Source organism: Erythrolamprus reginae, chromosome 5 (assembly GCF_031021105.1).
Source record: "Erythrolamprus reginae isolate rEryReg1 chromosome 5, rEryReg1.hap1, whole genome shotgun sequence".
In the NCBI taxonomy this organism is placed as follows: domain Eukaryota; kingdom Metazoa; phylum Chordata; class Lepidosauria; order Squamata; family Dipsadidae; genus Erythrolamprus; species Erythrolamprus reginae.
This window is the reverse complement of record NC_091954.1, coordinates 12,218,813-12,290,901: the sequence shown is the minus strand read 5'-3', so window position 1 is coordinate 12,290,901 and position 72,089 is coordinate 12,218,813. Positions and strand designations below refer to the sequence as shown.

General features: G+C 42.2%; 2 protein-coding genes across 8 annotated transcripts in view; both read left to right on the top strand.

Moving 5' to 3' along the window:
• CCDC6 (coiled-coil domain containing 6) overlaps nucleotides 1-2,456 on the top strand; it is a 91,616-nt gene extending 89,160 nt beyond the window's left edge. The window contains exon 9 of the mRNA XM_070752069.1: nucleotides 493-2,456. Coding sequence (XP_070608170.1) covers nucleotides 493-645 — 153 coding nt within the window. The 3' untranslated portion in view covers nucleotides 646-2,456. The remainder of the gene's footprint in view (nucleotides 1-492) is intronic.
• Nucleotides 2,457-20,996: 18,540 nt separating this feature from the next.
• Nucleotides 20,997-57,868, top strand: SLC16A9 (solute carrier family 16 member 9). Of its 7 annotated transcripts, none has more exons than XM_070752062.1 (8): nucleotides 20,997-21,258; nucleotides 22,096-22,193; nucleotides 29,872-29,954; nucleotides 46,183-46,408; nucleotides 47,372-47,515; nucleotides 50,202-50,297; nucleotides 51,541-52,416; nucleotides 56,915-57,868. In XM_070752062.1, exons 4-8 carry the CDS (start codon nucleotides 46,213-46,215, stop codon nucleotides 57,088-57,090), a joined length of 1,488 nt encoding a protein of 495 aa, XP_070608163.1. In that variant the 5' UTR covers nucleotides 20,997-21,258; nucleotides 22,096-22,193; nucleotides 29,872-29,954; nucleotides 46,183-46,212; the 3' UTR covers nucleotides 57,091-57,868. The 7 variants fall into 7 exon arrangements, with proteins under 7 accessions (XP_070608163.1, XP_070608162.1, XP_070608161.1 ...); XM_070752061.1 differs by having other exon boundaries at nucleotides 21,219-21,258; nucleotides 21,953-22,193; XM_070752063.1 differs by lacking the exon at nucleotides 20,997-21,258 and adding an exon at nucleotides 28,089-28,155 and having other exon boundaries at nucleotides 21,815-22,193.
• The last annotated feature ends 14,221 nt before the right edge of the window (nucleotides 57,869-72,089 follow it).

Here is a 72,089-nt window from a genome sequence, read left to right as displayed (position 1 = left end):
AACATGCCTGGGATAAACATATATCCATTGTAAGATAAAATACAGGAGATAGTATAAGGGCAGACTAGATGGACCATGAGGTCTTTTTCTGCCGTCAGTCTTCTAGGTTTCTATGTTTCTATTATTCCAGGCTTGGGTTCTTAAGTAGAAAATGGTTCTTGAAAAGAGGCGAAAAAATCTTGGAACACCTGGTTCTTATCGAGAAAAGTTCTTAAGGTAGAGGTACCACTGTATCAGGGAATTTCAAAATGCTTTCCCCCTGGACACCCTGAAAGAACAAATGGCCGGAAGACAAACCCGTAGATGTAGCAGTGGGACAAGGGATGGGGAGGTGTCAAGGGTGCAGATTGAAAATGTTGGTATGCCCTTTCTAAAAGGACAGCCCTACCAGGATTCCCACCAACTCACCTGTGTGCCAGAATGAGGTCATCTCTCCGGTTTGGGTCTTGGCTGTCATTATCCCATCCCTTGTTTCTTTGTTTCCACCCGCAGAGGCCTTTGCCGCGAAGAAGCAACAGCCCCGACAAGTTCAAGCGTCCCACGCCCCCTCCCTCTCCGAACACGCAGATCCCACTGCCGTCGGCTCCCCCGCCTCCACCTCCGCCTCCCCAGCCGGCTCCTTTCCAGCCCTCCACTCAGCCTTAGCGCCCCGGCCAGCGATCCTGCCTTCAGAGTTGGACTCATCCCCTCCCGGAGCAGTTTACTTCAAGCCAAAGGCTTAAAAACCACGGTCAATGTACAGTTGACTGACTTGCACTGAAATCGTCGAGGCTTCACCGTTTCATTGTGTTGTACCAGTTTGCCCAAGGACCTCCTCCGGCGTTATCGCGTGACCCTCCCGCATCCGAGGCGCTTCTTTCCAGGGGACGGGATGGGCGGCGGCGGTGCCCAAGCATCGGCCGTCTGCGCGAGAAGCACCCTCTTCTGATTTCTCCGGAGCCCAGCCCATCGGGGTGAGATACCGGCGACATCCGTCTGAAGGAAGCCAACCCAAACGCCTCCGTCTTTGATACGGGAACATCCAGGCATTGTGCCTGCCGCGGATGGCACGCCGCAGCGCCTGCGTTGGGTTATTGCGGCCTCCCGTTTTGCTGAGCTCCCCGTACAGCCCCCTCCGTTTAAGCCCGCTGCCTCCTCCCCTCGCCCACTTCCTCCTTTTCTGAGATTCGAAAGGGAGGGTTCCCCTGGTTCTTTGCCCCATTCTTCCATTCTGCAACTCAAGGCTACGGGCTCCACATGACAAGCTCCCGGGTATGACGGTGTGTTTCCATCATTTACAGCAAACCAGCTCTACATTTCAGTACAGCTTTTAGTGCGAAAAGTGAAAGCCCCACGCCTCGTCCCTCGAATTGCGTCCCTTAATTTCCAGACTCGAGTAAAACGTGCTGCACAACCCACCCCCATTTATCCAGTGTGTGTTGGTACTGTCTGAAATGTCAGACCCTGTAAGACGTATGGATCTCCCGACCTCCATTCTTCCCTATTCTTCCCATTTACTTCCTTCCTTCCTTCCTTCCCTCTTCTTCCCATTTCCTCCTTTCTTCCTTCCTTCCTTCCTTCTTTCCTTCCCTCTTCTTTCCATTTCCTCCCTCCCTCCCTTCCTTCCTTCTTTCCTTCCCTCCCTCTTCTTTCCATTTCCTTCTTCCTTCCTTCCTTCTTTCCTTCCCTCTTCTTTCCATTTCCTCCCTCCCTTCCTTCCTTCTTTCCTTCCCTCCCTCTTCTTTCCATTTCCTTCCTTCCTTCCCTCTTCTTTCCATTTCCTTCCTTCCCTCCCTCTTCTTTCCATTTCCTTCCTCCTTCCTTTTTTCCTTCCTTCCTTCTTTCCTTCCCTCCCTCTTCTTTCCATTTCCTTCCTCCTTCCTTCCTTCCTTCTTTCCTTCCCTCTTCTTTCCATTTCCTTCCTTCCTTCCTTTTTTCCTTCCTTCTTTCCTTCCCTCTTCCCATTTCCTCCCTCCCTTCCTTCCTTCCTCCCTTCCTTCTTTCCTTCCAACTTCTTCCCATTTCCTCCCTCTTTCCCTTGTAAAAGCCCATTCTGCTGTTTCATTATAATGCTTGGGGCCATCTACAGCTCTTCTCTGATTTTCTGCTGTAGGAAAGCAGTTTTTATGAAAAGCAAAAGAAACAACAAAAAAAAACCCCACCTCCCCAAAGCTCTGATTTCCCCCTTGTTTCAAATATTTTAATGGTGTGGCCCTTCCTCTCTGAAAGTTTAAACCGCGATGTTAGGCTTTTGGAAGAAGACAAAAAAATACAACGCAGATGGGAGGTGCTCCTTTATAGCAGCATATGGTAAAACAGCCAAAAGTGTTGTATTGCTTGGTAGAAAAGGATCAAGAGAAAGTTAGGTGACAATAGCAAATGCGTATTTAGCAGCATAAGCCGGTACAATGTATAAAGAAATGTATTCTGGAATACATTCTTTTAATTCATTTAGCACAAATAAATGGTTTGTTTCACTTTGCAGTGGAACGAAGTCTTCTTTTTTTTTAATTCATCCTTTCTTGAGGTTCCCTGCTTGCTAACTTTGAAAAATCGGCTTACTACTCGGGGGCTTAAGAAGAGAGTACGAAGCAGGAGACAATTCCTTATTTCTGGTTCCTGGTGCAAATCCAACAAGGCTTACAAGATGTTGTGTCGGACTCTCTAGTAGAATCCTCCCAAAAATTCACAGGTACAAATTTCAGACACACACACGTTTGAAAATTCAAAACAATGTTCTTTATAATGAAAAGTCACTTAAACCAAGCCCTCTTTTGGTATAGCCAAGGGCACTCGTCTCCAAACAAACTGGTAATTTGTACAAGTCCCTTATCAGTTCTGTGATACTTATCTTGCAGCTGTGAGGCAATTCACAGTCCTCCTTCTTTCACAAAGTGAAACACACTTTGCCCTGGTTTAGTTTCAAAGCGGGGAAAAATCAGCACACAAAAGGTCGAAGTCAGTAAAGCACTCACGAAACACAACGATCAGATAATCCTCCACAATGGCCAAACCCACAGGCTGCTATTTATAGCAGCCTCACTAATGACCACAGCCCCACCCAACCACAGGTGGCCTCATTTTCTTTTATAATAATATCTCAGTTGTTGTTGCCTATGCATCGCTCTCCGCATGCGTGGCTGTATCATTAACTCTTGTTCTGAATCCAAGGAGGAGCTAGATAATTGACCTCCTTCTGAGCTGTCTGCCACACTCTCCTCCCTGTCACTCATGTCGTATTGGTCAGAGGAGCCTTCATCATCAGATTCCACCAGGGGCAAAACAGGCCTGCAGCATGTGGATGTCTCCCCCACATCCACAGTCCTTGGGGCAGGAGCTGGGCCAGAGCTAACCACAACATATGGTTTCATATTTTTCTTTATGAAATGGAAAGTAGGCATTGAAGGCATATTCCAAGGGTGTCAAACTCAAGGCCATGGGAGCTAGATCCTGTCTGCGGGATACATAAGATCTGGCACATGGGTCTACCCTGGAAACAGCGAAGGACTGGCCCGCGGTGCTTCTACCAGCAAAAATGGTCTCCAACCTCCTTTTTGACTGTCAAGAAAGTCAAGGTTTGCTTTCAACTGGGTTGGAAACTCCGATTCAGGTTAAATGTCAAGGTTCCAGGTAGCATTTATTTATTTATTTTATTTATTAATCAAATTTGTATGCCCCCCCTCTCTGTAGACTCGGGGCGGCTAACAACAGTAATAAAACAATATAAACAAATCTAATATTTAAGTTAATTTAAAAAGAAACCCCAATTTAAGAATCCAATCATACATACAGACATACCATGCACATTTTTTTTTATAAGCCTAGGGGGAAGGGAATATCTCAATTCCCCCATGCCTGACGACAGAGGTTGGTTTTAAGCAGCTTACGAAAGGCAAGGAGGGTGGGGGCAACTCTGATATCTGGGGGGAGTTGGTTCCAGAGGGCCGGGGCCGCCACAGAGAAGGCCCTTCCCCTGGGTCCCGCCGAATGGCATTGTTTAGTCGACGGGACCCGGAGAAGGCCAACTCTGTGGGACCTAACAGGTCGCTGGGATTCGTGCGGCATCCACACTAAATCAGAGTCCAAGTCAAAGTACTCCTCAAAGTTACAATTTATTGCCGGAGCCATCCTGGCACCTACGCTGGGAAACCCGAACCTAAGTTTCCCACCCAGTTGAAAGTTCACATCCCTTGTCCCCCACCCACAAGCTTGTCGCGTTGCCCACTCAGATTGTGCCAGTGTGGCAAGTCTTTTCCTCCGCTTCCGCCCAGGTGGGTGGGCATAGATGACCTTGAACCACTTGGCTGCATCTGTTCCCTTGTGAAAATCACCCCTCCCAAGTTCCCATAAACATCAGGCCTTCTATAGATAGTGTGGCAAGCCGTTAATTTATCACCAAATCCTGCACCAGCTTGACGCAGAGAGTTGCAGGAGGCCTTGGCAGGTGAAAACGGAGCTCAGTCCGGCACACATCTCCCCCCCCCCTGATAGGAGTGACATAGAGCTGGCCACACCCTCCCAGCCACGCCACGCCCCCATACAACTCTGATGCAGCTCTCAATGAAATTGAGTTTTAACACCCCTTCAAATTTCATGGAGCACGGCTGCTGCGTCTTAATTTTTCTTTTGAGAGTCTTAAGCCCAGGTAGAAAAAGGTCTAAAATTTCCCCCCACCTAGGCGTGACCCGACTCAAAGGAGGAGGTGCTCCATCTCCAATTCTCAGCCGACAGAGCCTATGTTGTCTGAGATGCTTTTGTCGTCCTGTGGCCACAGCACAAAGCTCTTGCCCTGGTACCTATTTATCTACTCGCACTTGCATGCTTTCGAACTGCTAGATTGGCAGGAGCCGGGCTGAGTAACCAGAAGGTCCCAGCATCAAAACTCAAGCCTGGGCTGACAAGCTCAGCATCTTAACCAATTTGGACTGCTTCAACATTTCTGGTGACGGTTTGGGGTTTTTTTGGCTTTTAGAAGCAGATATTTGTATTAAAGTGGGGTCGCTTTAAAGGAGCCAGACTTGGGTTTAATTTGCACAGGGTTTGAAATAGTTATCACATATATTGGCAGTTGGCTCAGATCCCATCAAGGGGTGCATTTTTAACATACTGCCTTTCCTGGGATGGATGGACGGATGGATGGATGGATGGATGGATGGATGGATGGATGGATGGATGGATAGATAGATAGATAGATGATGGATGGATAGACGATAGATAGATAGATAGATAGATAGATAGATAGATAGATGATGGATGGATAGATAGATGATAGATAGATGATAGATAGATAGATAGATAGATAGATAGATAGATGATAGAAAGATAGATGATAGATAGATGATAGATAGATAGATAGATAGATAGATAGATAGATGATGGATGGATGGATAGATAGATAGATGATAGATAGATGATAGACAGATAGATGATAGATAGATGATAGATAGATAGATAGATAGATAGATAGATAGATAGATGATGGATGGATGGATAGATGATAGATAGATAGCTAGATAGATTGATAGATAGATAGATAGATAGATAGATAGATAGATAGATAGATGATGGATGGATAGAAGATAGATAGATAGATGATAGATAGATAGATAGATAGATAGATAGATAGATAGATAGATAGATAGATAGATAGATGATGGATGGATAGATGATAGATAGATAGATAGATGATAGATAGATAGATAGATAGATAGATAGATAGATAGATAGATAGATAGATAGATAGATAGATAGATAGATAGATGATGGATGGATAGAAGATAGATAGATAGATGATAGATAGATAGATAGATAGATAGATAGATAGATAGATAGATAGATAGATAGATAGATAGATAGATAGATAGATAGATAGATGATGGATGGATAGATGATGGATGGATAGATGATAGATAGATAGATAGATAGATAGATAGATAGATAGATAGATAGATAGATAGATAGATGATAGATAGAGAGATAGATAGATAGAAGATAGATAGATAGATGATAGATGATGATAGATAGATAGATAGATGATAGATGATGATATATATATATATATAGATAGATAGATAGATAGATAGATAGATGATAGATGGATAGATAGATAGATAGATAGATAGATAGATAGATAGATAGATAGATAGATAGATGATAGATGATGATAGATAGGTAGATAGATAGATGATAGATAGATAGATGATTGATGATAGATAGATAGATAGATAGATAGATGATAGATAGATAGATTATAGATAGATAGATAGATAGATAGATAGATAGATAGATAGATAGATAGATAGATAGATGATAGATAGACAGACAGATAGATGATAGATAGATAGATAGATAGATAGATAGATAGATAGATAGATAGATAGATAGATGATAGATAGATGATGGATGGATGGATAGATAGATAGATAGATAGATAGATGATGATAGATAGATAGATGATAGATGATGATAGATAGATAGATAGATAGATGATAGATAGATAGATGATAGATGATGATAGATAGATAGATAGATAGATGATAGATAGATGATAGATAGATAGATGATAGATGATAGAAAGATAGACAGATAGACAGATGATAGATAGATAGATAGATAGATAGATAGATAGATAGATAGATAAACAGACAGACAGACAGACAGACAGACAGACATTTGCTTTCATAGATATTCACGGGTATAGGTATGTAGGTCTTGATGTATTCGGGTCTTTTCCTGTGTTTCGGGTTTGTGCTAGTGCGAATGCTTTATTTGCACTAGCACAACGCCAAAAACACTAGCCTGAAGATGACAAGTGTGTCCTCGTCTTAATGTCGCCAAGATATTCTCAATCTTACAAACACCCAAATGCAACAAGATACGTTTTTGTGTGTGTGTATATATACATGTATGATGTTTGTATGTATGTATGTACAGTATGTATGCATATAAATCTTAAAATCAGTCTTCAATACCTCTCCACCCCCCCACCCAAATACTATAAGATAAAAAACACAAAAGGTTTCGCATTCGTTCCAAAATCAATTCATGTGGTTAAACATATATGAATCTTTTTCTGCCGTCAGTCTTCTTTGTTTCTATGTAAATCAATGCTTATCTCCAGTGCCACAGGAGTGGCAATAAATGGTGTAATACAACATTAAAGTTCCTCTTTAAAGATGCAATCACAAAACATTGTTCTTTTTTTAAAAAAAAATTCAAGTCTTACATTACAAACTACAGTACAAGAAATATGACATAATGTCAGGACAATTAACATGCATTCCAGTGCATCATTATTTGATAAACATTTTTTGATTCACAAACCAACGAATCCACAAAAAGTGAACATGTGCATAGACCCTTATAAGATACTCTTATCCATGTCAGAAATGGACATTCGCGCATTTATGTAAGCACACAAAATATAAAATAAATATAAACCTTAATTCTGCTCCACTAATCTAGTACGCTGTTTTCCCCTGTATTATTTGCTCCTTAGTTTATTTGTAGTACCCCCTCAAGGAGCCTTTTAGCCTCTCTAGTAAATACCACTCCGTCCGAGTGAATGGACGCATCACAGAAACATAGAAGATTGACGGCAGAAAAAGACCTCCTGGTCCATCGAGTCTGCCCTTATACTATTTCTTGTATTTTATCACAGTGTCTTGTTCTGCTCGAGAAAAGTGTATTCTCAAAAAACGTCCCCATTTTCAACCACTGTCCTTTTTAACTAGATTCCCAATCTCTCTCCAAGCACACAATTCTTGCCACTGTATAATGAAAACCATCAGAGTATGGTTTTTGTGTTGTTGTTGTTTTTTACAGGAGAATTAGCTTGCATGGAAAAACATTTGGAGAAAATTCGCCGGATCTTTGTATTGTGCCGAGGGTCATTCGGTGGCTTATATCTTGGGCAAAGTCCATATCTTAGATAGATAAAGATTAGCATTTGTAAATTCCCTGTTTCACTTGGGCCTGTCTTGTCATAGAATCATAGAAACATAGAAGACTGACGGCAGAAAAAGACCTCATGGTCCATCTAGTCTGCCCTTATACTATTTCCTGTATTTTATCTTACAATGGATCTATGTTTATCCCAGGCATGTTTAAATTCAGTTACTGTGGATTTACCAACAACGTCTGCTGGAAGTTTGTTCCAAGGATCTACTACTCTTTCAGTGAAATAATATTTTCTCACGTTGCGTTTGATCTTTCCCCCAACTAACTTCAGATTGTGTCCCCTTGTTCTTGTGTTCACTTTCCTATTAAAAACACTTCCCTCCTGAACCTTATTTAACCCTTTAACATATTTAAATGTTTCGATCATGTCCCCCCTTTTCCTTCTGTCCTCCAGACTATTCAGATTGAGTTCATGAAGTCTTTCCTGATACGTTTTATGCTTAAGACCTTCCACCATTCTTGTAGCCCGTCTTTGGACCCGTTCAATTTTGTCAATATCTTTTTGTAGGTGAGGTCTCCAGAACTGAACACAGTATTCCAAATGTGGTCTCACCAGCGCTCTATATAAGGGGATCACAATCTCCCTCTTCCTGCTTGTTATACCTCTAGCTATGCAGCCAAGCATCCTACTTGCTTTTCCTACTGCCCGACCACACTGCTCACCCATTTTGAGACTGTCAGAAATCACTACCCCTAAATCCTTCTCTTCTGAAGTTCTTGCTAACACAGAACTGCCAATGCAATACTCAGATTGAGGATTCCTTTTCCCCAAGTGCATTATTTTACATTTGGAAACATTAAACTGCAGTTTCCATTGCTTTGACCATTTATCTAGTAAAGCTAAATCATTTACCATATTACAGACCCCTCCAGGAATATCAACCCTATTGCACACTTTAGAGTCATCGGCAAATAGGCAAACCTTCCCTTCCAAACCTTCCCCTATGTCACTCACAAACATATTAAAAAGAATAGGACCCAGAACAGACCCTTGTGGCACACCGCTTGTAACCTGTCTCTGCTCAGACATTTGCAAGAGTTCCCTGCTCTCAGCGTTTGGAACACACACACATACACACACAAACAAAGTCACACACACTTCTTTGCAGTCCCAGAGCTGTGGGTGGTGATTGCCTCCAGCAAAGCTAGCCAACCCGCATCCTTGGAGCTATCCTGCACCTATTATCTTTCGGCTGTGGCGAGGGGTGTGTTTGCCCAGGTTCGCCTGGTGCACCAGTTGTGGCCCTATTTGGACAGGGAGTCATTGCTCACAGTCACTCATGCCCTCATCACCTCAAGGTTCGATTACTGCAACGCTCTCTACATGGGGCTACCTTTGAAGAGTGTTCGGAAACTTCAGATCGTGCAGAACGCAGCTGCGAGAGCCGTCGTGGGGCTTCCAAGATTTGCCCATGTTTCTTCAACACTCCGTGGCCTGCATTGGCTGCCGATCAGTTTCCGGTCACAATTCAAAGTGTTGGTCATGACCTTTAAAGCCCTACATGGCATTGGGCCAGATTACCTCCGGAACCGTCTGCTACCGCATGAATCCCAGCGACCGATAAGGCCCCACAGAGTTTGCCTTTTCCAGGTCCCGTCGACTAAATGTCGTTTGGTGGGCCCCAGGGGAAGAGCCTTCTCTGTGGCGGCCCTGGCCCTCTGGAACCAACTCCCCCCGGAGATTAGAACTGCCCCCACCCTCCCTGTCTTTCGTAAACTACTCAAGACTCACTTATGCCACCAGGCATGGGGGAGTTTAGATATTCCTTCCCCCTAGGCCATTACAAGTTATGCATGGTATGTTTGTGTGTATGTTTGGTTTTATAATAAGAGTTTTTAGTTGTTTTATTAATTGGATTGTTACATGCTGTTTTTATCATTGTTGTTAGCCGCCCCGAGTCTACGGAGAGGGGCGGCATACAAATCCAATAAATACTACTACTACTACTACTACTACTACTACTAATAATAATAATAATAATAATAATAATAATAATCACCGCCTCAGGTGCTGTGAAGGGTCTCAGTCCTTGGAGAAGGACCAGGGTCTGTTTCAATCATGAAACCAAAGAGCCGAAACTTTCATTCAGTACAGCAGAACCCAAATTGGTTGGTCTTGGGTCAGGAGGAAATGCTGCAACTTGGTGCTTTTCTTCTCTTTCTTTCGGTTTTTTTTATTATTCTTATTTTTCTCCACTCATAAACGTTCAATATCACATACCTCCCCATCTACATTCTAATACAACAATTATCCAGTGGCTTTTGGTATTTATCCTTCCACAAGTGCTGCCTCCTTTCTTTTATCACCTGAAAAATCAAATGTTAAAATTTTCCAACATCCTTGTTCAAATTTACAACAGCCTTCAGTGAGGCCTGTGTGCACTGATGTGCAGCAGCCAACGCGGTCAGGTGCTCCGTCCCAATAGGAAATTCTGGGATGTGTCTGCAGCTGCACACCCCCGACATGCACAAGATTGGGTTTCTGCACATGCCCAACAAGCAAACTCTGTTGTGAGGACACTCGCACAAGTGATTTCGGTGATTTCTGCTGAATTTTTGCTTCTGTGCATGCGCGGAAGCTAAAATATCGGCGAAAATCACCGAAATCACACACACGTGTCTCCTTGCAAGGCTTCGGCGGGCGTACCGGTAGAACTGAAGACGAGCGGCCCTTCACTGCCTGTGTGCATGCATGGGGGCAGGGGATGGGCTTGTGCACATGTGCAGGGGCACGCAGGGGAGTGTGCATGCAGTAGCATGCACGCACACGCCCTTTTAATTTAATTAATGTTTCCAAATTTAAAATAATGCACTTGGGGAAAAGGAATCCTAAATCTGAGTATTGCATTGGCAGTTCTGTGTTAGCAAAAACTTCAGAAGAGAAGGATTTAGGGGTAGTGATTTCTGACAGTCTCAAAATGGGTGAGCAGTGTGGTCGGGCGGTAGGAAAGGCAAGTAGGATGCTTGGCTGCATAGCTAGAGGTATAACAAGCAGGAAGAGGGAGATTGTGATCCCCTTATATAGAGCGCTGGTGAGACCACATTTGGAAGACTGTGTTCAGTTCTGGAGACCTCACCTACAAAAGGATATTGACAAAATTGAACGGGTCCAAAGACGGGCTACAAGAATGGTGGAAGGTCTGAAGTATAAAACGTATCAGGAAAGACTTCATGAACTCAATCTGTATAGTCTGGAAGACAGAAGGAAAAGGGGGGACATGATCGAAACATTTAAATATGTTAAAAGGTTAAATAGGGTTCAGGAGGGAAGTGTTTTTAACAGGAAAGTGAACACAAGAACAAGGGGACACAATCTGAAGTTAGTTGGGGGAAAGATCAAAGGCAACATGAGAAAGTATTATTTTACTGAAAGAGTAGTAGATCCTTGGAACAAACTTCCAGCAGACGTGGTTGGTAAATCCACAGTAACCAAATTTAAACATGCCTGGGATAAACATATATCCATTGTAAGATAAAATACAGGAAATAGTAAAAGGGCAGACTAGATGGACCATGGGGTCTTTTTCTGCCGTCAGTCTTCTATGTTTCTATGTTTCTAATTTATTAGATTTGCATGCTGCCCCTCTCCGTGGACTCGGAGCGGCATACAAATAGGTTCGCCATCACTGAGCTAGGCTGTATTATTTATTATTTATTTATTTATTTATTTTGTCCAATACACAATGAGGGTTTTAGTGGGTATATATCTATATACCCATAGTAAAATACATGATGAAGGTTATAGAGGAGATACTCATGGTAAAATATATCTAAGAAAGAATAGAAAAGAAGACATAGGAATAGAACATATCAATGAAAGAATAGAAGAAGAGATATAGGAATAGAAGAAAGGTATAGGAGATATAGGAGAGCAATAGGACAGGGGACGGAAGGCACTCTAGTGCACTTGGACTCGCCCCTTACTGACCTCTTAGGAATCTGGAGAGGTCAACTGTAGATAATCTAAGGGTAAAGTGTTAGGGGTTTGGGGATGACACTATGGAGTCCGGTAATGAGTTCCACGCTTCGACAACTCGGTTACTGAAGTCATATTTTTTACAGTCAAGTTTGGAGCAGTTAATATTAAGTTTAAATCTGTTGTGTGCTCTTGTGTTGTTGTGGTTGAAGCTGAAGTAGTCGCCGACAGGCAGGACGTTGCAGCATAATGATCTTGTGGGCAATACTTAGATCTTGTTTAAGGCGTCTTAGTTCTAGGCTTTCTAGGCCCAGGATTGAAAGTCTAGTCTCGTAGGGTATTCTGTTTCGAGTGGAGGAGTGAAGGGCTCTTCTGGTGAAGTATCTTTGGACATTTTCAAGGGTGTTAATGTCTGAGATGCGATATGGGTTCCAAACAGATGAGCTGCATTTGAGGAAAGGTCTGGCAAAAGTTTTGTAAGCTCTGGTAAGTAGTGTGAGATTGCCAGAGCAGAAGCTACATAGGATTAGGTTTACAACTCTTGAAGCCTTCTTGGCTATGTTGTTGCAGTGGGCTTTGGCACATAAATCTTTTGTTATTAGTATACCAAGGTCTTTAACCGAGTGGGGATTATAGTTGTTGTTTTTAAAAAAGTCTTTCCTACCCATTAGGTTTACTTGAGTTGTTTTCATGGAGAAAATCCCTAGAGCGGCTCTATCGTTGGGCATCGTTCTAATTTCCTATGTGCTGTTAAAAAGCCGCTGTTCTCTTGATCTAAACTGGCGCTGCCTGTTTTCAAGCTGGTGAGGTAGGGTAGAGTTGCTTATCTTGGCTTGGAGAGGGAAAGGCAGTTGGCACACCAGAAGCGTCAGAAAGACATAATTGCTTTTCCATAACGGTCATAGAAACCTCGTAACCTCCCTTTGAACTGCTCAGACAGTGGCTCCTTTTGTTCTGCTATTGTCTAAGCTTTTTAAGCCAAAAGTGCCACCTTTGTTTACGCACATCGTTTAAAGAAGCCAATGTAGGATCAATAAACAGCAATATGCAGGGTTTTTGTTCTCTTCTAATAAATCATGCTTTCCTAACTTCTCCTGAGAATTTGGAAAGAAGTATAGTGGTACCTCTACCTAAGAACGCCTCTACTTACAAACTTTTCTAAATAAGAACCAGGTGTTCCAGATTTTTTTTTGCCTCTTCTCAAGAACCATTTTCCACTTACAAACCCAAGCCTCCGAAACTGTAACCGGAAAAGGCAGGGAGAAGCCTCCCTGGTGCCTCTCTAGAAATCTCCTGGGAGGAAACAGGGCCGGAAAAGGCCGGGAGAAGCTTCTGTGGGGCCTCTCTAGGAATCTCCTGGGAGGAAACAGGGCCGGAAAAGGCCGGGAGAAGCCTCCGTGGGGCCTCTCTAGGAATCTCCTGGGAGGAAACAGGGCTGGAAAAGGCAGAGAGAAGCTTCTGTGGGGCCTCTCTAGGAATCTCCTGGGAGGAAACAGAGCCGAAAAAGCAGGGACAAGCCACCATGGGGCCTCTCTAGGAATGGGAGGAAACAGGGCCGGAAAAGGCAGGGAGAAGCCTCTGTGGGTCCTCTCTAGGAATCTCCTGGGAGGAAACAGGGCCGGAAAAGGCAGGGAGAAGCTTCTGTGGGTCCTCTCTAGGAATCTCCTGGGAGGAAACAGGGCCTCCACCCTCCCTGTGGTTTTCCCAATCGCACACATTTCCTATGGGAAAAAATTACTTCTTCTTACAAACTTTTCTACTTAAGAACCTGGTCACGGAACAAATTAAGTTCGGAAGTAGAGGTACCACTATATACTTGTTCAGCGGTCCCAGGCCTTTCTGATTGTGGATTGGCAAGGGAAGGGGGGTGTTGTGGTTAGCTCTGGCCCAACTCCTGCCCCAAGGACTGTGGATGTGGGAAAGACATCCACATGCTGCAGGCCTGTTTTGCCCCCCCCCCCCCCCCGGTGTAATCTGCTGATGAAGGCTCCTCTGACCAAGAAGACATGAGTGACCGGGAGGAGGAGAGTGGGGCAGACAGCTCAGAAGGAGATCAATTATCTAGCTCCTCCTTGGATTCAGAACAAGAGTTAATGATACAGCCACGCATGCGGAGAGCGATGCATAGGCAGCAACAACTGAGAGATTATTATCAAAGAAAATGAGGCCACCTGTGGTTGGGTGGGGCTGTGGTCATTAGTGAGGCTGCTATAAATTGCAGCCTGTGGGTTTGGCCATTGTGGAGGATTATCTGATCGTTGTGTTTCATGACTGCTTTACTGACTTTGACTTTTTGTGTGCTGATTTTTCCCCGCTTTGAAACTAAACCAGAGCAAAGTGTGTTTCACTTTGTGAAAGAAGAAGGACTGTGAATTGCCTCACAGCTGCAAGATAAGTATCACAGAACTGATAAGGGACTTGTACAAATTACCAGTTTGTTTGGAGACGAGTGCTCTTTGCTATACCAAAAGAGGGCTTGGTTTAAGTGAATTTTCATTACAAAGAACATTGTTTTGAATTTTCAAACGTGTGTGTGTCTGAAATTTGTACCTGTGAATTTTTGGGAGGAGTCTACCAGAGAGCCCGACAGAACAGGGGGCAGGATGGTTTTGCCCACACAACCTAATCTCATGTATGTGCAAATGGAGCTTCATGCACTTGCCGACCATTTGTGCTTCCTACTTCCCAACAGGCTGCTGACTGGTTGAGGACCTCTATCCTAGAGAGTTAATTAGCTCCTTTTCAATACTTAAGGGATTAGCATCCTGTTATGAAAAACAAACAAGGATTGGACTGCTGATAAGACTCATCATTAACTGGGTAATTCCCTTAGTCAGGTAGAATCCTGTAGTCTTAATATAGCTTGACTTTAGGAAAGCATACCATAAATATCTTATAATGTTCTGATGAGCAACTTTGTTTATGTGGATTGAAAGGCCTGACAATAACAGTTAAGTCAGAGGTCTTCCAACTTGGCAACTTTAAAATTTGTGGACTTCTATTCCCAGAATTTTCCAGCCAGCTATGATTTGCTGGCTGGAGAATTCTGGGAGTTGAAGTCCACAAGTCTTAAAAGTTGCCAAGTTTGAAGACCTCTGGAGTAAGTGAATGCACAACACTCAGAAATGCTCATTGATGCATTCTTGGAGAAAGAGATGGAGATGATTTCCCCAATGATCCACCCTGTTGTGGTTCGCTCTGGCCCAGCTCCTGCCCCAAGGACTGTGGATGTGGGGGAGACATCCACATGCTGCAGGCCTGTTTTGCCCCCGGTGGAATCTGCTGATGAAGGCTCCTCTGACCAAGAAGACATAAGTGACCGGGAGGAGGAGAGTGTGGCAGACAGCTCAGAAGGAGATCAATTATCTAGCTCCTCCTTGGATTCAGAACAAGAGTTAATGATACAGCCATGCATGCGGAGAGCGATGCATAGGCAGCAACAACTGAGAGATTATTATCAAAGAAAATGTGTGTGTCTGAAATTTGTACCTGTGAATTTTTGAGAGGATTCTACCAGAGAGCCCGACAGAACACACCCCATATTCGTTATTCATCCATCTCAATAAGACCTCGGAGAAGAAGCTGATCAGATTCACAGGTAACAGAAAATCAGGTGGAATGGCTGAGATTCCCTCAAATAAATGGATTTTGAAGCTATTGTGTTAAAGAAGGGAATGTACATAATGATTTTTTTAAAAGTTAAACACGTGAAAAGTTATTCCGTTGGAATGGCAAAACTACACCTGCACAGGTGAGTAGGACAGCAAACATCTGGTTTATCAACACTCAACAGTCCTTGTGAAAAAAGATCTTGCAGTAGGACACAATGGCAAAATGTCCACCAGTTTGGTAGTGTGGTTGCAAGAAAAGAAAAGAAAAGTTGTAGGACTGTATGAATCAAAATGTAATTTCCAAAATGCGAGAAGCCATTGCTCCATTTTATCCTGTGTTTAGTCCCCCTCCCAAGGTCCATCTCCAATTCTAGACAGGAAGGTGTAAGGAAAGTCAGACAAACTGAAATGGGTTCAGGGAGGCATTGGGGGGCAAAGCCTTATGAAGAGCAATGGATACTGTTCTGGGTCACTCCGGAAGCTATGACCAACCCAAAAAGATAAGCCAGACACACCGGTTGAACCCAAACACAGTTTTATAATGATAAAGAGAAAAGAAGCCAACAGAAAATGTCCTTACAGATCAGGAAAACACTGGAACTCCAAATAGATACACGAAGGCAATTGTTCATACAGAAACACAGGATCCTCAATGCCAAACGAGGCTGTTGCTAACAGACACCAACCTCCCACGGTTCTTCAAGACTGCTGGGCCACGAACCAGGAACAAAAATGCTGAGAGAAAAGGCAGATAACAGCAACTCCACTTTGATAACACTCCACGCTGCCGAAAGGGTTCGCATGTCTTATAAACCCTTCCCTGCTAATGAGGACCACACCCAACCCCCTGGTGTTCCTCATTCAGCGCTGATAATATCTACGCAACTGATTTCTCCTTTGATCTATGCGTCTCTGTCGCATACTAATGATAGCTTGTGCTGCATCATCCAATGACTCCAGAGACTCCAGAGAATCCAAGCTACTTGCTCGAGATAGCCCTTCCCCAGGGCTCCCAGGCCTTTCTTTTTCGTCACTTTCCTGACTGCTATCTCCCCTGTCTGGCTGCAAAGAACTCTCCCCTCCGCTATCAGACTCCCCCGGGCATGGGGCCAGCAGAGACGCAGCTGGTCTTTGATCTGGCTCAGGCTGAACCACCACAGATACTGATGACTAGAAGTCAGGCTGAGTGTAGGTCTCACCTGCAAGGGTTCTCGCCAACAACCCAGATGGCTTCTCTCGCACTCTTGAGTGCAGGACACAGCAAAACAGAGTCCATAAGAACATAAGAAGAGCCATGCTGAATCAGGCCAAAGCCCACCGAGTCCAGCATTCTGTGTCACACAGTGGCCCACCAATTGTCCATGAAGATCTTGAGCAGAAAGAGAAGGCAAAGCCCTCCCTTTCCCTTGACCCCCAACAAATGGGACCCAAGGGAACCCTGCCTGCCTCAGCCAACATAGAGGCGGCACATGGACATCCGTTTCAATAACCACCAATACACTTGGCATCCATGAATCTGTCTAATCCTGCCTTGAAGTTATCAAGGCTGACAGCTGTCACGACCTTTTCTGGAAGTGAATTCCATAAACCAATGACCCTTCTGGGTGAAGAAATATTTCCCTTTAACAACAGAGTCAGGTAATGAGTTCCAGGCGGTGACCACTCTATTGCTGAAATCGTATTTTCTGCAGTCACGTTTGGAGCGATTTGCATTCAGTTTGTATCTGTTACGTGCTCTTGTGTTGTTGTTGTTAAAGGTGAAGTAGTCACTGACAGTTACTTCCAAACATTTAAGCGGATGCAACTTCTCTTGTTTATACCGAAAATGTTAACACTCATTGTCATGCAGCTTTATTGAAATAAATGCATTTTGCCTGGGTTCTTTTCCAAGTGCCTGTTTTGGGAATGATAATATATTTTAAAATGTCAGCTTAGCTTAAACAGTCTACAGTGCTGAAGTTCCCACGCCCTCTTAGGTTATTACCCAGGAGTGTTTGTTTTTGGTTAACTGTGGCCTAACTTAATCCCTAACTCTTTTAGTGTAATTAAGGATTTCCAGATTAAGCTCAAGAAAGCTTTCCTATATGCAATGTTTATTGAAAAGAGTTAGTCAAATACCTTTTTGCGGTCCTTTGCAAATGTGAGCCAAGGGTGGATTTTCATTTTAAAAAGGTGACCCAGAGCAGGGGTCTCCAACCTTGGCAACTTTAAGCCTGGAGGACTTCAACTCCCAGAATTCCCCAGCCAGTTTTGCTGATTGGGGAATTCTGGGAGTTGAAGTCCACCAAGCTTGAAGTTGCCAAAGTTGAAGACCCCTGTCTTAGAGTTGAAGTCCACAAGGCTTAAAGTTGCCAAGGTTGGAGACCCCTGTCTCAGAGTTGAAGTCCACCAGGCTTATAATTGCCAAGGTTGGAGACCCCTGTCTCAGAGTTGAAGTCCACCAGGCTTAAAATTGCCAAGGTTGGAGACCCCTGTCTTAGAGTTGAAGTCCACCAGGCTTATAATTGCCAAGGTTGGAGACCCCTGTCTCAGAGTTGAAGTCCACCAGGCTTAAAGTTGCCAAGGTTGGAGAACCTTGTCTCAGAGTTGAAGTCCACCAGGCTTAAAATTGCCAAGGTTGGAGACCCCTGTCTCAGAGTTGAAGTCCACCAGGCTTAAAATTGCCAAGGTTGGAGACCCCTGTCTCAGAGTTGAAGTCCACCAGGCTTAAAATTGCCAAGGTTGGAGACCCCTGTCTCAGAGTTGAAGTCTACCAGGCTTAAATTTGCCAAGGTTGGAGACCCCCTGACTCAAAGTTGAAGTCCACCAGGCTTAAAGTTGCCGAGGTTGGAGACTCCTGTCTTAGAGTTGAAGTCCACCAGGCTTAAAGTTGCCAAGGTTGGAGACCCCTGTCTTAGAGTTGAAGTCCACCAGGCTTAAAATTGCCAAGGTTGGAGACCCCTGTCTCAGAGTTGAAGTCCACCAGGCTTAAAATTGCCAAGGTTGGAGACCCCTGTCTCACAGTTGAAGTCCACCAGGCTTAAAGTTGCCAAGGTTGAAGACCCCTGTCTTAGAGTTGAAGTCCACCAGGGTTAAAGTTGCCAAGGTTGGAGAACCCTGTCTCAGAGTTGAAGTCCACCAGGCTTAAAGTTGCCAAGGTTGGAGACCCCTGACCCAGAGTGTCTCTCTCACCAGACAAAATTGGAGACAGGGATGAGTAGTTCTTCAGAGTGACTGAACTACCTCTCCAAAGGTTGCTAAAGAGCAGCATGTGAAGCAGGAGTGAGTTTCAACAGATTCTGATTAGTTCTGGAGAACCAGTAGCAGAAATTTTCGGAGAACCGGTAAATACCACCTCTGACTGACTGGCCCCCTCTCCATCTATTCTCTGCCTCCTGAATCCTAGCCACGCCCAAGCCACACCCACAGAACCATTAGTAAAAAGTTTTGAATCCCACCACTGATCAGAAAGTAACCCAACCTGTTGGAAATCAAAACTCACCGCCGTCTCAAGGTTGACTCAGCCTTCCATCTTTCAGAGGTGCCTAAAATGAGGACCCAGATTGTTTGGGGGCAAGAGGCTGATTCTGTAAACCACTTAGAGAGGGCTGTCAAAGCATTATGAAGCGGTATATGCAGGGGTGGGCTGCTGCCCAAATTGGGGGGAACACAGTGGGGTAGTGAAAATGGAGCTCCACCCCAGAGCACCCAATTTGCACTGAAAGATGTTGAAAGAAAATGCAGGGCGTCCTGCATAAGCCACGCCCACAGTGTGGTAGTAAAACGTTTGGTAGCCCTTCACTGAGTATATAGGGGCTGGACAAAAACATGGAAACACCTTGCAGCTCTTCCACGGAATCCAGATTTGTGAAGCTCCCTTCGAACAGTTTTTGTGGAAACTGGGTTCTGTACGTGTCTATTGAGCTCTGCAGTGATTTTAGGAGCTGTGGTCTTGCGATCCGCTCTAACAATTCGCTTTAGAGTCTGACAGTCTCTCTCAGACAACTTCGACTTTCGACCAGACCTGTGCTTGGATGAGGACGTTTTCCCTAAAAGCAGTCCTTACTTTTGAGACATGACCTCTTGAAACGCCAAACACTTTCTGTTACACTAGCGCCTGCCATTCGAGCACCAACAATTTAGCCTCTGAAAGTCTGAGAGGTCTGCCCTTTCTAGAAGGTTATAACCAATTTCCTTAAATTTCTGTGAAAAAGAAAAGCCAGTTTAAAAAAACATATCCAATAATAGAATTTAAACAAACACATTAAAATATGTCAAGTTTGGATTGATTTGAACATGTTCAAACATTATGCTGCACGAATCCCAGCGACCAGTTAGGTCTCACAGAGTGGGCCTTCTCCAGATCCCTTCAACTAAACAATGTCGTTTGGCGGGGCCCAGGGGAAGAGCCTACTCTGCAGCGGCCTCTGGAACCAACTCCCCCCCGGAGATTAAAATTGCCCCCACCCTCCTTGCCTTTCGTAAGCTCCTTAAAACCCACCTCTGCTGTCAGGCATGGGGGAACTGAGATATTCTTCCCCCCTAGGCCTTTACAATTTATGCATGGTATGTTTGTATGTATGTTTGGTTTTACAATAAGGGTTTTTTAAGTTGTTTTAGTATTGCATTTACATGCTGGTTTTTATTACTATTGTTAGCCGCCCCGAGTCTACGGAGAGGGGCGGCATACAAATCCAATAAATAAATAAATAAATAAATAAATAAATAGATAGATAGATAGATAGATAGATAGATAGATAAATAGATAAATAGATAGATAGATAGATAGATAGATAGATAGATAAATAAATAAATAAATAAAATAAAATAAAATAAAATAAATAATAAAATAAAATAAAATAAAGTAAAAGTAAAATAAAATAAAATAAAATAAAATAAAATAAAATATAAAACCAAATAAAATAAATAAAACCAAATAAAACCAAATAAAACCAAATAAAACCAAATAAAACAAAATAAAACAAAATAAAACAAAATAAAACAAAATAAAACAAAATAAAACAAAATAAAACAAAATAAAACAAAATAAAACAAAATAAAACAAAATAAAACAAAATAAAACAAAATAAAACAAAATAAAACAAAATAAAACAAAATAAAACAAAATAAAATAAAATAAAATAAAATAAAATAAAATAAAATAAAATAAAATAAAATAAAATAAAATAAAATAAAATAAAATAAAATAAAATAAAATAAAATAAAATGTGATGCCTAAAAGTCAAGTGTTTCCATTATTTTGTCCACCCCCTGTATCTAAGTGCTATGGCTATGTTGCTGGGGGGGGAGGGGGGGAGAGATTTTGCCCAAAGTGCCAAATGCCCCACTGCCCCACTCATTCTGGCCCACCACTTCTTTGCGGTCGCCTCTGGATCCCTTGCAGGCTCACCTTAGCTGATCTCTACCCTACATGAACCAGCTGCCAAAAAACCCCCCAACAACACTGAGAAAGGGTGCTTCTCTCTCTCTCTCCCTGTTGTGTGTGTGTGAGTGAGTCTGTCGATGTTTGCATTTCCGTCTCTTGTGGCTCTGGAAAGCAGCCAAACACCAGCATGAAGCCACTTTCCAATTTCTCTCTGGCTGACTTTTTGCACCCTCCAGATCCTCGCTGGTGTTTATCAACAGGAAGGAGGAGGAAGGGAGGGAAAGACTTTCAGCTGTGCTGATCCACCGAGTTTTGACTGCAGCAGGAGGGGAGGCCTTGCAACAGAAGGGGAGGGAAAAAAGGCCAGGAACAAACCAGCTGTTGGAGGAATAGCAGGTGGCTGCCATTTGCTGCTCACAAAGACCCCTGTGAGTGTGTAAAGCAGTGTTTTTCAACCAGTGTGCCGTGGCATACTAGTGTGCCGTGAGACATGGTCAGGTGTGCCGCGAAGCTCAGAGAGAGAAAGAAAGCAAGAGAGAGAGAAAGAGGACAAGAGAAAGAAAGAGAGAGAGAGAAAGAGAGAGAAAGAGAGAGAGAGAGAGAAAGAGAGGGAGGGAAGGAGAGAGAAAGAAAGACATAGAGGGAGGGAGGGAGGGAGGGAGGGAGGGAGAAAGAGCAAAAAAGAGAGGAAGGAAGGAAGAGAAAGAAAGAGGGATGGAGAGAGAGAAAGAAAGAGGAAGGAAGGGAGAGAAAGAGGGAGAGAGAAATAGAGCGAAAGGGAGGAAGAGAGAGAATTTTTTTGTCCAAACATTTTTTAGCCCCCACCCTCCCCCCGCTCAATGTGCCCCAGGGCTTCATAAATGTAAAAAATGTGCCGTGGCTCAAAAAAGGTTGAAAATCACTGGTGTAAAGGACCAAACACCTAATACACAAACACACACGTACACCTCAACAGAGCAATAGCCTGCTTTCTACTCATCCTGCACCTAAAAGAGAGTTTGAACCCAGCTGTGTTTCCTGCAGCTGTTCTGGTTGGCTCTCTCCATCTAAGCAACGGAAGGAGTTGGGCAGCCTATAGATTAGATAAATAAATGAGATAAATAAACCTTATTATTTTTTTAGGGGGTGTTGGTGTTGCCTTCAGCTCAGCCAAGCGTGTGGACCACCTGGTCGTCTTTTTAAGGGGCCCTGACAGATGTTTTTAGGGAACTCACGACACAGGAAGGGGGTTTTCCCCCTGCTCCAAGCAACTCCCTTAATTTCAGAAGTGACAGGCTTCCTTGCTACTGGGAAACCAGTTCTTCAAAGACTGGAGCCCAGTTTCCTTTAGAGACCAACCGGACAGCCTCGCCCTTGAATTGTGGTAAGTAGTCTTTTGGATAACCCTGACGTTGTGGTTGTGTTTTTTTCCCAGTGTGCAAAATCAAATGAGTCCCCTACCGCCTTCTCCTTATCTGACCATCTTCCTGCTCCTCGCCTCAAATACTGATTTTTTTTTCCCCCTGGAGGAAAAAAAAGATAAAACAAGCCCAGAGGTGCTCTCTACAGCCACGGGTGGAGGGCAGAGGACACTGCTGGACGGATTTTTCAGAAAGAATTCAGGGAAAGAATGAAAAATATTTTTTGAAAGAGGATAGAAACATAGAAGACTGACGGCAGAAAAAGACCTCATGATCCATCTAGTCTGCCCTTACACTATTTCCTGTATTTTATCTTACAATGGATATGTGTTTATCCCAGGCATGTTTAAATTCAGTTACTGTGGATTTATCTACCACGTCTGCTGGAAGTTTGTTCCAAGGATCTACTACTCTTTCAGTAAAATAATATTTTCTCACGTTGCTTTTGATCTTTCCCCCAACTAACTTCAGATTGTGTCCCCTTGTTCTTGTGTTCACTTTCCTATTAAAAACACTTCCCTCCTGGACCTTATTTAACCCTTTAACACATTTAAATGCTTCGATCATGTCCCCCCTTTCCCTTCTGTCCTCCAGACTATACAGATTGAGTTCATTAAGTCTTTCCTGATATGTTTTATGCTTAAGACCTTCCACCATTCTTGTAGCCCGTCTTTGGACCCGTTCAATTTTGTCAATATCTTTTTGTAGGTGAGGTCTCCAGAACTGAACACAGTATTCCAAATGGGGTCTCACCAGCACTCTATATAAGGGGGTCACAATCTCCCTCTTCCTGCTTGTTATACTGCTAGCTATGCAGCCAAGGATGTTTAATTATGATTAAGAGATTTTTTTTCCCCCTGTCTATCGCAAACAGCGAAGGGGATACTAGCTTTATTCTCTAGTTGGGACTGGAAATCCAGCTCCCTACAGCCCTAATTCAAGAAAGGTAAATTTGGTGGGCACAGAATCAAAAAATGCCACCGGGTTTAAATTGGGCCGTGTTCTCTTTTTAAAAAAGGAGCCTTTTTCCACATTTTCACCCTCAAAGCTCAAAGCAGAGAGCAAGGACAGCTAACCCTAAATCAAAAGTCACAGCAGTAACGAAAGATTTATAAGATAGGAATGGGAGCCTCTCGAAGACTTCCATCAGAATAAACAATCATTTAGGATCCTAGTTTTATAGATTGCTTATATTCTATATTTTATATAAAGGTATCCTCAACATACAACCACAATGGCAGGCACGATTTCTGTTGATAAGTAAGACCGAGGTTTCAGCGAGTTTTGCCCCATTTTACAACCAGTTGTTAAGTGAATACCCTACAAAACAGAATACCCTACGAAAGCAGACTATCAATCCTAGGTCTAGAAAGCTTAGAACTACATCGCCTAAAACACGATCTAAGTATTGCCCACAAGATCATATGCTGCAACGTTCTACCTGTCAATGACTACTTCAGCTTCAATCGCAACAACACAAGAGCACGCAACAGATTCAAACTTAATATTAACCGCTCCAAACTTGACTGTAAAAAATATGACTTTAACAATCGAGTTGTCGAAGCATGGAACTCATTACCTAACTCAGTAGTGTCAACCCCTAACCCCCAACATTTTTCCCTTAGACTATCCACGATTGACCTCTCCAGGTTCCTTAGCTTAGAGGTCAGTAAGGGGCAAGTACAAATGCACCAGTGTGCCTTCTACCCCTGTCCAATTGTCTCTCCTTATCTCATTTATCTTTTCTTCCTTTCAAATACAGGTATGTTCACCTATACTTTTATATCTTTTCTTCCATACTTTTCTTTACTTATATTATTACATATCTATTCTCTTCAATGTGTATTATGTATTGGACTAAATAAATGAATGAATGAATGAATGAATGAATGAATGAATAAATAAATAAATGAATAAATAAATAAAAAAATGACTGCAAGTTAAGCTAGTAACATAGTTTGTTAAATGAAGCTTTGCTGGCTGAGGAACTCTGGGAGTTGTAGTCCACAAGTCTTAAAGTGGCCAAGGTTGCAGAATCCTGGTCTAGTTTATAGATGTTTTTGAAAGCTTCTCTCTGGAAACATTTCAATTTATCGCTCAAGGAGACAACAGGGAGTTATCCAGAGGTAGACTGCTGCCAGTTCAGACTGGTTCAGGCTAATTGGTAGTTCTGACCAGTGGGTAGCCCACCCTGGTGCTCTCCAGTCCTTGATTGATTGATTGATTGGATTTGTATGCTGCCCCTCCCCAAGGACTTGGGGTAGCTCACAACATGCCAAAAACAATATACCCTATACATATCTAAAAATCCAATTAATATAACTAAAAAACTTTTAAAAAACTCTAATAAGATTTAAAATCATTCATTACCATTCACACAGCAAAACATACTGCACTCATTGGCCAGGTGACTAGGGTCTAATGACCCCAAGCCAGGCGACATAAATAGGTCTTTAAGCTTTTAGGGAAGGCAAGGATGGTGGAGGCAGTGTGAATCTCCAGGGGCAGCTGATTCGAGAGGGCTGGGCCCCCCACAGAGAAGGCTCTTCCCCTAGGTCCTGCCAGACGACATTGTCTAGTTGACAGGACCTGGAGAAGGCCGACTCTGTGGGACCTGTGGCAGAAGGTGGTCCTGGAGGTAATCTGGTCCGATGCCATGTAGGGCTTTATAGGTCATAACCAACACTTTGAATTGCGTCCGGAAACTGATTGGCAGCCAATGCAGTCCACGAAGTGATGGAGAAATATGGGTATTTATTTTTATTTATTTATTTATTTATTGGATTTGTATGCCGCCCCTCTCCATAGACTCGGGGCGGCTAACAACAGTAATAAAAACAGCATATAACAATCCAATATTAAAACAGTTAAAAAACCTTATTATAAAACCAAACATACATACAGACATACCATGCATAAAATTGTAAAGGCATAGGGGGAAAGAGTATCTCAGTTCCCCCATGCCTGGGGGCAGAGGTGGGTTTTAAGACGTTTACGAAAGGCAAGGAGGGTGGGGGCAATTCTAATCTCTGGGGGAGTTGGTTCCAGAGGGCCGGGGCCACCACAGAGAAGGCTCTTCTCCTGGGTCCCGCCAAGCGACATTGTTTAGTTGACGGAACCCGGAGAATACCCACTCTCTGGGACCTTAATGGTCACTGGGATTCGTGCAGCAGAAGGCGGTCCCTGAGATAATCTGGTCCGGTGCCATGAAGGGCTTTATAGGTCATAACCTTATAGGTATGCCTTGGAAGGCCCATAACCGCTCACGTGGCTGCATTCTGGATGATTGGAAGTTTCTGAACACTCTTCAAAGGTAGCCCCATGTAGAGAGCATTGCAATAGTCGAACCTCGAGGTCATAAGGGCATGTGCCTTGCGAGCCAATGAAGATGGCAAGTCTGCTTGCTTGGAAGTCATTTGGGGACAACTTTGATTGGCTGATTGCTTATGTTTTGCATAAACTGACATCCCCGCGATGCTTTTTTCAAAAGGCAACTGAATCTCCCTTCACTTTTGCTTGTTGAAGAGGTTTCGCTCCTCATCCAAGGAGCTTCTTCCGTTCTTCTCAGAACCGAAGAAGCTTATTGAACGAGAAGCGAAACATCTTCAAGCAAAAGCGAAAGGAAGGTCCAGTTGGCTTTTGAAAAAAGCACCTTTGGGGCAATCATGACCAAGAGGGATGACCAAGACTCTATGTAGACATAAACATAAACATCTATCTGAGACTGAAAGGCAGAAAGTTTGCATTCCCATGTTATTATGGAATTATTACATTATATAATTATATATATATAAGATTAAATAGTTTTATAATGCTGAATTATTATATTATATAATAATTCAGTGTTATAAAACTATTTAATCTTATTGAATATATACTGCTCAAAAAAATAAAGGGAACACTCAAAGAACACATCCTAGATCTGAATGAATGAAATATTCTCATTGAATACTTTCTTCTGTACAAAGTTCAATGCGCACAACAGCATGTGAAATATGATTGTCAATCAGTGTTGCTTCCTAAGTGGATAGTTTGATTTCACAGAAGTCTGGTTTACTTGGAGCTATATTGTGTTGTTTAATTGTTCCCTTTATTTTATATTTTTGAGCAGTGTGGATTTGTTTGTTTGTTTGTTTGTTTGTTTGTTCGTTCGTTCGTTCGTTCATTCATTCATTCATTCATTTATTGGATTTGTATGCCGCCCCTCTCCGGAGACTCGGGGCGGCTAACAGCTATAACAAGACAGTGTACAATAATAATCCAATACTAAAAATGATTAAAAACCCATTAATATAAAAGCCAAACATACATACAGACATAGAAACATAGAAACATAGAAGTCTGATGGCAGAAAAAGACCTCATGATCCACCTAGTCTGCCCTTATACTACGGTATTTTCTGTATTTTATTTAACCCTTTAATATATTTAAATGTTTCGATCATGTCCCCCCTTTTCCTTCTGTCCTCCAGACTATACAGATTAAGTTCATTAAGTCTTTCCTGATACGTTTTATGCTTAAGACCATACCATGCATAAAATTGTAAAGGCCTAGGGGGAAAGAGTACTGTATCTCAATTCCCCCATGCCTGGCGGCAGAGGTGGGTTTTAAGTAGCTTACGAAAGGCAAGGAGGGTGGGGGCAATTCTAATTTCTGGGGGGAGTTGGTTAACCTATTTTAAACCTCATTTCTCTATTTTTTTAAATGTTTTCTTAAAAAGCAAACAGCTGGTCATCTAACACAGGGCTCTTCAACTGAAGTTCACAACTTTTAAAAGTTGCCAACTTTGGAGAGCCCTGATCTAAGGAGTCAATGGACTTTTCCCCCACCCAGTGTCTCCTCCATCACTACTACTTCTTTACTTCCTCTTTTATTGCTGCTGGTGTTGAAGGATCCTGCCTCCACCATTTCTCAGAATCAGAGTCCATATTTATTTACTCATCATCTGGAATCCAAGACCCAATAAACAAACATACCTGGGATAGGAAGAGAAGGGGAAGAGAGAAAGAAGATTTATGAGGCACAGAGGGAAAACTTTTAGAGTTCTGTGTAAATCTCTTGTGTTTGGCTTTACCCATTGTAGCTACTCTCCTGTACTCATTCACTGACTCTATTTTCTGCTTTCTGATCCATAGGAGTTTCTGATTCTTTGAGTATATATTTTTTTAAATTTTTCTCCACCTTAAAAGCAAACATACAATACATAACAAAACATACACCTTCAATGAATAACAATATGTTTGTGAAGTCTCTTGTATAAAAATTAGTAAAATATCCTAAATCACATTTCAAATCAGTGATTATACAGTTTGTCTAAGAAAAAAACCTAAAAGAAAACTTTATATAAACAATCTAAAATATATTGCTCAAAAAATAAAGGGGACACTCAAATAGCACATCCTAGATCGGAATGAATGAAATATTCTCATTGAATACTTTGTTCTGTACAAAGTTTAATGTGGACAACAGCATGTGAAAATGATTGTCAATCAGTGTTGCTTCCTAAGTGGACAGTTTGATTTCACAGAAGTTTGATTTACTTGGAGTTATATTGTGTTGTTTAAGTGCTCCATTTATTTTTTAGAGCAGTGTATAATTTCAATAGCTAATTTTAATCTGAAAAACGCCGACAGACTAAGCCATTTTTCTTCATTTTTCAATTCTAATAATCATTTTCTTAGTTCTTCAATTCTATTTCAAGCAATATTCTAGTTTACACTTAAGTATATGTCACATATTTGTCTATTGCTGCCTCCTTTCCTCTCTGTCAATCAGGTTCTCTCAATCGCATTTCTCATTCCTTTATCTCTTTCACATTAAGTATTTTATCCATTTTTTTATTTTCAATCCACTCATAGAGTCTGTTTCTTGAGCAGCTGAAGTCATCAGACCTGGTCTCCCATAAACCCTGATGACCACCGAATGGTAGGCTAAAGAGATCCCCAAAATTCTCAGTTGATTTTTGTTTTATTGTCATTAGTCTTGGATAGCCATCTGTACCACTTCTCCCAGGCCTTGTAGAACTCAGATTCGTTCTTATTTTGTATTTCCATTGTCATTTTGGATAGTTCAGCACATTCCATAATTTTACTAATAATAGTTAAAGTTGTTGGGATGTTTTTTTCTTTCCATTGTTGGGCATAAGTTAGTCCTTACTCGGCACCAAAGGAAAAAAATAAATACAACAACAAAAATGACAAAAACCATAGACCAAATACAAACTAGATCTTCTGTCTGAGTTCAATTCCTCTGATATCTATCTATAATCTACTAACAATGTAACATTCAACCATCCTCAATATACACACCCACAACCATAACATTATAATTTAAAAATATGGGGAAGGTTTGGTAGGGAAGGTTTGCCTATTTGCTGATGACTCTAAAGTGTGCAATAGGGTTGATATTCCTGGAGGGGTCTGTAATATGGTAAATGATTTAGCTTTACTAGATAAATGGTCAAAGCAATAGAAACTGCAGTTTAATGTTTCCAAATGTAAAATAATGCACTTGGGGAAAAGGAATCCTCAATCTGAGTACAGTATTGCATTGGCAGTTCTGTGTTAGCATAAACTTCAGAAGAGAAGGATTTAGGGGTAGTGATTTCTGACAGTCTCAAAATGGGTGAGCAGTGTGGTCGGGCAGTAGGAAAAGCAAGTAGGATGCTTGGCTGCATAGCTAGAGGTATAACAAGCAGGAAGAGGGAGATTGTGGTCCCCTTATATAGAGCGCTGGTGAGACCACATTTGGAATACTGTGTTCAGTTCTGGAGACCTCACCTACAAAAAGATATTGACAAAATTGAGCGGGTCCGAAGACGGGCTACAAGAATGGTGGAAGGTCTTAAGCATAAAACGTATCAGGAAAGACTTAATGAACTCAATCTGTATAGTCTGGAGGACAGAAGGGAAAGGGGGGACATGATTGAAACATTTAAATATGTTAAAGGGTTAAATAAGGTTCAGGAGGGAAGTGTTTTTAATAGGAAAGTGAACACAAGAACAAGGGGACACAATCTGAAGTTAGTTGGGGGAAAGATCAAAAGCAACGTGAGAAAATATTATTTGACTGAAAGAGTAGTAGATCCTTGGAACAAACTTCCAGCAGATGTGGTTGGTAAATCCACAGTAACTGAATTTAAACATGCCTGGGATAAACATATATCCATTTTAAGATAAAATACAGGAAATAGTATAAGAGCAGACTAGATGGATCATGAGGTCTTTTTCTGCCGTCAGTCTTCTATGTTTCTATGATTCTATGTCGTTAAACGACATATGCCTGCTATACCGTAGATATCACCCCTTCCCCTTTCCCCACCAAATCCTATCTTATCTTATCTAAGCATACTAATATATTGCTAAGTAAATCTATAGATACGAAACCATAAAACGTTAAAAATTTAAGTACAACATGAAAATGTACAGTTAAATGTTTAAAACTGATATATAAGTTAAATATCTTATGCTGAAATATGTCTATTGTTCTGTATCGCCCTTACTTTTTGCATCCCTATTCCCCCCCTTTTTTTCTTTTTCTCCTTTTCTTAAAAAACCAATAAACTATATTTTTAATAAGAGATACCCAAAATTCTCAAGTAATCATTGGGATCTAGCTCAGGTTGCCAAATCTTGTTTTCAGACACATCTCTTGAATTGGAGCAGCTCAAATAATGGCTGGTCACCAAGTCCTCTCCAACCTCAACCTTAGCTGAAGGACTCCAGGTAAGAAGAAGAAGGGACGAGGAAGAGAAGGAACCAGAGGCAGGGAAGAGAGGAAGAAGAAGGGGGGGGGGATTCTGCTTTCAAGAAAGCCAGGTCTTCAGAAAGATATGGTATAATGCAGGATATGGTACGACTGCAATTAATGTGATTTTTTTTTTTACACTATTTTATTGTTGTAAGCTGCCCAGAGTCCTTCGGGGGAGTGGGCGGCATACAAATTTAATTATTAAATAAATAATATATAATAAGATTTATGCTGATTCTTTGGGCACCTACAGAAGGATGTTATGGGGGGGGGGGGCAGCAGTTCCTGCCAAGAGTTAGCCATTAGTTGGCATATGTGGTATGAATGGATCCAAAATAGAAACAAATATAACGATATAGGGTGTCAGTGTATTTAAAAATTAAAAATTTACACAATATAGAGTTGAACAATAGAGATAGGCAAATCAAGCACCTATAAGTATAGCTATTTCTTTACTAGTTAGAATAAGAGATATTTACATTTACTGTTTATCTATCTATCTATCTATTTATCTATCTATCTATCTATCTATCTATCTATCTATCTATCTATCTATCTATCTATCTATCTATCTATCTATCTATCTATCTATCTATCTATCTATCTATCTATCTATCTATCTATCTATCTATCTATCTATCTATCTATCTATCTATCTATCTATCTATCCACCTAGCTACCTACCTAGCTACCTGCCTGCCTGCCTGCCTACCTACCTACCTACAGTATTGCACCCCTCTCTTTCTTGTCTTATTTACTACAGATGTATCTAAATATTTATTATCTACTGAATATGTAGCACAATGAATTGTAAACTTAAAATGTAATGGACATGGGTTATGATCTGTAAACAACTATGAGATCTATTCTTTTTATTCCATGAAAATTAATAAACATTAAAAGAGAGAGACTTAGCTGGAGTGGGGTGGGGTGGCTCCTATAACTTAGCCATGGGGGCATAGCTCTCCTGGAGGAACCCAAAGGGCGAGAGCCTCGCCCCTTTCAACCCGGCCTTCCAAACCTCCCCAAGGGGCTCATTTCCTAGGATCGCCCCCTCGACTCAAAGGGGGGAGCGGTTCGGGCAAAGGGCTTGGGAAGAGAAGGGGGAAAAAAGGGGTCCGGGCCGAGAGAGCAGCTGCCAAGCGCAAAGGATGCGCTGCCAGGCGCGGGGCTCTCCAAGCGCGCAAGGCTAGAGCCCAGCTGGGGCTGCGCGCAAGGCAAAGGCGACCGGGCCCCTTTCTGGCGAACGAGCGAGCGAGCGGGCGGAGCAGCGCCGCTCGAGCCTCCGCGATGCCGCCGCCTTCCTCTCCCGAAAGCGCCTTCGCCGCCCTGGCGTCGGTTCCAACCAGTTTGGACCGGCTGCTTGCCTGCCAGCCGGCCGGCCGGCGGCTCCACGGACTGCAGAAAGGGAGCCCCGCGGACGCCCGTCACAGCCAGGCTCCCCAAAGGCCGGAGGGCGCACCGGGCAGGGCGCACCGAGCAGGTAAATGGAAGGAGGGGAGGGGGCGAGCCTGCCTCCCGGCTTCTTGGTCTCGGCCCCCGGGAGCTCCGAGAAGCCGAGGCAGGCGGGGACTGATGGAGAGCCGGGCGCAGCTTTTGCCCCCGCGGACTGGGAGGGTTGCAAAGAGACCCGGGCGGCTTGCCGGGGGAAAGGGCGCCCCGCTGTTTAACGGAGCGGAGGTTGGGGGGGGGGGGAGGCCGCCGCGTTCCAGGCTTGGTGCGTGTCGACCGTGGCAACCGGGCGGGGGAGTGTGAGCTTTGTAGTCCGAGGCATTGGCCAGGAGGAGGGGAAACTGACTTTGACAGCAGCTGCTGGGCTGCAGGGAGGCTTGGTTCTGAGTAAACATGCTAATGGCTGGAGGGGAGGAGGGGAGAGAGGGAGAGGAAGAAAAAAGGAGAGAGAGAGGAGAGGAGAGAGAGGGGGGAAAGAAGAGAATGAGAGAGGAGAGAGAGGAGAGGAAAGAAAAGAGAAGGAGGGAGGGAGAGAAGAGATGAGAATGAGAGAGAGGAAGAAGAGAAAAGATGAAGGAGAGAGAGAGGAAGGAGAGAGGAGAGGAGAGGAAAAGGAGGGAGAGAGAAAGAAGAGATGAGGAGAAAGAGGAAAGAGAGAGGAGAAGGAGAGAAGTGGGAAGAGAAGAGGAAGGAGAGAGGACAGAAAGGAGAGGAAAGAGAGCGCGCGCGAGAGAGTGATAGAAAGAAGAAATGGTAGAGAAGAGAGAGAGGAAGAAGAGAGACGAGGAAGGAGAGGAGAGGGAGGGGAGAGAGAGGAAGAAGAGAGGAAGTAGAGAGGAGAGGGGAGGGAGGGAGAGATGAATAAAGGAGAGAGGAGTGGAGAAAGGGAGGGAGAGAGAGGAAGAAGAGAGGAGAGGGGAGGGAGGGAGGAAAAAGAGAGGAGAGGAGAAAGAGGGAGGGAGAGAAAGGAAGAGAAGATGGAGAGAGGAGAGGAAAGAGGGGGAGAGAGAAGGGGAAGAAGAGAGGAGAGGAAGGAGAGAGGAGAGAGGATAGAGAGGAAGGAGGGGGAGAGAGGGAGCGCGCGAGGCTGAGGCTGGCCCTTCAGTCCCAACTTCTCGCCCGGAGATACTTTTCTACCCGCGCTGCCTCTCTTAAAGCCCATCATGCACGGCGGCGGCGGCAGAAGGGGGCCCCTCCGGGCGGCCGAAGGGGAGAGGGAGAGAGAGAGAGACCTTGCCGTCTCTCCCACCTGGCCTGGGCGACCGGACGGAGACCTCGCCCTCCAAGAACACACCGAATCCCACGCCTTGTTTTGGAGCCCGGCATGTGACACCAAGCCGTCCTTGTGGTTTTGGGAGCCTGCTTTTGTGGTTTGGCGCTTGTGTGTGAACACATCCACGGGGGCCGTCGCGAGGGAGCCTGCGGTTCGGGTCAGTGCAGAAATCCTTGAACCAAGCAGCTTTTGGGGAGAGGGGAGGGGTGGGTGCAGGAGTCTTTCCTCTTTTTCCCTTCCTCCTTCTCAGTTCAGGTGCTGGACTACTTTCAGGAGGAAACCCTCCTCCAGCCCCTTGGTTACTAAGCCAACAAGCAAAAGCCAATTGATTGGCCTTAGTAACCCAGCCCCTGCTTCTCAATTATTTTCTGTTACACCCCCCCTTAGGAATAAGTAAACATTTTGCACCCCCTCTCACTCTCCAATTTGGGCCCCAATGGAATTTTAGTGTTAATATTTATTATTTTACTTATTATCAGCTGCGAGCAAACTATTGGCTGGGGAAGGCTGCTCTACCCACTTACCTGGGATCAAGTCACATTGAACTCAGTGGAGCCTGTTTTAGGTTAGGCAGGAATAGGCTACCGTGGTGATGGCCAGCGATGGGCTATGAGCCGGAATGCTCATGCCCTCATCACCTCGAGGTTCGACTACTGTAACACTCTCTACATGGGGCTACCTTTGAAAAGTGTTCGGAAACTTCAGATCGTGCAGAATGCAGCTGCGAGAGCAATCATGGGTTTCCCCAAATATGCCCATGTTACACCAACACTCCGCAGTCTGCATTGGTTGCCGATCAATTTCCGGTCACAATTCAAAGTGTTGGTTATGACCTATAAAGCCCTTCATGGCATCGGACCAGGGTATCTCCGAGACCGCCTTATGCTGCACGAATCCCAGCGACCGGTTAGGTCCCACAGAGTTGGCCTTCTCCGGGTCCCGTCAACTAAACAATGTCGGTTGGCGGGCCCCAGGGGAAGAGCCTTTTCTGTGGTGGCCCCGACTCTCTGGAAACAGCTCCCCCCCCAGAGATTAGAACTGCCCCTACCCTCCTTGCCTTTCGCAAACTCCTTAAAACCCACCTTTGTCGTCAGGCATGGGGGAACTGGGATATCTCCCCCGGGCCTATATAATTTATGTATGGTATGTTTGTAGATATGTCTGCTTAAAAATGTTTTTTTTAAACTATTTTAAATTTTAAATTGTAAATTATTAGATTTGTCAGGAACTGTTTTTATTGTATTGTGAGCTGCCCCGAGTCTACGGAGAGGGGTGGCATACAAATCTAATAAATAAATAAATAAATAAATAAATAAATAAATAAAATAAAATAAATGCTAAATTGTGCCTGCCACCACGGCTTGTAAGTTCCTGCGGGACTAGCACGATTTTGCTGCTGCACCTCTGGAGATAGCAAAACCATGCAGGGAACTGCAGGTTAAACCTCACCAAAACCTCCACAGGTGCAGCAGCAAAATTGTGCTGATCCCGCAAGAACTTATGAGCCGTGGCAGTGAGTGCAATTTAGCGTTCCGGCTTGTAGCCCAAAACTGGTTAGGGCTCTCTTTTGACAAAGGGACAGGCCAGCTTTTATTTATTTTATCTATACTGCTTAAAAAAATAAAATAAAGGGAACACTTAAACAACACAATATAACTCCCAGTAAATCAAACTTCTGTGGAATCGAACTGTCCACTTAGGAAGCAACACTGACTGACAATCAATTTCACCTGCTGTTGTGCACATTTAACTTTGTACAGAACAAAGTATTCAAGGAGAATATTTCATTTATTCGGATCTAGGATGTGTTATTTGAGTTTTTCCCTTTATTTTTTTTGAGCAGTGGATTTATTAGAGTTGGAAGGGACCTTGTAGGTCATCTAGTCCAACCCCTGATCAAGCAGGAGACCCTATACCAATTCGGAAACATGGCAGTCTAATCTCCCCTTGAAAGTCTCAAGTGTTGGAAAAGTTTTATAGAAGGTATCTAGCACCATCTAGATTGGCAAAAATATACCCAAATACAAATTTGACTTGTTGGAAATGCAAAAAAGATGTAGATACCTTCTTCCACATGTGCTGGTTATGCCCAAAAGCTAAAAGTTACTGGAAAAAGGTTTATGACTGGTTGCAACAGATCACAGGAAAGAAAATAGCATACATTCCTGAATTGATTTTATTCAAAATAACTAAAAAAAAAAAGGAACCACCAAAAGATATATAATATTTATCACTACACATCATTACGGCAGCAAGAATTACCTATGCTCAATATTGGAAAGATGAAAATATTCCATTGGAAAACATATTGATTGAGAAAATATGCAGATATGTAGAAATGGAGAAACTGACAATAGAACTAAAAGACTCGGATTATTACAATGTTTGGACTAAATGGTACATTTGGATTTTAAAAAAGAGACAGAGAAAGACTGAAAGACAATGTGAGAAAAAAAAAAAGACCCGGAAATGGGTAATGGGAAATGGGTCTAGCAAATGTTTTGTATGCTCTAGTTATCAGTATAATATTGAGGAGAAGAAGCTACGCAGGATTAGATTAATAACTCTTAGTGCGTTTTTGGCAATGTTGTTACAATGGGCTCTGGAACTTAGGTCATTAGATATGAGTACTCCATGGTCCTTGACAGAGTGAGGGTCATCTAAAAGGTCGCGTCCACCAAGCTTGTATTTTGTGTTCTAATTCTTTTTGCTGATGTGTATGTCAGATCATTTGTTGATTTGGATTTTTATAGAGATAATTAGATAGCACATATCGAGTGGGGTGCAACATTTTTACCCAGAGGAAGGAAGGACTATTTTTATTTATTTTATTTTATTTATTTTATTTTATTTTATTTTATTTTATTTTATTTTATTTTATTTTATTTTATTTTATTTTATTTTATTTTATTTTATTTTATTTTATTTTATTTTATTTTATTTTATTTTATTTTATTTTATTTTATTTTATTTTATTTTATTTTATTTTATTTTATTTTATTTTATTTTATTTTATTTTATTTTATTTTATTTTATTTTATTTTATTTTATTTTATTTTATTTTATTTTATTTTATTTTATTTTATTTTATTTTATTTTATTTTATTTTATTTTATTTTATTTTATTTTATTTCATTTCATTTCATTTCATTTCATTTCATTTCATTTCATTTCATTTCATTTCATTTCATTTGTTTTGTCACAAACGTATTGGTGGTATACCAAGATATAATATTTATATACAAGATACTAGTAAAAGAGAAACATTAGGACAGGGGACAGAAGGCACTCTGGTCCCTTTAACTCAGGGGTCTCCAACCTTGGCCACTTGAAGACTTATGGACTTCAACTCCCAGAATTCTTCAGCCGGCAAAGCTGAGGAATTCTGGAAGCAAAGCTGGCTGAGGAATTCTGGGAGTTAAAGTCCACAAGTCTTCAAGTGGCCAAAGTTGGAGACCCCTGCTTTAACTGACCTCTTAGGAATCAGGATTGGTCAACAGTGGATAGTCTAAGGGTAAAGTTTTGGGGATTAGGTGATGATACTACAGAGTCTGGTAGTGAGTTCCATGCATCAACTACTCGGTTACTAAAGTCGTATTTCCTTCAGTCGAGTTTAGAGCGGTTTACTTTAAGTTTGTATCTCTTGTGTGCTCGTGTGTTGTTGTGGTTGAAGCTGAAGTAGTTATTGACAGGAAGGATGTTGTAGCAGACGATTTTATAGGCTATGCTTAGGTCGTGTTTAAGGCGACGTACTTCTAAGCTTTCTAAACCTAGGGTGGCTCCGGTGATCCCCTCCTGAAAACAAAATTCTTTGCTGTTGCTCCACCTCTCTCTATGCAAAAACAAAATGTTCCATCAGTTAAGAAGGAAGCAATCTTGAGGACAAGAGGAAGCACAGAGCCCTTCAATCTGCAACATAAACACTTATGATAACCTGGCAAAAAAAAACATCTGCAGGAAGCATCAACAAGGAAAACCCCCTTGGACAACCAAGAGCACAGCAATTCAACCCTGAGTCACATCTACTGGAGGTGGAAAGAAGTTTCTTCCGGGCTCGAGGCACAATGTTTGTGTTCATATGCATGTGAGACAAAGTCGACTGAGGTGGCTTGAGGCAATTGTCACAGGGAGGACTTGATAAGAAGACTCTCCTCTTTTTTTTGGTTTGTGCAGCTCAAATGCAGCCGGTTGCAAAAGAGGACTTGGAGCCTAAGGCAAACCTGTCTTCCTTTTGGTCTCCCATTGCAACTTTGCAGAAGCAGCCACCGCAAATCCTGGAAACAGCTGCAGGTGGGTGCAACTCAACGCCCGAGGCTGCCAGAATCCCCTTTGGGTCTTCCGAAGAATCGTTTAAACCCTTTGGAAGTTCTTCAGGAATCTTTAGCATTCATATGTGCCTCCACCGTCAGGGGAGACCCAGTTTCTGAACTTCTGGACCCAGATGTTTCAGCGGAACAACTCAAGTAGAAAGCGGGTCAGAATATAAGGTGGCGAGGCTACTCCTGTAACCCTAACCTGGTGAGGTCCTTTCCCACATTTTATTTTTATTTATTTATTTATTTATTCTTTGTCCAATATACAATACATATGAAAGAGAATAGACATTAAGTAATATATATAAAGATAGGAAGTAAAAAAGAAGAGAAGTAGATGGGAAGGAGAGAATATATATGATATAAGGGGTAAGGAAAGACAATTGGACAGGGGACGACAGGCACATCAGTGCACTTATGTACGCCCCTTACTGGCCTCTTAGGAACCTTGAGAGGTCAATCGTGGAGAAGTCTAAGGGAGAAATGTTGGGGGTTGGGAGTTGACACTATTGAGTCCGGTAATGAGTTCCACGCTTCGACAACTCAATTGTTAAAGCCATATTTTTTACAGTCAAGTTTGGAGCGGTTAATATTAAGTTTGAAGCTGTTGCGTGCTCTTGTGTTGTTGCAGTTGAAGCTGAAGTAGTAGTTGACCGGAAGGACTCCGCAGCGTTTGATCTTGTGAGCAATACTTAAATCGTGTTTTAGGCACCGTAGTTCTAAGCTTTCTAGACCCAGGATTGTTAGTCTATTTCGAGTGGAGGAGTGAAGGGCTCTTCTGGTGAAATATCTTTGGACGTTTTCGAGAGTGTTGATGTCTGAGATGTGGTGTGGGTTCTAGACAGATGAGCTGTATTCGAGAATGGGTCTGGCATGGTTGGAAGGAGAAAAACATTGATACTGCCTATCTAAGATTCCTAACTCATCTTGGAATCTGCTTTAGTATATTATCTCCCTTTGTACGTAAATATTTCTTCCCTAGGTTTTTTTTTTTTAATAAATGCTATCTCTAACTAAGAATATCTTATGTTGTGATATAATAATCAGATCAGATTAAATATTGAGGAATTATACAATTAAATATTATATACTATTATATTATTATATCGTATAAAGAATTGTTAGATAAATTATAAGATAAGTAAGGATTTAGTAAATAAGATATGTTATATGGACAAATAGATGGAAAAAATGGATAATGGAATGAGTTAGAAATGTAAATATTTACAATACAGTGTTCCCTCGATTTTCGCGGGTTCGAACTTTGCGGATAGCCTATACCACGGTTTTTCAAAAAATATTAATTAAAAAATGCTTCGTGGTTTTTTTCCTATACAATGGTTTTTCCCACCCAATGAGGTCATTGCCAAACGAATAATTTTTGCAAATAAATAACAAAAAAAAAAATTATTGTTAATAAATAATTATGTTTATAAATATCAGGATCACTAAGTGCCTTATTCAATGGTGAGTACTAGTAATCATGGTGAGTAAATGGTTGTTAAGGGAATGGGAAATGGTAATTTAGGGGTTTAAAGTGTTAAGGGAAGGCTTGTGATACTGTCCATAGCCAAAAATGGTGTATTTCTGAATCTCTACTTCGCGGAAATTCATCTTTTGCGGGCGGTCTCGGAACGCATCCCCCGTGGAAATCGAGGTAACACTGTATATGTATATCAAATTTTGTACTGATCTTTAGCTATACTTAAGATTCTTATGATTCTTATGATTCTTATGATTCTTATGATTCTTATGATTCTTATGATTCTTATTCTTATTCTTATTCTTATTCTTATTCTTATTCTTATTCTTATTCTTATTCTTATTCTTATTCTTATTCTTATTCTTATTCTTATTCTTATTCTTATTCTTATTCTTATTCTTATTCTTATTCTTATTCTTATTCTTATGTCAGAAAACGAGATCACTATGCTGGATTTCGTATTTCATCACCAGTCGGGCGCTTCCCAAGCACCTAGGACTGCGTGATGTAGCGGCGAATTATGTTTGCCGATCCCAGTAAAGCAGCCTCTTGCAATTGACAGATGGAGATTTTGTCAATTCCGATGGTTTTCAAATGTCCGCTGAGATCCTTTGGCAATGCGCCCAGCGTGCCAAGGACCACTGGGACCACTTTCACTGGCTTATGCCAGAGTCGTTGCAGCTCGATTTTTAGATCTTCGTATTTCACTAATTTCTCTAGTTGCTTCTCCTCAATTCTGCTGTCTCCTGGGATGTTGATGATGATGATGATGATGATGATGATGATTAATAATAATAATAATAATTAGATTTACCAACGTGGTTGGTAAATCCACAGTAACTGAATTTAAACATGCCTGGGATAAACATATATCCATCCTAAGATAAAATACAGAAAATAGTATAAGGGCAGACTAGATGGACCATGAGGTCTTTTTCTGCCGTCAATCTTCTATGTTTCTATGTTTCTATGTTTCTAGATTTGTATTCCACCCTTCTTCGAAGACTCGGAGCAATAGCAGTTAGATTTATATACCACTTCACAGTGCATTACAGCCCTCTCTAAGCAGTTTACAGAATCAGCACATTGCCCCCCAAAACAATCTGGGTCCACATTTACCCGCCCCAGAAGGATGGAAGGCTGAGTCAACCTTGAGCCTGGTGGGATTTGAACTACTGAAGGACAGCTAGCAGTTAGCTGAAGATGCCTGCAATGCTGAACTCTAACCACTGCACCACCCAGGCTCTAGGGTGGAAGATAGGAAGTTGGATTCCCAAGATTATATGTTTGTATGTTATGTCATGTTAGGTTTTTGTGTGTATAAAAGGAAAAGATTAGAAAAGAAAAATATTCTGACTTGGTGATGTGTCCTAGTGGCTTGACCATACCTCTGTGCTTCAGCTAATTGGAGCAAAATAATACCCTGTTTTCCCGAAAATAAGACGTACCCCGAAAGTTTATGTTTATGTTTATTTAGATTTGTATGCCACCCCTCTCCGCAGACTCGGGGCGGCTCACAACAAAGTGAAAAAACAGTAAGGCATGTCAGAGGTTTTGCAGAATTTGCTAATATAAGGCACCCCCCGAAAATAAGGCGTAGTCAAGTTTACATACGATACGGTGGAAAAACATACGGTACCATTCAAAGCTGTTCATAGCGGTACCGTAATAATGTGGCATCCCCTGCTGGCCCCTTCCATCACTTTGTACCATCCAGTACAGCAGACACCATCTGCTGCTGTCTCACCGCCATTACAGTCTCCACTACAGTGCGTACACTGTAGGTCCTCTGGTGGCCAGAAGCTGCAACAGCGGGAGTACACTGTTGTACCATATAAGTGCCGTCGTTTGTGTGTGTGGGTGCCATACTGACAGGTACCGTACCGTAATTAGTGTACCATACGGCAGTGTTCCCTCTATTTTTTTTGGGGGGGGGGCGGAAAAGTATAGTGTCTGAGCGGCAGTCCCTTTGGGACTGGGCGGCACAGAAATAATAAATAAATGAATGAATGAATGAATGAATGAATGAATGAATAAATAAACAAACAAACAAACAAACAAACAAACAAAAAAACCCCACCCTGTTTTGCCGCAGAGAATTTCAAAATAAAATACTGTACTGTGTGTCTATAACAGTGAGCTCATAATAGGGCAACTCAATCAATATCAAAATGCCACTTAAATAGTTGAGCTAGTTTCAAACTAGATTTTGATTTTCTTTCTCTCTTCCTTACTCCCATTCTTTTTCTTTCTCTTTTCCTTCCTCTCTTTTTTCTATCTGTTTCTCTCTCTTCCTCTCTCTCTCCTTCCCTCTCACTCTTTCCCTCTCGGCTTCTGGGCAGGTTTGAAAAACTCTGAGTTGATGATGATTTTTTAGTGAGCGATTGCTCACTGCTCAGCTTAGAGGGAACTATGCCGTATGGTACACTTTCTTTGGGGGTGTCAGCTTTTCTGCCTGTGAATTTGTCTTATTTGAAAAATATAAGGCACCCCCCGAGAATAAGACGTAGCACAACTTTTGGAGCAAAAATTAATATAAGACAGTGTCTTATTTTCAGGGAAACGCGGTATTTCAATGAATGAAAGGTCAGCTTTTAAGCATTATTATTTTCTTCGTGCGGAATGTCATGCATGGCTCTAGATATCCCAGTATAATACACAGCTGCAGTACAGGGGAGGAAATTTTGCCCCAGAGCTAAGGAGGTATAAAAGGACAACTTTATCGACCTTTACAATCTCTCTGGAAAGAAGCACGCAGGTAAAGCAGGTTATTCAGCCAGAGAGGAGATTTTGGAAGTAACCGTCTTGGATTGTTGCAAATTAAGAGTGTAGAGCTTTTTGATAGAGGACATGAATGTTTGCTGTAAGGACAGAAGTGGCAGGACAACTTATTTCTATCTTGCAGCAAGTTTAGTTTAGTTTAGTTTATTTAGATTTGTATGCCACCGCTCTCCGAAGACTCGGGGCGGCTAACAGCAATAAAGAAAACAATGTAACAAATCTAATATTAAAAAGGAATCTAAAAATCCCCAATTTAAGAGACCAATCATACCAACAAGCATACCATGTATAATTTCTATAAGCCTAGGGGGAAGGGAGAAAAATTTTTCAATTCCCCCATGCCTGACGACAGAGGTGGGTTTTAAGGAGCTTGCAAAAGGCAAGGAGGGTGGGGGCAACTCTGATATCTGGGGGGAGCTGGTTCCAGAGGGTCGGGGCCACCACAGAGAAGGCTCTTCTCCTGGGTCCCACCAAATGACATTGCTTAGTCGACGGGACCCGGAGAAGGCCAACTCTGTGGGACCTAACCGGTCGCTGGGATTCGTGCGGCAGAAAGCGATCCCGGAGATATTCTGGTCCGGTGCCATGAAGGGCTTTATAGGTCATAACCAACACTTTGAATTGTGACCAGAAATTGATCAGCAAACAATGCAGACTGCGGAGTGTTGGTGTAACATGGGCATACTTTGGAAAGCCCATGATTGCTCTCGCAGCTGCATTCTGCACGATCTGAAGTTTCCGAACACTTTTCAAAGGTAGCCCCATGTTAACTTCCAAGTTAATTTAAGCAGTAATCCAAAGTCCTTCTCCAGGAATGTATTTCCTTCACCAAAAGGAAGAATAAAGACTGGGCACCCAGCTTCCTTAAGGAGGGGGAGCTCGGACTTTTAACACATTTGAAGAGTTTGCACTTTCCCCTTGAAACTCTGTTAATTTCTAGCTAGCTGCCTCGTGAAAACCAGGATCTGGCAGTGTAGAAGGGCAAATTCTCCGGGCAACAACTGTGGGGTCAAAAGGGTAAAGTCATCTTAGATGGTCTGACCCACCTCAGTGCCCATACACATCCCTGAGTCAAAATTAGCTGCAGAAAAATCCAAGAGCTTCAAGTTTTCTGTTTTCTAGTGGGTAGCATTTCACAAAGAAATAAATGGAACCGGGGTAGGTTCTACTTACCGTATTTTTCAGAATTCAACCACAACAACACAAGAGCACACAACAGATTTAAACTTAATATTAACCGCTCCAAACGTGACTGTAAAAAATATGATTTCAGTAACCGAGTTGTAGATGCCTGGAACTCATTACCGGACTCCATAGTGTCATCCCCAAATCCCCAACATTTTACCCTTAGATTATCCATGGTTGACCTATCCAGATTCCTAAGAGGTCAGTAAGGGGCGAGTACAAGTGCACTAGAGTGCCTTCCGTCCCCTGTCCTATTGCTCCACTATATCTCTTATACCTTTCTTCTATTCCTATATCTTCTATTCTTTCTTAGAAATATTTTACTATGAGAATCTCCTCTATAACCTTCATCATGTATTTTACTATGTGTGTATATATATATATACCCACTAAAACCCTCATTGTGTATTGGACTAACTAACTAACTAACTAACTAACTAACTAACTAACGAAAGAAAGAAAGAAAGAAAGAAAGAAAGAAATACAGAAAGAAAGAAAGAAAGAAAGAAATACAGAAAGAAAGAAAGAAAGAAATACAGAAAGAAAGAAAGGAAGGAAGGAAGGAAAGAAAGAAAGAAGGAAAAAAGAAAGGAAGGAAGGAAGGAAAGAAAGAAAGAAAGAAGGAAAGAAAGAAAGAAGGAAAGAAAGAAGGAAAGAAAGAAAGAAAGAAAGAAAGAAAGAAAGAAAGAAAGAAAGAAAGAAACCTACCTTTCTGGTATTCATCTGGATAGCATCCTTAATCTGGTCAGATTCAGCACATCATTTTATCCTTTGGTTAGGTATGGAAGAAGAAAATCTTCAGAGGGAGTAACAATAAAAACAAGTCTGTAAAGACTTAGGGCTGGGGGAAAAAAATTTTCAGAGTAGCAATGAAAAAAATCCTGCAGGCTGGGAAGATGGTTAGCACCTCCTTAGGGCTGAAAAAATCTTTTTGGAGGGAGTAGCAATGAAAACAAGCCTGTAAAAACTTGGGGCTGGAAAAAAAAATTCTTCGGAGTAGCAATGAAAAAAATCCTGCAGGCTGGGAAGAAGGTTGGCACCTCCTTAGGGCTGAAAAAAATCTTTTTTGGAGGGAGTAGCAATGAAAACAAGACTGCAAGCTGGGAGGAACCAGGAAGATTGTTAGCAATTTGTTAGGATGTGGGGGGGAAGCTTAGAAACAAACTCCATTCTGAGTATAAGACACACCCACATTTTCAGCCTCTTTTAGGGTGGAGGGAGATGCATCATATACTCTAAAAAGTAGAGCACCTTCTCCATCAATTCATGTCGTGACGGATGTTTCACTTCTATGTGCAATTTTGCTTCGGCGCATGTTCTGTTGCTTAAAATCAGCCCAAAACACAGCTGAAAGTTGATCAGCTGGGTTGAGGAAGGAATAAAGGTCAGTATAAACCCAGGGACCGGAGGAAGGCCCCTCTTTCTTTCTTTCTTTCTTTCTTTCTTTCTTTCTTTCGTTCTTTCGTTCTTTCGTTCTTTCGTTCTTTCGTTCTTTCGTTCTTTCGTTCTTTCGTTCTTTCGTTCTTTCGTTCTTTCGTTCTTTCGTTCTTTCGTTCTTTCGTTCTTTTGTTCTTTTGTTCTTTCGTTCTTTCGTTCTTTCGTTCTTTCGTTCTTTCGTTCTTTCGTTCTTTCGTTTAAATAAAGTTTATTAAGTATCAAATGATCAAGTGGGGAAGGGGGGGTACATAAAATCGAGAGGATGTGGGGAAATAAAAATATTGTTACAAAATAATGCGTAATGATACTGTAGGTCTTGAACTGTGCAAAAGCTTGTCTTTGCTATTGAGATAAGTATCTTATTGTCCGAGTTACATTTCATAACATATGCGTTAAAGTATATATACATAGTGGCTAATAATAAGTAAGTGAGATTGATTTATAGAGAGGAAAGGAAAAGCAAAAGAATTTAAAGGTAGGAGGAGGAATTTGGAGGGAGGGGAAATATAAATAGAAAGGGTTGGGTTGGAAATACGACAAAGTAAAGTAATAGAATAGTGGGTGTATATGTAGAATGTAAAAAATATATACATACATACATACATACCTACATACATACATACATACATACATATATGTGTGTGTGTTTTCGTAGATTTTCATGGGTACAGGTATGAAGGTCTTGGTATATTCGGGTTTCTTCCCGTGTAGGATTTGGAAATTTCTGGCGACGTTTCGACGAGGTCCCACTCGTCATCTTCAGGCTGGTGTTTCTGTCCTTGTTCTAGGGCGAACACAGCGAGACCTGAGCTGCCTTCCTTCTATAAATACTGGTGGCTGCGTGTGGTTTGATGGGTCAGCAATTGCCTGCTGTGTAGAAACTTCCTGGTGAGTCAGTGGGGTAACACCTGGGGTCGTTGATGTAGCTAAGGTAGCTGAGGTATGCTAATCCACAACCATTAACTAATCAGCATACCTCAGCTACATCAACGACCCCAGGTGTTACCCCACTGACTCACCAGGAAGTTTCTGCACAGCAGGCAATTGCTGAGCCTTCTAGATTAGAGGTCTTCAAACATGGCAACTTTAAGACTTGTGGAGTTCGACTCAAGCATAGCTGGAGAATTCTGGGAGTTGAAGTCCACAAGTCTTAAAAGTTGCCAGGTTTGGGGACCCCCTGATCTAGATGTTCAAATCTTGGAGGTCCTTCTAGATGTTCAAACGTTGGCAACCAAGGAGGAGAGCTGCCCAGGCCCCAAAGCCTGCTACGCAACCTGCATGGAAGGTGCAAAGGCCAGGTGGCCACACATCTTCTAGTTCATTGGGGGGGGGGGGGAAAGAGGGAGAGAAAGAGACAGTTTTGTGAACAGTGCAGTCAGGGGGTAGGGAAAGCAAGTAGGATGCTTGGCTGCATAGCTAGAGGTATAACAAGCAGGAAGAGGGAGATTGTGATCCCCTTATATAGAGGGCTGGTGAGACCGCATTTGGAGTACTGTGTTCAGTTCTGGAGACCTCACCTACAAAAAGATATTGAGAAAATTGAACGGGTCCAAAGACGGGCTACAAGAATGGCGGAAGGACTTAAGCATAAAACGTATCAGGAAAGACTTAATGAACTCCATCTGTATAGTCTGGAGGACAGAAGGAAAAGGGGGGACATGATCGAAACATTTAAATATGTTAAAGGGTTAAATAAGGTCCAGGAGGGAAGTATTTTTAATAGGAAAGTGAACACAAGAACAAGGGGACACAATCTGAAGTTAGTTGGGGGAAAGATCAAAAGCAACATGAGAAAATATTATTTGACTGAAAGAGCAGTAGATCCTTGGAACAAACTTCCAGCAAACATGGTTGGTAAATCCACAGTAACTGAATTTAAACATGCCTGGGATAAACATATATCCATCCTAAGATAAAATACAGAAAATAGTATAAGGGCAGACTAGATGGACCATGAGGTCTTTTTCTGCCATCAATCTTCTATGTTTGTGGCATCACCTTTAAGGCTGTTTCAATTGGCCATTTGTCCAGAGGACCACAAAGGCAAGGCTTGGACAGACCATAGTCCAGCCAGTGGCTGTGAGAGAAAGCATCTCTCAGCTTTTGAGAGCAATTGGATGGAAACCAGAAATTGCTGGGTGTTTGCCTTGGTTTCCAAGGTCTTGCGTCCTCCTCCTCTTCTCATCCTTGAACTCAGATTCATGATGGCCTTCGGTCAGCTGCATGTCCAGCTGTGTCCTTTTTTCCATTCCTAAATTTGTTTGCCTTTCTCCCCGCAGGGCTCGTGATCCCTCGGATCCTGCTGCAAAATGGTGTTCCAGAAATCGCCCGACGGTGGGTGGGGATGGGTGATAGTGTTCAGCTCCTTCTTCACCCAGTTCTTGTGCTATGGGTCGCCCTTGGCGGTTGGGGTGCTCTACATGGAATGGCTGGACCTCTTTGGAGAAGGGAAAGGAAAGACCGCCTGGATCGGATCCCTGGCCAGCGGAGTGGGGCTGCTCGCAAGTAAGTCTTCCTTGCAAAAAAAAGAAAAGAAATTATCAGGAAAGACTTCATGAACTCAATCTGTATAGTCGGAGGACAGAAGGGAAAGGGGGGACACGATCGAAACATTTAAATATGTTAAAGGGTTAAATAAGGTTCAGGAGGGAAGTGTTTTTAATAGGAAAGTGAACACAAGAACAAGGGGACACAATTTGAAGTTAGTTGGGTGGAAAGATCAGAAGCAACGTGAGAAAATATTATTTGACTGAAAGAGTAGTAGATCTTTGGACCAAACTTCCAGCAGACATGGTTGGTAAAGCCACAGTAACTGAATTGAAACATGCCTGTGTTTCATGACTGCTTTACTGACTTTGACTTTTTTATGCTGATTTTTCCCCGCTTTGAAACTAAACCAGAGCAAAGTGTGTTTCACTTTGTGAAAGAAGAAGGACTGTGAATTGCCTCACAGCTGCAAGTTAAGTATCACAGAACTGATAAGGGACTTGTACAAATTACCAGTTTGTTTGGAGACCAGTGCTCTTTGCTATACCAAAAGAGGGCTTGGTTTAAGTGAATTTTCATTATAAAGAACATTGTTTTGAATTTTCAAACGTGTGTGTGTCTGAAATTTGTACCTGTGAATTTTTGGGAGGATTCCACCAGAGAGCCCGACAGAACAAATGCGTACGGCACCGCATGGTCTAACAATGGAAATAGCATGAAGGTAAACAAGTGCAACAACTAATAACCGCATAATGCACATTCATAGCATGGTGCAGGTATGCAGGTTAAGCGTGATACGATCCTGGTCGGTTTTGCCCTAATTCTTTTTTATCATTTTTTTTTTCTTATTAAGTCATGGAACCCCGGCCTGGCCATTGCGGTACCCTTGGGTTCAGCGGAACCCTGGTTGAAAAACACTGAACCACTCTCTTGATTCACCACTTTTCTCTCCTCTCCCACCCCAATTGTCCCCCCATGAAGGTCCCATCTGCAGCACCTGTGTCTCTGCTTTCGGCGCACGGCCAGTAACCATCTTCAGTAGCTTCATGGTGGCAGGAGGCCTGATGATCAGCAGCTTTGCTCCCAATATCTACTTCTTGTATTGTTCCTATGGAATTATTGTTGGTAAGAAAATTCACAAGGTCCTCTTTGGCCCCACCAGATAGCAAGAGAATCAAATGCTCAGGAGTTAAAGGCATCTTAAACAAGATCTAAGTATTGCCCACAAGATCATATGCTGCAACGTCCTGCCTGTCGGCGACTACTTCAACTTCAACCACAACAACACAAGAGCACACAACAGATTTAAACTTAATATTAACCGCTCCAAACTTGACTGTAAAAAAATATGACTTCAGTAACCGAGTTGTCGAAGCGTGGAACTCATTACCGGACTCCATAGTGTCATCCCCAAACCCCCAACACCTTACCCTTAGATTATCTACGGTTGACCTATCCAGATTCCTAAGAGGTCAGTAAGGGGCGAGTACAAGTGCACTAGAGTGCCTTCTGTCCCCTGTCCTATTGCTCTCCTATATCTCCTATACCTTTCTTCTATTCCTATATCTCTTCTTCTATTCTTTCATTGATATGTTCTATTCCTATATCTTCTTTTCTATTATTTCTTAGATATATTTTACTATGAGTATCTCCTCTATAATCTTCATCATGTATTTTACTATGTGTGTATATAGATATATACCCACTAAAACCCTCATTGTGTATTGGACAAAATAAATAAATAAATAAAATAAAAATTAAAAAAATCTTCTAACGGCGTTAAAGAGGTCTTGGCAATTTTAAGACTTGTAGACTTCCACTCCCAGAGTTCCACAGCCAACTGTGCAAATCTGGCTGAGGAACTCTGGTAATTGAAAATCCACAAGTTTATTTATTTATTTATTTTGTCCAGGGTTTTAGTGGGTATATATCTATATACACACATAGTAAAATACATGATGAAGGTTATATAGGAGATACTCATAGTAAAATATATCTAAGAGAGAATAGAAGAGAAGATATAGGAATAGAACATATAAATGAAAGAATAGAAGAAGAGAGATAGGAATAGAAGAAAGGTATAGGAGATATAGGAGAGCAATAGGACAGGGGATGGAAGGCACTCTAGTGCACTTGTACTCGCCCCTTACTGACCTCTTAGGAATCTGGAGAGGTCAACCATAGATAATCTAAGGGTAAAGTGTTGGGGGTTTGGGGATGACACTATCGAGTCCGGTAATGAGTTCCACGCTTCGACAACTCGGTTACTGAAGTCATATTTTTTACAGTCAAGTTTGGAGCGGTTAATATTAAGTTTAAATCTGTTGTGTGCTCTTGTGTTGTTGTGGTTGAAGCTGAAGTAGTCGCCGACAGGTAGGACGTTGCAGCATATGATCTTGTGGGCAATACTTAGATCTTGTTTAAGGCGTCTTAGTTCTAAACTTTCTAGGCCCAGGATTGAAAGTCTAGTCTCGTAGGGTATTCTATTTCGAGTGGTGGAGTGAAGGGCTCTTCTGGTGAAATATCTTTGGACATTTTCAAGGGTATATAGATAAACATAAGGGTATATAGATAAGGGTATATAGATAAACATAAGCAAAGTAGGTACAAGTAAATTAGGACAGGGACGGTAGGCACCATGGTGCGCTTATTTATTTATTTATTTATTTATTTATTTATTTATTTATTCATTCATTCATTCATTCATTTATTTATTCATTTGTCCAATACACAAATACATAGGAAGAAAAATAGACATGTAGTAATATATATAAGGGTAAAAGTGAACTTAGAGGAGAGGATATATGAAAGGAAGAGAATATATATGATAGGTGAAAGAAAGGAAAGACAATTGGACAGGGGACGAAAGGCACACCAGTGAACTTATGTACGACCCTTACTGGCCAAGGTTGGAGATTCCTGTTCTAGAAGGTGGACTTTACACTTGGACCTCCTCTCCCCTGGTGGGTAACTGTAATCTTCCCTGGTGGATGGTTGAATTTCCATGAATTTCCAGGGGCCCAGAATTTACCTGATATTCAGGTGAACAGTGCAGGTGTTTGGGGAACCCTCCAGAATAGTTTCCAGGAAGTCAAGAGGAGAGAGAATCAGGGGAAGGAAGGAACAGGGAAGTAAGAACTAGAAGAGAAGGAAGAATAGAATCCAAACGAGAAATGAGAAGCAGCAAAAGAAAGTAATAAAATGCAGAAACAAATAAAATTATTTTATGTAAATATTAATGGCCTGAACTCCCCAAAGAAAAGAAGACAAATATATTACAAATTAAAAAAAGAAAATGTAGATATTATATGTCTTCAAGAAGTATACATATAAAAAGGAAAGATAAACAAATACTAGAAAAATGGAATTTAGGTAGATTGTTCACATCCTTAATGGAAAAAAAGAAAAAGAGAGGGATCGCAATCTAAGTTAAAGATTGGTTAAACCCCCAAATGATATATAGAGATGAGGAAGGAAGGGTATTGTTGTTAGAAATTGACACTGGGGGGAAAATATTACTTATTGTGATATACGCACCGAATTTTGATCAAAAAACTTTTTATAAAAACTTACATCAAACAATAATAAAACATGGAATAGAAAATATTTGCATAGTAGGTGATTTCAATGCGGTAGCAAACATAGAGAAAGATTATAAAGGAAAAGTGGAAAATAGAAGGAAAAAAGAGCTACCAGGGGAATTTAAAGACATTACTGTGGAGTTTCCTGTGTCCTTTCATTGAACATGAATCACATTAGTCAAGAGTTCTGGAGCACTGGTTAAATGCCATAAACTTTTCTATGCCCTTAGGACTGGGATGTGGCTTATTGTACACGGCCACCGTCACAATCACATGCCAATACTTTGACAAACGGAGAGGCCTCGCACTCGGTCTCATTTCCACAGGTAAGGTGTTTTGTTCTTTCAGCTGACATTGATCTTTGGATGGAATGGCATTATGCGGTAGTTTGGATGACTGGGGTTGTATCATCCAAATGCCAAAAACCAGTCTACATTTATCACGGCTAAACATTTCTTCTGATCAGCTTCAGTCTATTCCTGCACTTCCATAATTTTATAATGAAGACACTGCCGAGCTAGATGGATGAGCTAGAATTTGATAGGATAATTGTGAGGAGAGAGAGTATGGGAGAGAGGGAGAGAGGGAGAGGAAGGGGAGAGGAAGAAGAGGAGGGAGAGGGGAAAAGGAGAGGAGAATGAGAGAGGAGAGAGAGAAGGAGGGAGGGGAAGGAGGAGAGAAGAGGAGAGAGGAAGGAAGGAGAGAGGAAGAGATGAGAGGGAGAGAGAGGAAAGAGAGAGAAAAGAAGAAGAGAGAGTGAAAGGAATGAGAGAGGGGAGAGAAGAAGAGGAGAGAGGAGAAAGTGGGGAGAGAGGAGAGAGGAAGAGAGGAGAGAAAGGAAGGAGAGAGGAAGGAGAGAGAGGAAAGAGAGGAGAGAAGAAAGAGAGGAGAGAGGAAGGAGAGAGAGAGAGGAGAGGGTGGGGAGAGGAGAGAGCAGAGAAAGGAAGAAGAGAGGAAGGAGAAAAGAGAGAGAGGAAGGAGGGAAGAGAGAGAAAGGGGAGAGAGAGAGAAAGGAAAGAGTGAGAGAGAAAGAAAGTAATGAGAGAGGGGAGAGAAGAAGGAGAGAGAGAGGAGATGAGAGTGGGAAGAGAGGAAAAGAAGGAGAGAGGAAGGAGAGAGAGGAAAGAGAGAGGAGAGAGGAAGGAGAGAGAGAGAGAGGAGAGAGTGGGGAGAGAAGAAAGGAAGGAGAGAGGAAGGAGAGGAGAGAGAGAGGAAAGAGAGGAAGGAGAAGAGAGAGAGATAGGAAAGAGAGGACAGAGAGGACAGAGAGAAAGGAGAGAGAGAGAGAGAGGATGGAGAGGAAAAAGAGAGAGGAAAGAGAGAACAGAGAGAAAGGAGAGAGGAGAGAGAAAGAAGAGAGAGAGAAAAAAGAGTGGACAGAGAGAAAGGAGAGAGAGAGAGGAAGGAGAGGAGAGAGAGATACAGGAAGGCGAGGGGAGATGGTAAGGAGACAGGAGAGAGAGAGAGGAGAGAGAAGAAAGAGGGAGAACGTGCTCAGCCAGGAATGTGTGATTCATTGGCAGCCAAGGTACAGGGATATCTACTGACGATGCTCCTCTCTTCTTCCAGGGTCAAGCGTTGGCCTTTTCATCTATGCTGCCTTACAGAAAGAGCTCATTGAACTGTATGGGTTGGATGGCTGCCTGCTGATCACCGGCGCACTCTCTCTAAACATCCTAGCCTGTGGCAGCCTGATGAGGCCTCTACCGGCAGCCCAGAAGCCCGATCCGGAGAAGGTCCCGGATCAATACCTCATTTGTAACGGAAAAGAGAAGCCCCTTCATGAAGAACACATCACCATACCTGAAAAGGCCCAGAGTTTGGGGAAAGGGGAGAATCAGATGCCGGGCAACAACCACCAAGCGAACGGCCAGTTGCTGAGAGAGGCAGACAGCTACCCAAAAAAAGTCGCGGAACAAACTCACCGGTGCAAACAACTGGCTAAGCAGAAATGGGGCTTGTATTTAAATTACTGTGAAGACACCCTGGGTCTTTTCAAAAACAAAGTCTTTTCCGCCCTGTTCATTGCCATCTTCCTCTTTGACGTTGGCGGCTTCCCTCCTTCCTTGCTCATCGAGGATGTGGCGCGGAGCTCAAAGGTCATTAAGGGGGACTGCGCCATCCCTCTGATCTCCATCATCGGCATTACGACCGCCATAGGGAAGGTGGTCCTGGGCGTCCTGGCGGACATAGACTGGGTTAACGCTTTGTATCTCTACATCCTGACGTTGATCTTGACGGCGGCAGCCCTGGTCTTAATCCCCTTCGCCCAAAGCTACAGTGCTCTGGCAAGCCTTTCGGGGGTTTTAGGGTTCCTGGCGGGAAATTGGTCGATTTTCCCTTACGTCACAACCCAGACGGTGGGGATCGAGAAACTGACCCACGCCTACGGCATATTGATGTTTTTTGCTGGACTGGGAAACAGCCTTGGACCCCCAATTGTAGGTAAGTCGGAATTTCATGCCTTCTTTTAAAAAATGGCCTCCACCTACAGAACAGTGGACATAGGCTTGACTACTGTAAAGCTCTCTACATGGGGCTACCTTTGAAAAATGTTCGGAAACTTCAGATCGTGCAGAATGCAGCTGCGAGAGCAATCATGGGCTTTCCCAAAAATGCCCATGTTACACCAACACTCCGCAGTCTGCATTGGTTGTCAATCAGTTTCTGGTCACAATTCAAAGTGTTGGTTATGACCTATAAAGCCCTTCATGGCACCGGACCAGATTACCTCAGGGACCGCCTTCTGCTGCACGAATCCCAGTGACCAGTTAGGTCCCACAGAGTGGATCTTCTCCGGGTCCCGTCAACTAAGCAATGTCGCCTGGCGGGACCCAGGGGAAGAGCCTTCTCTGTGGTGGCCCCGGCCCTCTGGAACCAACTCCCCCCAGAGATTAGAACTGCCCCCACCCTCCTTGCCTTTCGTAAACAACTTAAAACCCACCTCTGCCGCCAGGCATGGGGGAATTGAGATCCTCTTCCCCCCTAGGCCTTTACAATTCTATTCATGGTATGTATGTATGTATGTTTGGTTTTTATATTAATAGATTTTTAATCATCAATACCAAATTACTGTTGTACACTGTTTTATTGTCGCTGTTAGCCGCCCCGAGTCTCTGGAAAGGGGCGGCATACAAATCCAATAAATAAATAAATAAATGAATGAATGAATGAATGAATGAATGAATGAATGAATAAATAAATAAATAAAGCATCATTCAATTACAATAGAAACGAGAGAGGCATATTCACAGTATCCAGTAATGGGCAGCCAAATTTTTTACTGCCACACTGTGGGTGTGGCTTATTTTGTGGGTGTGGCTTGATGGGCATGTGACCAGGTGGGAGTGGCTTGAACGATCATTATCATTCAAGTGAATTGTTAAGTCCTCGATTTACAACCCTAACAGTGTCGCTCGCTGGGGGGACAATTGGCTTCGCGTTTCCCATGCTCTACTTCCTGGGTTCCCAGGCTGGGTAGCTAGGTGAACAGGTGCTGATCAGCTGTTGAGAAAAGATGGGGGAGGAAAAGGACCCCCTGCAACTCCTGCTGGTGCTTGTTTCCCTGCTGCTTTCTGAGGAGGAGGAGGAGGAGGAGGATAGATTTTAAAAATATCAGAAAGCCGAGGGAGAGTCACAAGGTTATTATTGCCGCACTACACCTTTTCATCTCAGCTGTGAGCGGAGTGAAGGCTCCGTGAAGGGAAAAAGGCCACAGCCCAGACTGCTTTGCCATGGCTCGGCTCGGTTCTTCTTTTTTCCCTCTTTCCTCCTTCCTGGCCTTGGGAGGTGGCCGTATGAGGCTGGAGCGGAGCCAGGCAGGAGAGAGGGAAGCTTGTCCGAGGCCAGGAAGGAGGAAAGAGGAAAAAAGCGAGGAGCGTGCAGCAGCCGCAGCAGGGGGGAAAAGGAGAGCCGAGCCGAGAGCGGTAATCCAGGAATTGACTGCCACTGGTCAGTTGGAGCTGTGCACACAGTTTCATTTCCACCAGTGGAACTGCGTTTCACCCCATCCTGCCTGCTGCCCACCCCTGACTGCATCCTTAACAACTCATATCCTGGTTTTTGTTCCATATAGTACCATAAGATGCACCTCCCCCTCCACAAAAGGGTGAAAACCTGAGTGCATCTTATACACTGAATGTAGGCTCAACCACCCAGCCACTCTCACCCTTTGGCCTCTGCCTCCCAGCAATTTACCTCCTTGCAGCAAACAGCACAGAGCCTATTAAGCCAAGCAACTGATTAGCAGCTTCCCGATCCTCAGCTGATTTGAGGCGGCAGGCAAGCCACCTGCTAAAATGAAAGTGAAACTGAAACTGCAAAGAGGCAAATTGGGAGGGAGAGGCAGAGACAGAATTGTATTTTCTTGTATTAATCAGTTGCTGAATCTGGATGCAAAGAGGTAAGTCAATAACTATAAATGTTTGTAGAGCATTCAAATTATTAGACTTATTTTTAAAGACTGCTTTATTATTGTTCTAGACAACTTAACAAAATGAAGAAGCTTTTAAAAACAAATGCTTGATCTGAAGAGGCCCAATCCTATGGTACCTTTGTTTTAAAATCAGAGAATAATGTATACAGTAGTACCCCTAGATACGAGTTTAATTCGTTCCAGAAGGGAGCTTGTATGTCGAACAACTCATATCTGGAACAAATGGCTTTAGACTTTGTTTTTCCCCTCCGAGATAACCAGAAGCAAGGATTCTTGTGCCACCTAGTGGACGCTTGGCTCGTATCCCGAATTTGAGCTCAGGTCTTGAAAAGAAATTTCTCTCCCCTCGTGGCTCGTATCTTGGAATACTCGCAAGTGGAGCAGCTCGTATCTAGAGGTACTACTGTACTTCAAGAAAGCTACATAAATTTTAACAGCTCGATACAAGTATAATCTGAAATGTAACAGTGTCCTGTTTAGTTTCAAGATAAAGCAGCTGAGTTAAATCCTGACTTAGTCATGTTTGGAGAAGATCTATTTAAATAATTGGGAGGAGTTAGTGTGATTACATTTAAGAAAACCTTCTGGCATTAATATACTGCCGTTGTTATTTCTATGAGACAGGCACACATGCACAAAAATACGTAGCAAACGGTGTATATCAGTGATGGCGAACCTAAGGCATGGGTGCCACAGGTGGGGCGCGGAGCCATATTTGCTGACACACGAGCCGTTGCTCTAGCTCAGTGATGGCGAACCTATGGCATGGGTACCACAGGTGGCATGCGGAGCCATATCTGTTGGCATGCGAGCCATTACTCTCACTCAGCTCCAACGAGCATGTGTGTGCTGACCAGCTGATTTTTGGCGGTTTGGGGATGGTGGTTTCGGTTTCCAGAGAGTCTCTGGAGGGGGGATGTGGAAGACATTTTTGCCTCTGGAGCCTGGGGAGGGGGAAAAACATCCCTATCAGGCCCAACAGACTTTGGACAATGGGCTGTTTCAGGCCTCCAAGGGAGCAGGGGAGGCTGTTTTCTCCATCCCCAGGCATTGAATTATAGGTGTGGGTACTCATGCATGCCTGATATTATTATTATTATTATTATTATTATTATTATTATTATTATTATTATTATTATTATTGTTTATTAGATTTGTATGCCGCCCCTCTCCGTAGACTCGGGGCGGCTCACAACACAATAAAACAGTTCATAACAAATCTAATAATTTACAATTTAAAATATTTAAAATATTTTTTAAAAACCCCCATTATTAAGCAGACATACATACAAACATACCATACATAAATTGTACAGGCCCCCATGCCTGACGATAAAGGTGGGTTTTGAGGAGTTTATGATAGCACACACATACGCGCTTTCGGCACCCGATGAAAAAAAAAATTCGCCATAACTGGTGTATATCATCTGTGCTGTTTGCTGTTTGCTATTTGGCAAATTGCTGGGAGGCAGAGGCCTTTCTTCCTGGGAGGCGTCTTATACTCTGAACAATATGGTAATCCTTTCCACCTCCGTGATAGCAACATCCGGCAAGAGTAGGGCCATTGTCTGCAATTGTGGCTTGTTAACGGCTCAGGTCCAAAGCTCTGGCTTCCTGGCCTGACTGTTTCCTGAGCAATCATGCTCTGGCGTGACATGGACCAGATTACCTCCGGAACCGCCTGCTACCGCACGAATCCCAGCGACCGATAAGGTCCCACAGAGTTGGCCTTCTCCGGGTCCCGTCGACTAAACAATGTCATTTGGCGGGCCCCAGGGGAAGAACCTTCTCTGTGGTGGCCCCGACCCTCTGGAACCAACTCCCCCTGGAGATTAGAACTGCCCCCACCCTCCCTGTCTTTCGTAAACTACTCAAGACTCACTTATACCGCCAGGAATGGGGGAGTTGAGATAGCTCTTCTCCCTAGGCCATTACAAGTTATGCATGGTATGTTTGTGTGTATGTTTGGTTTTATAATAGGAGTTTTTAGTTGTTTTTATTATTTATTTTATTTTATTTATTTATTTATTTTGTCCAATACACAATGAGGGTTTAGTGGGTATATATCTATATACACATAATAAAATACATGATGAAGGTTATAGAGGAGATACTCATAGTAATATATATCGAAGAAATAATAGAAAAGAAGATAAAGTAATAGAACATATCAATGAAAGAATAGAAGAAGAGATATAGGAATGAAAGAATAGAAGAAGAGATATAGGAATGGAAGAAAGGTATAGGAGATATAGGAGAGCAATAGGACAGGGGACGGAAGGCACTCTAGTGCACTTGTACTTGCCCCTTATTGGATTGTATATGTTGTGTTTATTATTGTTGTTAACTGCCCCGAGTCTGCGGAGAGGGGCGGCCTACAAATCCAATAAATTATTATTAATAATATTTATTATTATTTTTATGGAAGAGGAAATCATCTTTAATAGCATGCGTGTGAGATAAGAAGGCTTGGATCTGTTTTTGGCATCTCTCTCTGTTCTCTTTCAGGTTGGTTTTACGACTGGACCTCTTCTTACGATGTGGCTTTCTACTTCAGTGGCCTGTGTGTCCTCTTCGGAGGGATTCTCCTCCTGGTAGCCATGCTTCCCTGTTGGCATGGAACACATGGCCATCAGCCCCAAACCCAAACTCTCATTCCTCCACAGCTGCCTCCAGAGTGTTAATGACTATGTGGAATCAGTTGCTGCTGTTTTTATACTTTTAGTAACTTTTGCATCTGCGTATAAAGGTTTTTATGACACTTTTGATACGTCTTCGAAACACGTGGACCTTCGAGCCAAAACACCACGTCCTGGCCATTGCGGCTAAGTTCCAACAACACAACGGGGCCTTCTGCTTTGCCCTTGCCCGTAATTAGCACCATGCTGCTTGTGCCTAGGAATGACAATGCGGGAGTGCAACTGACCAAGAGACTTTTAAGGTGCAGTGAAGCTCGGCTGTTGAGGTGGAGTTTCTCTTGATGACCTCTCTGCTCTCAGGAGGCTGAGTGTACAAGCCATGGCAAGTGTGCAAAAAAGTTGGATTCTAGAACTGGCATGTTCAGTCTTCTGAATGAGGTTCCTCTTCTCACTCACATTGTTTTGCTAAGTATTTTCTGGTGCAACGAGTGTATTTTATATTCATTTACATGTAATCCTTGTACTTAATTTTGGCCCGGTTGGTACAGTACTTCTTCCCTCTTCAGGAATCTTAATGTTACTGGGTAGGGAGAGACTGACCGAAGACCCTTTTTTTTTCCTCTGAGGAATCTCGTAGGTTGCCAAAAGATCCTGTGATCTATGAAGTAACCAGCACAACAAGAATGTAGCATTTAATACCAATGAAGATGTTGGATGGCCAAAAATTTACTGCATCTTCCATTAGGAGCTGTTAAAAAATGTTCAATTGAAATATGTAAAACCAAGGAATAAATACAATTTATTAAAGAAGCCACCAACCACAGAACTGAAATATTGGTTTTATTTGTTTTATAAATTCAAGACAAGATTTCCCCAGGGATCTTAGAACATTGCAGTGTAGCAAAACCCTAGTTTAATTCAATATATTGCAGTCTTAAACCAGAGACCAGAACAAATAAAAACACTCAGTAAATATACTCAGTAAATATACAATTAAAAAGTCTTCTATAAAGTAATAAATTATATATAATATATATATATATATATATATATATATATATATGTGTGTGTGTGTGTGTGTGTGTGTGTGTGTCAAATGTTTTTAGCTGGAATTTGAAAATTAAGGGAGACTGGGCTAGATCTATTTTGGCCTTATTTTGGCCTCATCAGCTAGCCATACCCACTGGGACTTGAACGTGCAACCTTTGCCTTGTAAGGCAGAGAATTATCCTCTAGGCTACAGTATCCAATCCCTTCAGCTCTGCACCAGGGAAGGGTTACATATTTTTTGTGTCGAATCATCCTGGTGTATCAAAGGAACATCACAGCTCCTTATTTGCCTCTCGGACCAACCCAGGGCCATATATATATATATATCAATGATCAACTTCCCTTTCTAGATGTACTGGTCTATAAAAAACCCAATGGCAGCCTAGGACACACTATCTACCAAAAGAAAACCCATACCAACCGTTATCTAAATGCACACTCACACCACCACCCTGCACAAATCACCTCAGTGGCCAAAACTCTCATCACCAGAACCAAACGCTTAGCTGACCATGAGCACTTAAAAACTGAATTGAACAAACTCAAAGATGTATTAATTTCTAATGGATTCGAAGAGAAAACAATCACAAACCTAATCAAAAAAGAGACACCCCCCAAAAAACAAGATCAAGAACAGGACAATGGTACCACCATCCTCCCTTACATCAAGGGCACCACAGACAAAATTAGTAAAATTCTGCACAAACATAACATCAAAACTTCATTTTGCACCAACCAAAAAATATCTAATATCCTAAGGAGCCCCAAAGATAAAATCCAATTGGAATACCAAGGAATCTATGAAATCCCTTGCAAAACATGTGCAGCCACATACATTGGACAAACCAACCGAAGAGTAAGTGCACGCCTTGCAGAACATGTGAATGCAGTTAAAAAAGAAGAAAAGACTTCCTCCCTTGTCCAGCACATTAAAAAAACAGGTCACGAAATTGACTTTCAAAAAACTAAATTACTTCACAAAACAGAGAATTTATATAGAAGAATTGCTCTAGAAGCCATAGAAATTGAGAGGAGACCCCTTTGCATAAATAAAAGAGATGACACGTCCCGCCTACCAGAAATTTGGAAACCAGCCTTAAACAAAATAAACAAAAAAAACACTTCCTAAAAATCACCATGTCAATCCTTCTAATAATTATGATTTTGGAATTTTGAAATTTGGAAACCAGCCTTAAACAAAAAAACACTTCATAAAAATCACCATGTCAATCCTTCTAATAATTATGAATTTGGAATTTTGAAATTTGGAAACCAACCTTAAACAAAAAACACTTCATAAAAATCACCATGTCAATCCTTCTAATAATTATGATTACACCAACCAATCAGATCACTGAAACATAATCACCCAATCTATTTGCTACATTCAAACCAAATCTCCACCCCCACACTATATACTAGGAAGAAATGACAGTTGCAAACATTCCATTTTACAACAGCACGAAGCTTGGAAACTTCAGCCTGATGATGGAGATTTGGTTTGAATGTAGCAAATAGATTGGGTGATTATGTTTCAGTGATCTGATTGGTTGGTGTAATCATAATTATTAGAAGGATTGACATGGTGATTTTTATGAAGTGTTTTTTGTTTAAGGCTGGTTTCCAAATTTCAAAATTCCAAAATCATAATTATTAGAAGGATTGACATGGTGATTTTTATGAAGTGTTTTTTTTGTTTAAGGCTGGTTTCCAAATTTCTGGTAGGCGGGACGTGTCATCTCTTTTATTTATGCAAAGGGGTCTCCTCTCAATTTCTATGGCTTCTAGAGCAATTCTTCTATATAAATTCTCTGTTTTGTGAAGTAATTTAGTTTTTTCAAAGTCAATTTCGTGACCTGTTTTTTTAATGTGCTGGACAAGGGAGGAAGTCTTTTCTTCTTTTTTAACTGCATTCACATGTTCTGCAAGGCGTGCACTTACTCTTCGGTTGGTTTGTCCAATGTATGTGGCTGCACATGTTTTGCAAGGGATTTCATAGATTCCTTGGTATTCCAATTGGATTTTATCTTTGGGGCTCCTTAGGATATTAGATATTTTTTGGTTGGTGCAAAATGAAGTTTTGATGTTATGTTTGTGCAGAATTTTACTAATTTTGTCTGTGGTGCCCTTGATGTAAGGGAGGATGGTGGTACCATTGTCCTGTTCTTGATCTTGTTTTTTGGGGGGTGTCTCTTTTTTGATTAGGTTTGTGATTGTTTTCTCTTCGAATCCATTAGAAATTAATACATCTTTGAGTTTGTTCAATTCAGTTTTTAAGTGCTCATGGTCAGCTAAGCGTTTGGTTCTGGTGATGAGAGTTTTGGCCACTGAGGTGATTTGTGCGGGGTGGTGGTGTGAGTGTGCATTTAGATAACGGTTGGTATGGGTTTTCTTTTGGTAGATAGTGTATATATATATGTGTGTGTTTGTGTTTGTGTGTGTGTGTGTGTGTGTGTGTGTGAGAGAGAGAGAGAGAGAGAGAATCACTCATGCATTAATCATGAAATCTCCAAAACCATAAAGCCTACAAACTTGAAATTTGCCACGTATGTCCCTCTTGGCTTCTAGGTACTCACTAAGAAAGGATTTTTTGAAATGACCATTGGAGCATGAATATTTCTTATATTATTATTAATTTTTAATTGATTATTAATCCTTCAGAATTGGGTGCCATACATATTTAAATAAATAAATAAATAAACAAGTTGTGAGGCTAAGGAGTTCTACTCTCCCCTCCCCGCCTGAAAAGAAATCTGATCCAAATGCAAAACACAAGCAGAGAGTTTCAATTCCTGACTGCATCCGGCTATTGAACCCTTATAGAAATAAATGGGGCTTTCATTGTAAGTTCATCTAGCTTACTCCATTGTATTTATTTTAATCATACTTGTCAAATTAATTCTTATTAGAAACATAGAAACACAGAAGATTGACGGCAGAAAAAGACCTCATGGTCCATCTAGTCTGCCCTTATACTATTTTCTGTATTTTATCTTAGGGTGGATATGTGTTTATCCCAGGCATGTTTAAATTCAGTGACTGTGGATTTGCCAACCAGGTCTGCTGGAAGTTTGTTCCAAGCATCTACTGCTCTTTCAGTCAAATAATATTTTCTCACATTGCTTCTGATCTTTCCCCCAACTCACCTCAGATCGTGCCCCCTTGTTCTTGTGTTCACTTTCCTACTAAAAATATTATTTCCTATTATTGTAAGGATAACATGGATGAGTATAGGTGAGCAAAAGAAAACAATTTGGTAAGGAAGAGTTTTATTTCTTCAGGCAAGGAAGGTACAATAGTCAGGACAACGATTCCTTCTGAACATCTGTCCATATTATGAAGCCTGCAGCTCAAATTTCTCCACTGTCCACCACAGGAGCACTTTCAGACGAATCCTTGTTTGTCTCTGGCCCTAGTCCAGCTGTGCATGCATGTGAGTCAAATCCATTTGAGCCCAGTTTTTAAAAAAGCGACAAAAGGCATTTTAACTCCTGTGAGGTCTTTGTCTCCTCTCTTCCTGCAAAGCAACCAGCAATCGTCTCTGGTTTTGTTGATAGTCTCTGGTTCTGCAGAATATCCTATGAAAATAGACTAACAACCCTGGGCCTAGAAAGCCTAGAACTACGGTGCTTAAAACACGATTTGAGTATTGCCCACAAGATCATATGCTGCAATGTCCTACCGGTCAATGACTACTTCAGCTTCAACCACAATAATACAAGACCACGCAACAGATTCAAACTTAATACGAACCGCTCCAAACTTCACTGTAAAAAATATGATTTCAACAACCGAGTTATCGAAGCGTGGAACTCATTACCGGACTCAATTGTGTCAACCCCTAACCCCCATCACTTCTCCCTTAGACTCTCCACGATTGACCTCTCCAGGTTCCTAAGAGGCTAGTAAGGGGCGTACATAAGTGCACTGGTGTGCCTTTCGTCCCCTGTCCAATAATCTTTCCTTTCTTTCAACTATCCTATATATTCTCTTCCTTTCATATATCCTCTCCTCTAAGTTCACTTTCACCCTCTTTTATATTATCACATGTCTATCTTTCTTCCTATGTATTTATGTATTGGACAAATGAATAAATAAATAAATAAAAATAAAATTTGAAATGCTGAGCACCCCATTGTGGCAGCCAGGGATGGGCAGCAGGCAGGATGGGGTAGAACGCAGTTCCACCAGTGGAAATTTATTTATTTATTTATTGGATTTGTATGCTGTCCTCTCCAAGGACTCGGGGCAGCTCACAACATAAAATGAATGTTGATAAATCCACAGTAACTGAATTGAAACATGCCTGGGATAAACATATATCCACCCTAAGATAAAATACAGAAAACAGTATAAGAGCAGACTAAATGGATCATGAGGTCTTTTTCTGCCGTCAGTCTTCTATGTTTCTATGAAGCTGTGGGCCCAGGTCCAGGTGACTATCCCTCCCTCCCATACTCCTTGTTCTCCTCCTCGGAAAGCGGCAGGGAGACCAGCACCGGCAGGACTTGGAGGGGGCCCATTTCCTCCCCCCTCTTTTCTCAACAGCTGATTGGCACCTGTTCACCTAGCTACCCAGCCTGAGGCAGGGTGTGGCCTAGGAAGGAGAGCGCAGGAAACGCGAAGCAAATTGTCATGCCAGAGAGCGACACTGGTGAGGTTGTAAGTCGAGGACTTAACAGTTCACTTGAACGATGATGATTGTTCAAACCACTCCCACCTGGTCACATGGTGGGCAAGCCACTCCTACCACTCACATGACCATCATGCCACACCCACAAAATAAGCCACACCCACAGCCAGTGTTCCCTCTAATAGTTTTTGGGGGTGGGCGGAAAAGTATAGTGTCTGAGCGGCAGTCCCTTCGCGACTGGGCGGCACAGAAATAATAAATAAATAAATAAATAAATAAACAAACAAACAAACAAACAAACAAACAAACAAACAAACAAACAAACAAACAAACAAACAAATAAAAAACCCACCCTGTTTTGCCTCAGAGAATTTCAAAATAAAATACTGTACTGTGTGTCTATAACAGTGAGCTCATAATAGGGCAACTCTATCAATATCAAAATGCCACTTAAATAGTTGAGCTAGTTTCAAACTAGATTTTGATTTTCTTTCTCTCTTCCTTACTCCCATTCTTTTTCTTTCTCTTTTCCTTCCTCTCTTTTTTCTATCTGTTTCTCTCTCTTCCTCTCTTCCTCTCTCTCTCCTTCCCTCTCACTCTTTCCCTCTCGGCTTCTGGGCAGGTTTGGAAAACTCTGAGTTGATGATGATTTTTAAGTGAGCGATTGCTCACTGCTCAGCTTAGAGGGAACTATGCCCACAGCGTGGCAGTAAAAATTTTGGCTGCCCATTACTTGTGGCAGCTCTTGAGGGAAGATCCTCTCTAGGGAGTAGCATACCACTCAGGCAACTGGTTGGACTTCAGACACAAAGATTAATTCACTTCTGTATCACGGCTGAGCCTGCAGACAGTTCCCTGGACTGCCAGCATGACAATGCGACAAACCAGGAGGCAACACTGAACTGATGCGTGGGTCGTTTTCAATTTGTGTGATAGGAAGGAAAGAAGGCAGGTGGGCAGCAGGGGAGGTTCCCTTTTCTCTCCTTTGTTGAGCCCTCTGCAATCCAGACCTATGAGGGTCTAGATCAGTGGTGGGCTATGAGCTGGAACACTAAATTGTGCTCGCCGCCACGGCTTGTAAGTTATTATTATTATTATTATTATTATTATTATTATTATTATTATTTATTAGATTTGTATGCCGCCCCTCTCTGCAGACTCGGGGTGGCTCACAGCAACAATAGAAACAATATATTACAAATCTAATAATTAAAAAATCATTTAAAAAACCCTTATTAAAAAACAAAACATATCTAAATTCCCCCATGCCTGATGACAGAGGTGGGTTTTAAGGAGCTTGCGAAAGGCAAGGAGGGTGAGGGCAATTCTGATCTCTGGGGGGAGCTGGTTCCAGAGGGTCGGGTCCGCCACAGAGAAGGCTCTTCCCCTGGGTCCTGCCAGACGACATTGTTTAGTCGACGGGACCCGGAGAAGGCCGACTCTGTGGGACCTGCTGTACCTGTGGAGGTAACAAAATCACGCACGGAGCCGCAGGTAAAACTTCGCTGAAACACGGGTGCAATTTTGCTAACTTTATAGGTGCAGCAGCAAAATCGCTTTGGTCACGCAAGAACTTACGAGCCGCCGCGGCGAGCACAATTTAGTGTTCCGGCTCGTAGACCATCACTGGCCTGGATGGGAGTTATCAGACGCAAACTCAACCCCAACAAAGCAAAAAAACTCGTTGGAACACAGGTGCATCTGCATCTCTGTGCGTGATTTTGCTACCTGCACAGGTACAGTAGCATAATTCCGCTCAAACTCACGGTACCTCCAGAGCCCAATTAGGCGTTCCGGCTAGCAGCCCACCACTGGAGACAAGCCTCCTTTTCCAAAGATACAACCACAAAGAACTGGCAGAGGTTCAATTATACCATCATGACCGTCAAATTGACCTCTTTTTTCTCCTGCAAAGGACCATACACCAGTAGCTGAGGACTTAACATTCCCCACATTGTGAAATTCTTGCCCCAAAAGATTTCCTCTGACCCCCAGTTGTTCCCTTCCCCTAAGAAACTCTAGATCTAAAAACGTGCATTGCTTCTTCGCAGAATGAAGTCCTTGGAAAGCTTCCCACCATTGTCTCCTTTCTGTCTTTATTTTTAATTTTTTCAAAAATAGAAACATAGAAACATAGAAGACTGACGGCAGAAAAAGACCTCATGGTCCATCTAATCTGCCCTTATACTATTTCCTGTATTTTATCTTAGGATGCATATATGTTTATCCCAGGCATGTTTAAATTCATTTCATGTGGATTTACCAACCACGTCTGCTGGAAGTTTGTTCCAAGGATCTACTACTCTTTCAGTCAAATAATATTTTCTCATGTTGCTTTTGGTCTTTCCCCAAACTGACTTCAGATTGTGTCCCCTTGTTCTTGTGTTCACTTTCCAATTAAAAACACTTCCCTCCTGAAATAATAATTTTTATTGAACATTTTAAAGTTAAAATATATGCCACCCCGAGTTTGCGGAGAGGGGCGGCATATAAATCCAATAAATCTAATCTATACATCTAATCTAAAAACAAAACATAGGAATTTATACAATCTCCTTCTTTGCAACAATTTCGCGTCGCTAGAACATTTTAGATTTTACAGGTTTTTTTCCTCTTCAGTTTTTCATTTCAATTATATACATATATTTCCACAATTCCATTTATATACATTATATAATAAGTGTACTCTATTTCTACTTTATTTTCTAGTTCCCTTTCATTTGTTTATGTTTAATACCATCTAGTAACTTCCTTGTCCTTTTTCTTACATTATTCTCTTATCCTTTATCCCTCTTCTCTAACCACTCACACCACTTCCCCCATACTTTATAATATTCTGTTTCCTCTTTTTCTTCCTCTGTATTTCCTTTGTAAACATATCCATTTTGGCACAATCTTAAGACCTTTCTAATCACGTTTTAACTTCTCTTCTGGTGGTATATATATCTTCTGGTACATATATCTTCTGGTGGTATATATATCTTCTTCTGGTGGTATATATGTTGTGATTCAGCCTGAGGCTCCTCAGGGAACGGCTGGAACTCTGCCGGATCCATGCTCAGAGGGGGAGGACGATGAACAGGAGGGGGAGGACCAGGCAGAAGAGGAAGAGGAGGAGGGAGAGCAGCCTGAGACCCCCGGGGGGGGGCTCTCCCCAGCGAGTAGCCTGGATTCATTAGATGAAGACGCCCAGGCTATCATAGATATGAGGCAGAGACGGGCAGCCCAAAGAAGGGGCCAATTAGCAAGTTATTTCCATCCCTGAATTGGTAACAGCTGGGTTTGGGTGTGGTTCTCCTCAGCAGGGTTGAAAAGGCAGGCCCGCCCTTACTGTATTGTGGAGAGTTATCAATTGGGAGTCCTGTGACCTTGCTTCGATTCTTGGCGTCTCTGATCCTGGCTTGTGGCTTCGAAGGCTGAAGACTTGGGGGAGGCGTGGGTTTTATTACCTCCAGTGTTGCTTTTGCCAGCAAGAATCCTGTTTTATTGCCTGGCCGTCGTGAAACCTCTGTGAAGCTTCATAACGTTCCTGTCTGTAAGAACAGTTTTTGTTACCTGTGTTTGCTTTCAAATATATAAACTGCCTTTGCTTTTTACCAGTGTGTCTGGATACTCTTTTTAGTTGGTGTTGGCGGCTGTGGGGACCCAGACAGAACATATATATATATATGTAGATTGTTCTGAGTTCGGGTTTTGCCCCGAATATTCCCAATTTTGGGCAAAGATCATCCTTGCAGCTGTTATCACATGCATTACTAAATATTGTATTCATTTATTTTATTTTATTTTTTGTAGGTGATCTCTTCTAATTGCATTTTGATTTTATTCCAACATTGTTTTGGTTTTGTAAGCTTATCCATTTTGGCACATTCTTAAGACCTTTCTAATCAAGTTTTTAAGTTTTATTCTGGTGGTATATATATATTTATTTTCGCAATTTTGGGCAAAGATCATTCTTGCAGCTGTTATCACATGTATTATTAAATATTGCATTTATTTATTTTATTTTATTTTTGTAGGTTTCAGGTAGTATCCCCAATAAAAATATTTCCGGTTTCATCTCTATTTTTTTTTCTTTGGTGATCTCTTCTAATTGCACTTTGGTTTTATTCCAACAATGTTTTGCTTTTGTAAGCTTATCCATTTTGGCATATTCTTAAGACTTTTCTAATCACGTTTTTAAGTTTTCTTCTGGTGGTATATATATCTGGCCCTACTTGGACAGGGGGTCATTTCTCACAGTCGCTCAAGCCCTCATCACCTCGAGGTTCGATTACTGCAATGCTCTCTATATGGGGCTACCTTTGAAAAGTGTTCAGAAACTTCAGATCGTGCAGAATGCAGCCGCAACAGCTATTGTGGGGCTTCCTAGATTCGCCCACGTTTGTACAACACTCCGTGGCCTGCACTGGCTGTCGATCAGTTTCCGGTCACAATTCAAAGTGTTGGTAATGACCTTTAAAGCCCTACATGGCATTGGACCAGAATACCTCCGGAACCGCCTTCTACCGCACGAATCCCAGCGGCCAATAAGGTCCCATAGAGTTGGCCTTCTCTGGGTCCCGTCGACTAAACAATGTCGCTTGGTGGGACCCAGGGAAAGAGTCTTCTCTGTGGCGGCCCCAGCCCTCTGGAATCAACTCCCCCCAGAGATTAGAATGGCCCCCACCCTCCTTGTCTTTCGCAAGTTATTCAAGACCCATCTATATCACAAGGTATGGGGGAACTAAGACATCTCCCCCAGGATTTTTATATTTCATGTTTGTTGTGTATGTGCTGTATGGTTTTTAATTATTGGGGGTTTTATATTAGATTTGTCCCATTGTTATACTGTTTTTATTACTGTTGTGAGCCACCCCGAGTCTTCGGAGAGGGGCGGCATACAAATCTAATTAATAATAATAATAAAATAATAATAATAATAATAATAATAATAATAATAATAATAATAATAATTTTTCCAATTTAGAGCAATGCAGCTGTTATCACATGTATTCCCAATAAAAATATTTCCCGTTTCATCTCCATTTTTTTCCTTTGGTGATCTCTTCTAATTGCATTTTGATTTTATTCCAACATTGTTTTGCTTTTGGGCAGATCGACCACATGTGGTAATATGAGCCAAGGTGGCACAGTGAGTAGAGTGCAGTCCTGCAGCAACCTCCACCTGCATCCAGCTATTGAACCCTCTAGCAGTCAATAAAGATGACTGCTAGATCTGTAGGTCAACAGTTCAAATCTCATCACCGGCTCAAGGTTGACTCAACCTTCCATCCTTCCGAGGTAGGTAAAATGGGGACCCAGATTGTGGGGGCAATGGTTGTGGTTAGCTCTGGCCCTGCTCCTGCCCCAAGGAATGTGGATGTTGGGGAGACATCCACATGCCGCAGGCCTGTTTTGCTCCCGGTGGAATCTGATGATGAAGGCTCCTCTGACCAAGAAGACATGAGTGACAGGGAGGAGGAGAGTTTGGCAGACAGCTCAGAAAGAGACCAATTATCTGTCTCCTCCTTGGATTTGGAACAAGAGTTAATGATACAGCCACGCATGCGGAGAGCGATGCATAGGCAACAACAACTGAGATATTATTATCAAAGGAAATGAGGCCACCTGTGGTTGGGTGGGGCTGTGGTAATTAATTAGCAGTGTGTGGTTTTGGCCATTGTGGAGGATTATCTGATCGCTGTGTTTCGTGCCTGTCTTGCTGACTTCGACCTTTGTGTGTTGATTTTCCCCCGCTTTGAAACTAAACCAGAGCAAAGTGTGTTTCACTTTGTGAAAGAAGAAGGACTGTGAATTGCCTCACAGCTGCAAGCTAAGTATCTAAGAACTGATAAGGGACTTGTACAAATTACCAGGTTGTTTGGAGATGAGTGCTCTTTGCTATACAAAAAGAGTGCTTAGTTTATTTGAATTTCCATTATAAAGAACATTGTTTTGAATTTTCAAACGTGTATATATCTGAAATTTGTACCTTTGAATTTTCGGGAGGAGTCTACCAGAGAGCCCAACAGAACAGCAATATGCTGGCTCTGTTAAAAAGTGCTATTGCTAACATGTTGTAAGCCGCCCTGAGTCAAAGGAGAAGGGCGGCATAAAAAAAAATGGAACAAAATGAATAAATAAATATGTTTGTCACTCTAATTAATCCTGTCAGCGCCTATTGGGTGTCTTGCTGGCCAGAGAACACATTCCCGGAAATTCATTGCTTCCTGGTTCATTGCTTCCTGGTATGCAGGATGCCATGGCAACATCCTTAGCTTTGACATCCCAGGGAGCTTTTGTCCAAGGGTTCAGTAGGTACAGTGAGCATCCCAAGCAGAAATCTGGTGCCTCTAAGGACTGCCTTTGGCTGTTTACTTTAGTGCCTGCCAAGTCTACTTTGAAGGATGAATGTCTACAAAGCCCCAGCCCTGTGAGCTGCTGATGGGCAAAAGAAAACCATGATTGGACTGTGGGCTTTCTCTCCTAAGAGAACTTTTGCCAGACCCATCCTAGACTACTGCTCACCTGTCTGGAACCCATACCACATCTCAGACATCAACACCCTTGAAAATGTCCAAAGATATTTCACCAGAAGAGCCCTTCACTCCTCCACTCGAAACAGAATACCCTACGAAAATAGACTAACAATCATGGGCCTAGAAAGCCTAGAACTACGGCGCCTAAAGTATTGCCCACAAGATCATATGCTGCAATGTCCTACCGGTCAATGACTACTTCAGCTTCAACCGCAACAACACAAGAGCACGCAACAGATTCAAACTTAATACGAACCTCTCCAAACCTGACTGTAAAAAATATGATTTCAACAATCGAGTTATCGAAGCGTGGAACTCATTACCGGACTCAATAGTGTCAACCCCTAACCCCCAACATTTCTCCCTTAGACTCTCCACGATTGACCTCTCCAGGTTCCTAAGAGGCCAGTAAGGGGTGTACATAAGTGCACTGGTGTTCCTTTCGTCCCCTGTCCAATTGTCTTTCCTTTCTCTCACTTATCATATATATTTTCTTTCTTTTATATATCCTCTCCTCTAAGTTCACTTTACCCTTATGTATATTACTACATGTCTATTTTTCTTCCTATGTATTTGTGTATTGGACAAATGAACGAACGAACAAACAAACAAACAAACAAACAAACAAACAAACAAACTTCTGGTTCAGAATTAACATGGGGACAGGGGCCTCCATTTCCATCTGTGTAAGTGGAACAAAACTCCTTGGGCTTAAATGAAGGTTTGCAAAAGCAATTTCTCAGTACTTAAGGGCAGAAGGCTGCTGCAAATGACTGGTTTATTTCAACGAGACCCAGAGTTGGTTTTGTTACAGTCCTACTCAGTTACTATCTGTAAATGTTCTTCCTCCCCCCCCTGTCAATATTTTGTTTGTTTGTTTGTTTTGTCAAGGTCTGTAAGTATTGGTGGTATACAAAGATATAATATTTATATACAGTGATACCTCTACCAAAGAACACATCTACTTAAGAACTGTTCTAGATAAGAGCTGGGTGTTCAAGATTTTTTTGCCTCTTCTAAAGAACCATTTTCCACTTACCAACCCGAGCCTCTGAAACTGTAACTGGAAAAGGCAGGGAGAAGCCTCCGTGGGGCCTCTCTAGGAATTTCCTGGGAGGAAACAGGGCCGGAAAAGGCAAGGAGAAGCCTCTGTGGGGCTTCTCTAGGAATCTCCTGGGAGGAAACAGGGCCAGAAAAGGTGGGGAGAAGCCTTCGTGGGGCCTCTCTAGGAATCTCCTAGGACCAGAAAAGGCAGGGAGAAGCCTCTGTGTGGCCTTCTAGGAATCTCCTGGGAGGAAACAGGGCCAGAAAAGGTGGGGAGAAGTCTTCGTGGAGCCTCTCTAGGAATCTCCTAGGACCAGAAAAGGCGGGGAGAAGCCTCTTTGTGACCTCTCTAGGAATCTCATGGGAGGAAACAGGGCCGGAAAAGTTGGGGAGAGGCCTCCGTGGGTCCTCTTGTGTGCTGAAATTTTATGAAAAAGTTCACACAAGACGTTTGGACAAAGAGAACAGAAATGTTTATTCTCTCTGGGTATACCAAAAACGGTTCACAAGGGAAGAGACACGTGTACATAAGCTAAAGAGCAGGTTATATAGGTTTTACAAATCACAAAGGTACATAGAATTCCTCAACCTATCATAGGGGTACACAGAATTCCTTGCCCAAATATGGTCCACATCCTGCCTCCCTCTCCCGGAGATGAATAGCACCTTATATGGTTTATTGGGTAAACAGCAAACATTTATCTTGTTAATCAGCAAACATTTATCTTGTTAAAAACAGATCCCAAAATGACAGTCACAAGATAAGGAAAAACAGGAAATCCTAATCTCGTTAAAGACAGAAGCTACAGACAGCAAATACTGATATTTTTAAAATAAAACTTAAATTATTTTATACACAATGGATTTTTCCTTCACTCTCTAGGAATCTCCTGGGAGTAAATAGGGCCGCCACCCTCCCTGCATACATTATTTGCTTTTACCTTGATTCCTAAGGGAAAAATTGCTTCTTCTTACAAACTTTTCTACTTAAAAACCTGGTCACAGAACAAATTAAGTTCATAAGTAGAGGTGCATGATATTAGTAAAAGAGAAACATTAGGATGGAAGGCACTCTGGTACACTTATGCATGCCCCTTACCGAACTCTTAGGAATTGGGAGAGGTCAACAGTGGAAAGTCTAAGGGTAAAGTTTTGGGGATTAGGTGACGATACTGCAGAGTCAGGTAGTGAGTTCCATGCATCAACTACTCGGTTACTGAAGTCGTATTTCCTGCAGTTGAGTTTAGAGCGGTTTACTTTAAATTTTTATCTGTTGTGTGCTCATGTATTTTGTCTTTCATGCATTGATTTTAAGAATGTTTACTTAGGAATGTGGCTTATTTATTTGGGTTTGATTTATTTCAAATAACTACTAAAAGACAATGAGGTTTACTCTACCTTAGTGCATTAAAATTACCTGTATCCAGTGATGGGCTCCTACGGGTAGGGTCACGTACGCAGTACTGGTAGTAACATTTTGGTCAGATTTTCTTTTTTCTGGGTTCTGGGTATGTTTTTCCTATTGCAGCAAATGAGGTTGAATGTGTATAATTTTAGAAGAGCTGTGTGCGTGCGTGTGTGTATCATTAACACTTTATATATTGTTGTGGTTAGCCCTGGCCCAGCTCCTGCCTCAAGGACTGTGGATGTCGGGGAGACATCCACATGCTGCAGGCCTGTTTTGCCCCTGGTGGAATCTGATGATGAAGGCTCCTCTGACCAAGAAGACATGAGTGACAGGGAGGAGGAGAGTGGGGCAGACAGCTCAGAAGGAGATCAATTATCTAGCTCCTCCT

Excerpts from the sequence above, each read along its gene's own strand:
- SLC16A9 (XM_070752062.1), top strand. The coding sequence starts at position 46,213 with ATGGTGTTCCAGAAATCGCCCGACGGTGGGTGGGGATGGGTGATAGTG. Across the intron at positions 46,409-47,371 it reads CGGAGTGGGGCTGCTCGCAA|GTCCCATCTGCAGCACCTGT; the intron begins GTAAGTCTTCCT and ends CCCCCCATGAAG. Across the intron at positions 47,516-50,201 it reads TTCCTATGGAATTATTGTTG|GACTGGGATGTGGCTTATTG; the intron begins GTAAGAAAATTC and ends CTATGCCCTTAG.